This window comes from Trachurus trachurus (assembly GCF_905171665.1).
Source record: "Trachurus trachurus genome assembly, chromosome: 11".
NCBI classification, from domain to species: domain Eukaryota; kingdom Metazoa; phylum Chordata; class Actinopteri; order Carangiformes; family Carangidae; genus Trachurus; species Trachurus trachurus.
In genome coordinates, this window is record NC_139904.1 from 3,495,860 (window position 1) to 3,566,960 (window position 71,101).

At 42.0% G+C, this 71,101-nt stretch overlaps 7 protein-coding genes and 1 pseudogene across 8 annotated transcripts in view; all 8 read right to left on the reverse strand.

The window, feature by feature from the left end:
- Nucleotides 1–327: 327 nt before the first annotated feature.
- Nucleotides 328–6,457, reverse strand: tekt2 (tektin 2 (testicular); the record flags this gene model as incomplete). The annotated part of the gene is made up of 9 exons (XM_083982808.1): nt 328–526; nt 1,290–1,369; nt 1,460–1,603; nt 1,690–1,797; nt 2,537–2,651; nt 2,775–2,918; nt 4,100–4,305; nt 6,061–6,186; nt 6,302–6,457. 9 exons carry the CDS (start codon nt 6,455–6,457, stop codon nt 328–330), a joined length of 1,278 nt encoding a protein of 425 aa, XP_083838934.1.
- Nucleotides 6,458–8,634: 2,177 nt separating this feature from the next.
- Nucleotides 8,635–20,001, reverse strand: usf2 (upstream transcription factor 2, c-fos interacting). Its single transcript, XM_083981771.1, has 12 exons — nt 19,475–20,001; nt 19,232–19,376; nt 17,915–17,958; nt 17,614–17,729; nt 16,571–16,690; nt 15,380–15,536; nt 14,182–14,269; nt 13,847–13,891; nt 12,717–12,775; nt 11,519–11,610; nt 10,665–10,793; nt 8,635–10,049 (listed from the first exon to the last, which is right to left on the reverse strand). The coding sequence occupies exons 2-12, from the start codon at nt 19,273–19,275 to the stop codon at nt 9,960–9,962; spliced, it is 984 nt and encodes a 327-aa protein (XP_083837897.1). The 5' UTR covers nt 19,276–19,376; nt 19,475–20,001; the 3' UTR covers nt 8,635–9,959.
- Nucleotides 20,002–22,247: 2,246 nt separating this feature from the next.
- Nucleotides 22,248–23,744, reverse strand: LOC310993730 (nuclear factor 7, ovary-like). Its single transcript, XM_083982176.1, has one exon. The coding sequence runs from the start codon at nt 23,727–23,729 to the stop codon at nt 22,329–22,331; it is 1,401 nt and encodes a 466-aa protein (XP_083838302.1). The 5' UTR covers nt 23,730–23,744; the 3' UTR covers nt 22,248–22,328.
- Nucleotides 23,745–29,917: 6,173 nt separating this feature from the next.
- LOC310993718 (nuclear factor 7, ovary-like) lies at nt 29,918–31,315 on the reverse strand (the record flags this gene model as incomplete). Its single annotated transcript, XM_083982160.1, has 1 exon — nt 29,918–31,315. The coding sequence occupies one exon, from the start codon at nt 31,313–31,315 to the stop codon at nt 29,918–29,920; it is 1,398 nt and encodes a 465-aa protein (XP_083838286.1).
- Nucleotides 31,316–41,614: 10,299 nt separating this feature from the next.
- LOC310993716 (E3 ubiquitin-protein ligase TRIM35-like) lies at nt 41,615–43,614 on the reverse strand. Its single transcript, XM_083982158.1, has 2 exons — nt 43,487–43,614; nt 41,615–43,377 (listed from the first exon to the last, which is right to left on the reverse strand). The coding sequence occupies exon 2, from the start codon at nt 43,358–43,360 to the stop codon at nt 41,963–41,965; it is 1,398 nt and encodes a 465-aa protein (XP_083838284.1). The 5' UTR covers nt 43,361–43,377; nt 43,487–43,614; the 3' UTR covers nt 41,615–41,962.
- An 8,455-nt stretch (nt 43,615–52,069) lies between these two features.
- LOC310993717 (E3 ubiquitin-protein ligase TRIM35-like) lies at nt 52,070–53,467 on the reverse strand (the record flags this gene model as incomplete). Its single annotated transcript, XM_083982159.1, has 1 exon — nt 52,070–53,467. One exon carries the CDS (start codon nt 53,465–53,467, stop codon nt 52,070–52,072), a length of 1,398 nt encoding a protein of 465 aa, XP_083838285.1.
- Nucleotides 53,468–59,647: 6,180 nt separating this feature from the next.
- Nucleotides 59,648–61,837, reverse strand: LOC310993846 (nuclear factor 7, brain-like; annotated as a pseudogene). Its single transcript has 3 exons — nt 61,054–61,837; nt 60,461–60,748; nt 59,648–59,964 (listed from the first exon to the last, which is right to left on the reverse strand). The product of its transcript is annotated as a nuclear factor 7, brain-like (transcript).
- An 8,947-nt stretch (nt 61,838–70,784) lies between these two features.
- LOC310993714 (nuclear factor 7, ovary-like) overlaps nt 70,785–71,101 on the reverse strand; it is a gene marked incomplete at both ends in the record, with an annotated part of 1,398 nt that continues 1,081 nt past the window's right edge. The window contains one exon of the mRNA XM_083982156.1: nt 70,785–71,101. This exon is cut by the window's right edge and continues 1,081 nt beyond it. Coding sequence (XP_083838282.1) covers nt 70,785–71,101 — 317 coding nt within the window.

Below are 71,101 nucleotides of genomic sequence, written 5' to 3' on the forward strand. Positions count from 1 at the left end.
ATCAAGAATTAAAGTCAGAGGTTGGAAGACGATCAGATACCATCGTAGTTCCGACCATAAACGGCGATTCGGCGGCGTTATTCTCATAACTCGCCACAAAACCGAAAGTAAAGAAAGCTGGTCGGCTCGCCCAGCATTTCCACCACCACTAATAATAACAAAATAATGATAGAGACAAAACTATATATTTATCGAAAATGGGCCAATTAACAAGTGTGGGTAGCGTAGATTCATCCACATTAACGTGAGACTTTTTTATAACCAAATAGAACCTCCTTGTTGTCCCTTTAAGATTGAACACTCGGACGCCATCTTGTCGTCTTCCCGTCACTGAGCGAGCAGCTGCAGGTTGCTCCGCCCACTGGAGTTCATGAGCGGCACCACCAGCGTTTTCCCGGAGCAGGACGCCGGCGGCAGGTGGCTGCGAGTCTTCAGGCTGCGCTGCTCCAGAGACAGAGCTTCCTGCTTCCTGGACAGATCCTGAAGCATCCGGCTGTGATGGAGCTTCATCTTCTGCAGAGAGTGTCTGACCGGAGAGAGAGGAGCTGTTACTGGTCTATTCTGCTGCTGATGCTTCTGCTACAAACACAGACAGGGCCACTCTGCCACTGTGGTGAAATGTGGAAATGTGGAACTGCAGCTTATATTACAGACGTAAAGGCAAGCCCCGCCCCTTTTATACATTTGCTACAAAAGGAAAAGTCTGCAGGTTTCTATGTACAGACAAGTTTTTCTATTGTTTTCCGATTCATATCTGATTCATACGGTGGCTGACAAGGACAAACGCGCCACAAACGGCCAGATGTTGCAAATACAGAAATGATGCAAAACCAAAAACATAGCACAATGCAACAGAAAAAGCATTTTGCTAATTGTTTCTTTCTCATTTGTTTCATGTTGCAGTTCAGTTGCATTTGTGTGTTTTTAGTTTTGCATCATTTCTGTATTTGCAGCATCTGCGGTGCGTTTGGCTGTTGCAAGAATGATATAAAAAATGTTGCATGGTGACATTCAGACCTAGGAATGATGAGCTGATCTACAGCCATCATTGTAATTCATTTTATTCTATTTTTCTTCTTTCTTCTTTTGTTTTGATACATATATTACCTAATTTGTAAAAAGATTTCTTGAAAAAAGGGGTAGACTACATAAGTTTGCTTCTTTGTGCCTCCTTTCATTCAGGAGTTGCATAATTTTTTTTGTGTTAAACTGTTTTTCTTTTCTTAAAAAAAAATGAAATAAATAAATAGACTGAACCTAAAACTAAAAACCTCTTTGTTCAGACTCACTGAGCTTCAGCCAGCTTCTGCTTCAGAGCCGTGATGCTGGTCTCCAGCTGATGGACCTCGGAGACGAGGCCGAGCTGAACCTGCAATCAAACAGGAAACAGAGCGAACCAATCAGCACTCAGCACTCTCAGCTTCTGTTTGAACAAACCGCACACCCGCCGGTCCAGAACCTCGTCTCTGCACAGGTCGACTCCCGGTCGTCCGGTCCGGTTCTCCAGCCGGGTGTGAGCCAGCTTCAGCGAGGCCGTCTTGGCCCGCATGTCGGCATCCAGGCCCTGGATGTCGTTCTCCATCTCCGTCATCTCGTTCTCGGTCTGCGGACGAACACAGTCACAGCTGCAGGTTTTTATCTCCACAAAGACAAAATAAAAAGAGAGAAAAACTCGACCGGGTGTCTCACAGTTTTGATCTGCCACTGCAGCTCGTCGCGGGCCTGCTCCTCGTGGTGGTTCCGCTTACGAAGAGCGAACTCTGTGGCTCGACGCTGCGTCTCCAACTCGTTCTGCAGCTGAGGAACAGAAACTCACAACATCAGTAACACACAACAACACTGGAACTGCTGCAGCATGTTCTCTGACAACCTGCAAGGTTCTCTGCAGTTTGTGTTTCATTCAGTTTAAGTTGTTGTTAGTTGTTGTTATTATTGTTGAGACTATGGAAGTCCTGAGGGGTCATACAGGATCATTTTTAAGAAGATTTTCTGGAAAGCTCCTTTAAACTTTTCCGCATTTTGTCACGTTACAACCACAAATTTAAATATATTTTATTGGGATTGGGTATTGGGTATTTTATTTGTAAAAGAAAATCTTGAACACCATGAATCATTTTCCTTCCACTTAACAATTATGTGCTCTGTCACATAAAATCCCAATAAAATACATTGAAGTTTGTGGTCGTAATGTGACAAAATGTGGAAAAGTTCAAGGGGTATGAATACCATGGAGAAGCCCATGAAGCTGAATCTCATCCAATCTCCTCTTGACGATGCACAGTCATGTTTAATGTTGATTGATCACTGATCAATATGTTCCTGCTCCTCTGATGCTGCTGCACTGAATGATGAATGATCAACAATTAATTATGTTGTTATCTCTAAAAACCAAGTTTCATCTTCTACGCCTGAAATGAAAGTATTTTGACCACTTAGGGCTTCCGTAGGGGGACAATTCTGTAAAAACAAAACTTATATTATTTTTATTATTAGTATAAATATAAATAGATAGGTGTATTATTTACGTCACACCCACCTGGGCTCTGGTGAGACTCATGTCCTCTCTCCTCTGCTGGGACAGCTGCATGGCGTCCTGTGCCCGGGACACGTTGTACTGGCTGAACTGGATCCACTCCTGGGGGGTGGAGGAGCTGCAGCCGGGACAGAGACCGGGATAGAGACAGAAAGAGGGACAGACAGAAACATGGTCAGTGTTTGAGCTGAGGAAGAGACAGTATAGAAGATGGTTAAAAACATGGAGGTGATGTTTTTACCCTGAGGGGACACGGGTGGGATTTGTCTTCAGAGAGATCTGAGCAGACTTTATCGTGAGGGACAGACAGGACATGTCGATGTCCAGAGCGTCCATCTTGTTCTGGAGGTCAGAGGTCAGCTGGTGGCGAGCCTCCTGCAGGACGCTGGAGACGAGACGAAGAAGAGGAGTTCAGAGAGAGAGAGAGAAATCTGTTTTTCTTTTTCTTGTTATGGTCACTGCTGATTGTGATACAGACGGAGGTCCTTTTGTTTCCTATGTTTTTGTTTTATTTTATTGTAGTTGCCTGTGTGTGTTCTTCATTGAATCAGTATTCTGCTTGTATTGGTCTTCTATGGTTCTTCTATGTATTTCTCTTGTGTCTTTTTTACTATTACAACAACCTGCCTGCGGTTGGACCTCAATTAGTCATGGCTATAATCTGGCATATTTAAATGATGTACAGTGCTTTGTTTCTAACAATGGAATGAAGAGCAATTAATGAAGTGGGACTAGTAATCGATCTATTTATTATTTGTGGAAAAGGGGTGGGATTCAATAAGCACAGCTTCTTCTCACTCCTTTTCAAATATGTATGATTATGCTTTTGTGTTTTTTTTTTGGTTCTTCAACTTGTTGATGTTATTTACATATGAAGGAACAAACTGAAATTGTGCCCTATTTTGTTTTACATGTTCGAAATAAATATATATTTAAAAAAAAAAAAAGTCAATTAAAGCAGAAGTGAGTGATCCGGTCGTTTCCGCTAATGCTGCGTTCCAGGCAGGCTTTTGAAACCGTAAATTACAGCTTCAAGTCACAACTTACGACTTTGTAGCGTTCCAGGCAACCCACTCGTGTTTTTCCGACCTGTTTTACCGGTGAAAGTCACTATAACGGCCACTCGTAACTTCTGACCGGTGAACTTGTACCAGATCGAACTGGTACCACTTCACGGTCGGAAAAATACGAGTTTCCTTGAACGCACCATAACAGTCCTCGTCGCTACGTCACCACATTCACGGCGTTCCTTGGCTGCACACACAGCCCTGCATGTCGTTCTCTCTCCTCATTGGATAAAAACTGTAGGATACGATAAATGTTTTCTCTTCGGCTCAGAGCAGAGCAGAGGGACTGAGAGACCCGTGTTTCAGACCAAACACTCTATGTAAGTGATTGCTGTCGGAAGATATAACTATTTAAGACTTATATTAACACAAATATATCACTCACTTCTGCTTTAATATGCACTGTCCCTAATCTAAATAAATAAATAATGAATAAATAAATACAATTTAAAATATAAAAACTTAAAAATCCAGAACAGGAAGTGGTTCAGTGTCTCACCACAGCTGCTCGAAGGCCTTGTCTACGTGCTGCTGCAGAACCTGCTGCACCCGACCGATCAGCTGCACCTCCTTCTTCAGCTGCTCGTCCACCGGGTCCGAGACCAGCTCGGCCCCCCGCCGGCCCTCCCTCAGCGTCACGCACTCGGTGTTGATCTCCAGAGGAAGGACGGTGGCGGCCAGCGCCTGCTCCGTCTGCTCTTTGGACTGAGCCGAGAACACACACACACACAAGTTTACATTTTGGAAAACATTTTTATATATCATAAAACAAAATGACGTTACCATAAGACATTTACAAGTCCTGAAACACCTCTACATTTCAGAAAACAACTTAAAGCAGATATCAGCTTCACGGCCGTTTCGGCTAATGCTGCGTTCAAGGCAGGCTTTTGAAACCGTAAGTTACAGCTTCAAGTCACAACTACGACTTGGTAGCGTTCCAGGTAACCCGTAGCTCGTGTTTTTACCATCCTGTTGTCTGTGAAAGTTCCCTATAACGGCCACTCGTAACTTCCGACCCGTGAACTCGTACCAGATCGAACTGGTATGACTTCACAGGAAGGAAAAACACAAAGTACGAGTTTCTTTGAACGCACCATGAGTTAGCAGCCCCCGCCCTTGTCAGGCATCAATTGGTCCTCGTGCTACGTCACCACATTCACGCGCATCCCTTGGCTGCACACACAGCCCTTCATGCCGTTCTCTCTCCTCATTGGATAACACTTGTATCCCACAAGGAAAATTTTCTCCTCGGGTTACAGCAGAGCAGAGTGACGGAGAGACTCGTGTTTAGGCTGAAATACTTCATGTAAGTGATTGCTGACGGAAAATAGGACTATTTAGGACTTATATTAACAAAAACATTCCACTGATATCTGCTTTAAAGCAGAAGTAAGCGATATATTTGTGTTAATATAAGTCTTAAATAGTTATATCTTCCGACAGCAATCACTTACATAGAGTGTTTGGACCGAAACACGGGTCTGTCAGTCCCTCTGCTCTGCTCTGAGCCGAGGAGAAAACATTTATCGTATCCTACAGTTTTTATCCAATGAGGAGAGAGAACGGCATGAAGGGCTGTGTGTGCAGCCCGGTGCAGCCAAGGGATGCGCCTGAATGTGGTGACGTAGGGACGAGGGCTGTTATGGTGCGTTCAAGGCAACTCGTAACTCGTATTTTTCCGACCTGTGAAGTCGTACCAGTTCGATCTGGTACGAGTTCACGGGTCGGAAGTTATGAGTGGCCGTTACAGTGACTTTCACAGGTAAAACAGGTCGGAGAAACACGAGTGGGTTGCCTGGAACGCTACAAAGTCATAAGTCCTGACTTGAAGCTGTAATTTACGGTTTCAAAAGCCTGCCTGGAACGCAGCATTAGCCAAAACGACCGGATCGCTTACTTCTGCTTTAACAAGACACAAAACACGTTTACAAGTCCTGAAAAAAATGTACAAATGTCATCAACGGGAAAGGGAACGCACCAAATCCAGGGTTAACCCAGAAGTGATAACGAGAGTTGCCGATTTCAGTTGTTGTTGTCGTCAAATGAGTTCATGGTGATGTTTTGCCGTTTTTTTATATTATACAGTAGAGAGAATTACTCCTCTACAAAAACCATATTTGAGCAACCAGATCAGATCACAACGATCGCTGTCCATCGGGTCGCCATGAACTCGATTAGCAACAACAACAACTTGAATTGGTCGCTGCCGTTATCAGTTCTGGGTCGAAATGTTTTGTTTCGTGTCTTATTAAGTTGTTTTCTGAAATGTAAATGTGTTATGGTAATGTACATTTTCTTTTATGATCTGTAAAAATGTTTTCCAAAATACAAATTTGTCTCACATTATGTAATTTTGGTTTGCACCTCCAGATCTCAGGTTAATCCACAAAATACACAGCGTACAGGTGTAGAAGTAAATCTGTGTAATGTGTGAATGTAAAGTATACAGTAAATCACCAGCGTCAGAGCCTCCATCTCTTCATCCACTTTCTGTGCGCAGGTTTCCAACACGTCCCTCCACCGAGAAACATCCAGGACCCGGTCTCTCAGCCTGCGGGAGGTGTCGCTCTCGTCCCAGCTCGTCTGCAAAATAACAGAGACAGAGTTGATGAAGACGACTCAGGTGGCGGATGAAGCTGAAGATGAAGTGTGAAGGTGAGGTGAGAACAGGCCCAGCAGCATCCATCCATCCATCCACCTTGCAGTTGGTCTCGTTGCGTAGCGACCTCCCATCTTGTCGGATCACTCTGGAAACCAGCTGTTCGTGCTGAGCCGTGGCCGACAGCTGCTGGTTGTTGCTGCTCCACTCCGGCACACTGAGGCGAAGGCCGGGCTTGGCGGGAAGTGCAGACATCCTACAGCTGAGGGCGACACGTGAAGGTTTCATCACTGTATTCTTTCAAGCACTGTTATATACAGAGCCTTGCAAAAGTATTCATAACCCATGAACTTTTCCACATTTTTTCCACATTACAACCACAAACTTAAAGGTGTTTTATTTGTGATTTTATGTGATAGACCAACACAAAGTAGCACATCATTGTGAAGTGGAAAGGAAAATGATGCATGGTGTTCAAGATTTATTACAATAAAACACCCAATACCCAATCCAAATAACAATACATTGAAGTTTGTGGTTGTAACGTGACAAAATGTGGAAAAGTTCAAGGGGTATGAATACTTTTGCAAGGCGCTGCATTTCAATGACTTTGTAGTTTCACACCAGCAGAGAAGCTGGAACAGACTCATTTAATAACCTGAGAAACTTTATTTTGAAGGAACAACTGTTGTCAAATCAATATTTTTACCATTTCGGGAATTCACTTCCAAGGCACTTGACAAAGTTCTGCTCTTGTTTGAGATACTGTAAATTAAATTTAGGAGGACCACTTGACAAACCTGGGTTTTTTTTTGTTTCTCCTGCACATTTGCTTTATCTACTGTAGCCTATACTTTGTATGTTTTTTTTGATGTTGTTGTTCCACTTTTTAATATGCTGTTTTATATAGCTTTCATGTGCTAATAAAAATACAAAATACAATACTTAATTTTCCTTTTTAGATATTTTTTACTTGTGTGTCTTATCTTGTGTTATCAATAACATAGACTATACAGTTCATATATATTTAATAAGAGGTTTAGGTGCAGCACTTTAACTTAATGAGCTCTTAAAAGTCTTTGAGGCGTTCAGGGACACAGAACTCCTACAGACATAAAGAACACGGTTCTTGTAACTTGGAAAAAAAGAAGAAGAAAAAAAAGCAGTACATTTACAACCAGTCATAAGAATCACCGTTAACGAAAAAATTGTATTTATCGAAGAAAAGTCGTTACTTAGTCCGTTCTCTAACCGGATTAAACCTGAATAATAAACAAACATCACGACGTTCACTTTAAATCTCATCTCGCATCGATACATTTTTTACTCACCAGTTCTAGAACGTTCGGACAATTCGGTGCCTCGGTGGCGGAGCGTGCAACTCACTGCAGGTTTATCTGACTGGACGGGACCAGGTCTCCCATGGCAACAGAAACTCCGGCCGTCTCCAGGCAACGAAAGAACGGACTGAAACTTCTCTTTAATAATTCAAACTCGGGGGGAACGTTTTATGTCGTCACCGGCCACCGAGAAGGAGCCGTTAAAAGGCCGTTACAGACAGTTAGATAAGATATCTACGGATAAAACAGTTAACATGAAAAACAAAACTTATATCTCTAATTTTTTAAAGTTAGGTTAAGATTTTATCCAATATTGTTAACCTAAGAGAAATTTCTTGAGGTAGTTCCCTCATTCAATCCGTTGTGAAATGTTTGTCTCGCAGTTTTGTCATTTTTCAACATTTTATTTTTTAAATCTCTTTTGCTGAATTGTTATATTTCTTTCATTTTATCATTTTACTTATATTATTACTAACTGATGGACAAACAGTCCTCCCTAGGTGATAAATGAAATAGCCTATCTAATGAAGTTTTGGTAAATTTTCCAGTTTAAAGGGACAACGAGGAGTTTCTATTTGGTTATAAAAAAGTCTCACGTTAATTAATCTACGCTACCCACACTTGTTAATGGGCCCATTTTCGATATATATATCGTTTTGTCTCTATCACTATTTTGTTATTATTAGTGGTGGCGGAAATGCTGGTCGAGCCGACCAGCGTTTCTTTACTTTCGGTTTCGTGGCGAGTCATAACGCAGCCGAATCTCCGTTTATGGTCGGAACTACGACAGTATGTGATCGTCTTTTTACCTCTGACTTTAATTCCTGATAAATGAAAACATGAGTCTGTCTTGCGCCGGTCAAAGAATTTCACGGTGCGCGCAGAGGCTCAAAACTCCTCGTTGTCCCTTTAAATAAAGAGAGAAAACAGCTATTTAGCTTGAATGTAAAAAGTAACCTTCCAGTTTTTTTAAGATAAATATGCAGTCAGTATGAAAATGAATTTAAACATCGACCTCTGTGGCGTTGTGTGCTGCTCCAAAGCGAAAAAAGCACCAAGTGATGATCCAATCTGTAATAAACAGCGCTCACACTTCAGTTTTATTGTAATATCAGAATTAGTCATGCCAGTGGTTATATTTCCATGCTGTGGAGACTTTCAGTGTAGACAAAAGCTGGTTAGTTACAATTATCATCCCTCTCACATCCAAACTATACCTTTTTAGCACATTCCTGACCACGGCTCTTGTATGGTCTGTCAGCAGCAATGGTTCCCAGAGTTTGTAAAGATTTAGGGAATATTGAAAGAAAAACGAAAAACGAAAAACAAAACAAAGCCACCTCAGGCGTTCACTCAAAACGCAGCAGGATCGGTGGGCCAAGCAGAGACCGAGCCTCCGTTTCAGTGCATTTACACCAATGACCTATTATTATCATTATTATTATCATCATCATCATCATCATCATCATCATCATCAGATATACAAACAAACCATATTTTAATGCCCATTAAAATGACTCACACATTGAAAATCATCTGCATATTCTCATTTATCTGTACATTGCACCTAATGGGGGGACACGAGTCGACAGAGACGTTTGCTAAACTCTACACACGTAAAGACTTCATGGAGTCTGGGAACCACTCGCCAGTGAACTATCCCATTTACCTGAGCTATGTTAACACCTAGACTCTCCCGCAGGCTTCTTCTATTAAGGCCTTAGACTAAAAACAAGCTGTTTATCACACTTTGTCTGTCAGAGAAGAAGTGCCGTCGTCGTAGTTTCTGAATCCACCTTCGTCGAGCATCGAGCTGTGTTGATAAAGTTTGTGGAGCGTCAGTGTCTCAGATCGGCTCCAGTGATCATCATCAACGTGTCGGATTTACCGGCTGCTGGAAAGAGTTAATACAGAAACCACCTGTTTTGTTTTTTTCTTACTGCATACACACGGATAAATAAAAGGTAACTGAGAGCGATCGTTCGTGTCACATAGTAGCTTGAAAAACACCAAAAAAAAAAAAGGATAAAAAGGTGAAATTAATAAAAGTTATTTTTTCTGTGGCAGGTTCATAATTTAAGGAAAGAGAGAGTTTGGTGCGAGCGTGGTGCTGCTGTGCCCCGGTCGTCGTCTTTCAGGCGGCTGCACCGTCCTCGGGTGTCGGAGCCTCTGAGCTGTTGGAGGAGGAGACGCGTCGCTCCCTCGCTCGCCGTTCATCTTCTTCTTCTTCGTCTTCCTCTTCCTCTTCTGGAGCCTCGTGCACGTCGTTTCCCCTCCAAGTCTCCAAGTTCAGATTCAGAAAGTGTCTTTCTGTCGTTGTGTTAATCCTTTTCCTGCGGCCGCTGTTCAGGTGGGTGGGAGGATGCAACATTATTATTGTGTTTGTGTCATTGCACACGTGTCCCGGGTGTCCGCCGTCACTGCGGCGTCGCGTCTCCGTTGACCTCTACGCCGTGCTGCTGAAGCTGCGCCCGCAGCAGAGCGTTGTCGTTCTTCAGCTCCTCCATCTGGAAACAGAAACACATCGATTAGAGCAGGAAGGAAAAAACTCAATTTGATCCATGTAGACAGCAACAACATCAACAACAGTGTGTGAACTGTCAGGTTAATTTATTCAGATTCAGCACAGCGATGAAGTTCAATCAGTGTACAGTTTGATTTGCACTGGTTTTCCATTTTGTAAAGTGTACTTTCAACAAAGTTTATTGATTTTAACTTTTTCTTTTTATATTATTAAGTCTTTATCAAACAATTGAGGTCAAGGATCTCCTTTACAAGGGAGATGTGGACAGACAGCAGCAACACAATTACAATGAAATAATCAATGAATGGTCAAAATGGTCAAATTTGTTCAAATAACACTTTCTATTCTAAAACACAGCCAGACTTTTCACTAGTGCTTTAAATACAGTCGAGGGTCTGAGGTTTTAAAGTTGAACTTCAGATTGTAAATTGTCCCAAACATCAGGAGACAAACTCCTCCACACCTTGAATGCACCACATCTGTAAAATGAGCTTCTCTTCTTTCTGATGTTGTCGCAGCAACGCGTCCAGATGTTTACTAGTTAATTACAGATGTCGGTGTTGGTTCAGTGCAGTAAAGTGCCGTCGTGTTTCCTCACCTGTTGCCTGAGCAGCTCGTTGTCCATCTTGACTCGCTCCACCTCCTTGCAGCTCTCCTGCAGCTGCTGGTTGCTCTGACGCAGCTCTCTGATGTAGTCGCAGGCTTTGTACAGGATGCTGCCTTTACTCTGACCAACACAACACAACACAACACAACACAAACACAAACACAAACACAAACACAAACACAAACACATCCTGTTAACAATCACTGAGGTTTCATCTCAACTTTTCCTCCAGACTCGGCTTCATAGGATCACACGTGTTTCACCTGGTTTCAGTCCGACTCTCAGAGACTCAGAAATAAAAGGTCAGAGAGTCGAGTTCATGAAGAAAATGTGACTCAGACACAAATTCCGATCCATCACAGACATTAAAGGGATAGTTCACCCAAAATTAAAATTTTTCAGAAATTGTTCCAAAAATAATTAAATAAGTCTATAATTTAAGCTTGTTTGTAGCGGAAGCTACAACTGTGTCTGTGCAAATCTTGCGCTGGGAGCTTCCGCTACAAACAAGCTTAAAATATAGACTTATTCAATTCTTTTCGGAACAATTTCTCATGTTGGGGCTTCAATACAAGAGGGACATTACAGACGAGCACTATGGAGGTATTTGGATGTTTTTTGGTGTGTCTTTTTGGACGAAGAAAAGTGAGCTCTGTTCTCAACCGTCATATGGACATGCAGTGCTGCACGGAGCCCCGCTGTAACTCAGAGAAGCCACGGAGGACTCTGAAACTTCTCCCAGCCCTTAGTAGACATGAGGGTGAGTAGATAATGAAATTTCAATTTTGGGTGAACTATCCCTTTAAAATCTGTTTTTAGAAAGTTGAAGTGGAAGCAGGACTCACCGCTCCACTTCTGCTGTCCACGCTGCAGTCAGGGATGATTTTAGACAGAGTAACAATCCAGTTGTTAATTTTGTCTCTTCTTCTTCTCTCCACTGAAAAAAAACACAAACACAGAGTGATTCAAGTGTGTCATCTGAGTCTTCAACAAAATACACACAATATTCACAACAACATGCAGCTGCAGTCGGTGCAGTTTAACACCTCGACAGTCGTCTATATAAGAACCAGAAAATTAAACGGTTCAGTGTGAAACATTCAGGGAACTGTCACTGCTGAGGCCGGTGTCAAACTTTAGTGTTTTTCTTAATAAACTCATCACTTCAAAGATTTTTCTCACATATTCAGAATCAGAACGACCTCAGAAAACTCTTTGTCAACCAATAACACGTTCTGTAAAGTGTAATAAAGGTTTACAGCCTATAAAACCAAAAACCAATATTTTTTTCCCTTATCTTTATAGATAAAAACCATAAACCATGATAAAAGGTGATTATTTTTCACCTCAGAAAACTGCTTTCGCCTGTTTAGTTCATTTGAAGTTTCTATGTAACAGTGTTTTTTTGTCTGCAACTTTGGTTCCACCTGTGTTTTCAGTCAAACACGTATTTCTTCTTTTAAAAATGATTAAAAATAAAGCCTGACCCTCCAACAAATACAATATATGGACTGAAAAAATAAAGAAAATATATCAAATGGAACAAATAACAAACAAAACACTCCCTGAGACTTCAATAAGACATATTCATTAAAATGGTGGAGCTCTGCCATGGGTATACTTACTATTATAGTGAGGAGCCCTTATATACATTTTGAATCCATTCTATATTATTAATCTGATACTTTTTATTCTATTTGTTTCATTTAATTTCAATTAATTTTATCTATCTGTTATGACAGTCTCTATACAGTTTCTTTTGTTGTGTCCTAATTGTTATAAAGTCCCAATAGGAACCACATTGTATTGGAAATTTGAGAAAACAGCAGATAATATGATGAAATATGATTCTGTTTGTATGGTTTTTGAATGAAACTGAAATAAAAACTAAGTTCAAGGTTAAAAATAAATCTATATATTTACGATATAAGTTCTCATTCATAATTATTGAGGATGCCCAATCCCTCGGTAAAGGTTTTCAGATTTTTCGACCAATAAGAGACTCAGATTTTAAACTTCTTCACACTCGGGACAGTGTCAGACCTTCGTTGTGCTGAGCTCTTCTCCTCTCGTCTCTCGGCGCCCGTGGACCCTCCACCTTCCTGCACAACACAAACACACAGCAAGACTGGTTTAACAAAGAAATTCAAATGAATGAAGCAGCATTTTTTTTTTTTTTTACTTCCTGAGCTACAATCAAATAAAAAAATAAAATAAAACAACACAAAGACATAGAGCCAGATGTTTGTAGCTGCTTCTGTTATGAGTTGTTTTTTGTTTTTTTTCAGTCTGGTTGATGAGTCACATTAGTTTTGTTTTGTCGAGTCGAACCTGTCAGTCGTCTGGGGGGTGGAGTGTGTGTGTGTGTGTGTGTGTGTGTGTGTGTGTGTGTGTGTGTGTGTGTGTGTGTGTGTGTGTGTGTTTAAAGGGATAGTTCACCCAAAATTGAAATTTTTGGACTAAGGGCTGGGAGAAGTTTCAGAGTCCTCCGTGGCTTCTCTGAGTTACAGCGGGGCTCCGTGCAGCACTGCATGTCCATATGACGGTTGAGAACGGAGCTCACTTTTCTTCGTCCAAAAAGACACACCAAAAAACATCCAAATACCTCCATAGTGCTCGTCTGTAATGTCCCTCTTGTATTGAAGCCCCAACATAAGAAATTGTTCCGAAAAAAATTAAATAAGTCTATGTTTTAAGCTTGTTTGTAGCGGAAGCTCCTAGCACTACTCTTCCTGGCGCGATTTGGACGGACTAGGAAGAGCAGTGAACTGAGACACTGGGAGCTTCTGCTACAAACAAGCTTGACACATAGACTTATTTAATTTTTTTCGGAACAATGTCGGGGCTTCAATACAAGAGGGACATTACAGACGAGCACTATGGAGGTATTTGGATGTTTTTTGGTGTGTCTTTTTGGACAAAGAAAAGTGAGCTCCGTTCTCAACCGTCATATGGACATGCAGTGCTGCACGGAGCCCCGCTGTAACTCAGAGAAGCCACGGAGGACTCTGAAACTTCTCCCAGCCCTTAGTCCACATGAGGGAAGAGTAGATAATGAGTGAAATTTCAATTTTGGGTGAACTATCCCTTTAACTAGGTAGGATGCTAATGAGTCTGTCTCTACAACACATGATGGGGGGGTAGTGGGGGTCGTATGTGAAAGTTCGTCTCACCAGTTTGAACTGCCATGCTGCAACATCTCGCTCTCACCAAGGTCTCTGGGGACGGCAGGTAAGTGGGACAGAGTGTGGACGTTTTAAATGATGATGTCACTTTTTTTTAAATATACGTATATATTTTTTAATTTGTAAAACACAAAAACTGACAAAACTAAATCATCAAAATAAAAAAAACATATATTTTTTTTTTTTTAAAAGGTAAGAAGAAGGTAAAAGATCGTCCAACCCAGTGTGGAGCGACAGGAGGAGGAGGAGGAGGGTGAGTGATGGGGGAGTTGGAGTGTGTATGTGTGTGTGTGTGTATGTGTATGTGTGTGTGTGATACTCACGCGGTGTAGGTGTGTGTGCGCGGTGCGATGGTGCGGGGGTTGGTGGTCTGCAGCACCTCGGGGGGGCTCATCATCACGTAGAACTGACCTGGAGAAGAAACCACACATACAGAACATTAATCCTATCAAGGCTTTTATTTTGACAGTCACCTCTTCTAGCCTGGGGCACAAAAGTTGTTAAAAAGTAATCTGATCGGATTTTGGATAATGGATCGATTAAAAAATTAAAATCTCAGATTAGATCACGTGATCCAGTCTTGGTTTTAATCTGTATCAAATCCTCAGTTTGTGTCGTTTAACTTTGATCCAAAACATCAGGATTATTCTGATCGCAGCAGTTTGGTGGATTCAAGAACAATTCAATCTGGTCAAATAAACAACATTTATAATGTCATATATAAATACATTTATATGTTGCACCTGATTTTTAAACCATTATAAGAAAATAAAGTAAACTTTTGATTATTCCACAAATTAAGAACTTTTTCATGAGCTTTTTCATGAGCTGAGGCCTTTGGGTCTCTTGTCTCGGCTTGCACTTGCACTTTGTCAATGTATTTTAATGTGTCCTATTTTTGTTACTAAGAAACTAAGAACTTTTCTCCAACTGCTGGATAATTTAATGAAAGTTGAAGTTCAATTTTTAAACACATGGATAGATAGATAGATAGATAGATAGATAGATAGATAGATAGATAGATAGATAGATAGATAGATAGATAGATAGATAGATAGATAGATAGATAGATAGACTTTATTGATCCCAAGCTGGGAAATTACAATGCATTTGACTAATGTACTGTATGTTTGTTATTTTAATTTATGTGTTGTGGGTGGGATCAGGTCTGGCTGTTTAAAATACATTGAAGAAACAAAATCCAGCTCAGAAAACAACACAAACAGCCCAAATAAAAAAATTGATGAACACAAGAGTGGCTCCACGCTGCTGTTCATTGTGAATATTTCTCCATGTGTTTCAAATTTGAACTTCAAATTCAAAAGTTAACTTTATTACTTTATCACTCTATTGGTTTTAAAATCAGGTGCAAAATATAAATGTATATAAATACTACATTATAAATGTTGTTTATTTGACCAGTTTAAATTTGATTTAATTCACATTTTGTTCCTGAATCCACCAAACTGCCACGTTTAGAATAATCCTGATGATCTGGATCAAAGTTTTCCTGATCCTCACCTCCTGCCTGGGTGATGGTGGGGTCGGCGGTGGCCTGCACCGACACGGCTGTTCCATCGGTGACAGTGGCGGCGGGAAAATAAGCGAATCGTGTTTCTCCGCCGATGGTCTCCCCCACGGGACTGCCCCCGTTACTGAACGGGTTCTGGATCACGGCCTGAAGGAGGTCCAACAAGTGAGTAAAGTGAGTAAAGTTTATTTATACTGCACTTTTCACAGATAAAGATCACAAAGTGCTTTACAATAAAATAAATGCAACGATAAAAGACATAAAAAATACAATGAATGAAACACAGAATCACAGATAACTAACTTGAAGCCTGCTTAAACGCCTCAGCTGCCTCATAAAAGAGTAAACAGACTCAGAGAAACTTTATATATATATAATAACTACAACTAATAAATAATACTAAACAAACCTAAACTAAATATATAGGTCTGTCCATAAATTCAGAGAATCAAGCCAGTCACACAATTTGCTAATCACTTTTTTCTTCTTAAAATAAATCACAAAGTTAATGTAAAACCAATGCAAAACAATAGTATTTGAATTCAAATACTATTGTTTTATATTGTTTACTATCAACACTGTAAATGTAATTTTTTAAATTATATTTGTGCATACACTGTATATAGACTCACTGTATGTATTTATCGCTCTCCCTTCTGTTTTTATGTTTGTTTTATATCATTTTATATTCGCATTTTTCTACTTTTTTACCTTGTATGATACAATTTTACTGTAACAACCACATTTTTCAATGTGTGGGATGAATAAACAGTCTCATGGCTTATGTTTTTTAAATCTAAACAAGTTTCAAGTTAGTTTCAAAGAGAGATCAGTCTTATAATTACAGACAGTGGTGATAACAACAATACACAGGTTTCTATGTTGAAGTGCCAGTTGAATTTTATAACCATCAAGGTCGTTAAAATCATCAGTATAAATGGCAATAATTTCTTATGTGCAGTGCACTAATGTTAATAAACATGTGTTGCATTTCCAAGTGTTGGTTGAATCTGTAATAGTCCGTGCAAAAATGAATATGATGGACTGAACCTGAGAAATGCTGGACTATGTAGCAGAGTGTAGATAAATAACATAGAGTTTGTGGGTTTTAAATCGAGGTTAATTGGATAAATTAGGTTAAAAAACAAAACAAAAAACCCAGTTGTCTTTAATGACCTCACCTGAGCCACGGCCTGAGGAGCTCCGGTAAACGCCGCCGTGGAGACGACGCTCACGGCTCCCGTTCCGTCCGTTGTCGCCTCTAAATGATCATCGGTCACCTGAACGACGCGGTAGGTCACCTGAGGGGGCGGAGCCAAGAGAGAGGAGGAGGTCACACTGCAGGTAGAGGCTAATGCTAAGCTAACGTGATCAATAACTGATCAATACCATGTGAATCATGTGGTATTGACGACAAACTCAGCTTGTTGTCAAACCCACTAACAGGAAGCTGTCTGCACAACTTCTAAAGTCAAGAAGAAGAACAGCTAAAGGCCCCAGCCCGGTCCCTCGCTTTATTGTGTCCTCTAGAAACACTTCCACTTTGCAGTACGTTGTGTTTTCTTGCAGTTGAGCCTTCAGGGCCACCGTACGATCAAAACAGGCAAGAAAATAGACAAACTGAAGCTTCTTAATTAGCTAACTAACTTAACTAGGACACTAAATAAAATAGGGCGACCAATCATATTTAGATTTCCAAAATAGACGACACTCGGCTCGACCTTGAAAAACTTAAATGATACTTGAAGTTTACACAAAGATGCCTCATATACACATGTACAATAAGTACGCCTCATCGGTATGAATAGAAGATTCAACTGTAGAGGTAAATGCAGCAACTGCTTGATGAAAAACTGTCCCTGAAGGCAACGCGCATCAGCGGTTTTGCATGAATTTCCCTCTAAAACAACTCTGTGTGGTAACGTTGTGTTATTATCTCATAGCGTGGTGAATGTGCAGGTCACAACTTGTCCACCAGAGCGTTGTGGAGTTGTTGGATTGTGTATTTGATGAGTTTGATGAGGGAAACCAAGAAATCCCATGAGCCTCCGTAGCGTAGCTCTGATCAGCTCACGGCTCTGCTCCACCGTTCTAAAAGTAGCTTGCACCGACAATTAAAGGTAACAAACCTACTGCTATGACTATAGGGATTATATTATGGCAATGGGCCAATTTGCCAAAATGTTGAACTATCCCTTTAAAGCTCCTCCCTCTCCACACTCACCTGTCCTCCACTGTTCTCTGTACGGAACTGGTACTGCACATTGTGGTCGGCGAACGCAGCCTGTGGGACTCCAGTGATGGTCACTGCAGTCTGCTCCTCCGTCCCGACTGCCTCGCCTGCAACACACACACACACACACACACACACACACACACACACACACACAATCAGCTTTTATTATCATCATCACACCAGGTGTAATAAACATGCATGGATGATCTCCGGGGTAAAAAACACAAAGATAACGACTGAAACAGAGAAAGTTTCAGCTGAGTGAAGCTGAACCAGAGCAGCGTTTTACCTTCCTGCAGCTGCACCACCTCCTCCGACTCCTGTTTGTCGTGACTGAGAACAGAGAGAGAAAGAGAAGCAGTGAGTCAAAACCCAAAAACACAACTCACATTTCTCAGAAACAAGACTATTTATCATCATCAGTGTGTGTGTGTGTGTGTGTGTGTGTGAGGGGATCAGGTGGCGCCACCAGGAGGCCTCTGGAGGAAGTGTTGGACCAGACATAACTAAAAGTGGCCTCATGTTTTCTGCAACGTCAAGTTGGTGAATTTTTTAGTTATGTGAGAATTTATAAACTTCAATGTATGAAGTTTGAATCTGTTGCGCGATTAAAAATAATGATAAAAAAATTCCAGACTTTTACACCTAAATGGATTTGAGAAGTAAATTTTACATCTACTTGCACGTGTGCAACCAGTAAATATGCTGTTTTTTTGTTTGTCTGGAATCTGTCATTACAGCTGTCAGGCCGAGGTGTATGAGGCTCCTGAATGAAAAGGAAATGTGAATATTTGCCCCTCAAGTTGATTTGTGCCCCTTAAATCTTCTGTTTGTGCTAGTTAAGGGACCACTGTGCTCCTATAGTAAAAAAAAAAAAAAAAAAAAAAAAAAGTTAGGTTGGAGCCCTGCTTCACAGGTAATTATAATATGTCTAATGCATGTGCCTCCTAGGTTTTTATTTTGCATCTGCAGCACCAGGTGCAGCAACAGCAGCTCAGTGCAGATTCATACATTTACATGGTGCATTAGAATATCATGGAAAAGTCAGTTTCCAGTAGTTGAAGTCAAACGGCCCCAAAGTGTTGTTTTTTTAATTGGTCTTTTTTTGTAATATTCAAATCTTTGGTCTTCATTAGCCTATATGTAAGCCATAATCATTACAATTAAAATAAATTAAATAAATAAAAGACATGAAATGTTTCATTCTGTGTGTAATTATGGATCTATATAATGTAGCCTATTAGTTTCACTTTTTGTACTGAATTAGAATGACTGATATTAACAAACCTTTTCTATGATATTCTAAGTGATGTTGGAGCTTGTGCAAAGTTTTTTATTACTATTATTAATTTTGCTAATATGTTTATTATAAATATGCATAAAAGTGCAGGGTGCAGCCTGGAGGCCATGCACGGATAGGCTTTTTTATTCTAATAATAGCAGCAGCAGCAGTTGTGGTGGTGTTGTGTTTGTGTTGGTGCTGGTGTTTATTATTATTATTTCTATTATTATTATTAATAATAAAGAGAGCATAGAGCGTGTTTTAGGCCGTGGCCGTGGTGGTGGAGCAGGAAGCGGCCGGCAGCCCGCTGTCTTCTGGTCTCACCTCGCCGAGCTGCCGTCCAGACTCTGCTCCAGCAGATTCTCCATGAAGGCTGCAGCTGCACAACCACAACCAAAAAAAAAAAAGGGCCGATATTCAACGACACTGAGCCGGTGATGGAAGCAGCAGCAGCGCAGCAGATCTGAATCTGATCACGGGGACAAACACACGGGTCATGTGAGGAAGAAGAGGAGGAGGAGGACAGTCCTGGACACGTGAGAGAGACAGAGAGAGAGAGAAACCGACCTAAAATGGAGGCCGCGTTGGAGCAGCTCGATCCGCCAGAAAAACACAACAAGAAGCTGCAGAAAGAAACAGTCCTGAGTGTTCACTGCTCCACGCAGCTCCACGCCGCCGTCGCTGCTGCTGCTGCTGCTGCTGCTGCTCCGGGCGCTGCGTTAATCCGTCGTCGTGTGGATGCCGGATGGATTATAATTATTATTCTTTTATTATTTCTTTTTGAAAGGCTTTAAACTCGCCTTTGGAAATGTTTTACAGTAATCTCTCCGTTTCCTTGTTGTTGCTCCGCGGCTCCACAGCTGCTGTTGAACCGCGCCGACTCGGCCCTGCGCTGCGCCCCACAAGACGCGGAGTGGATCCTCCATTGTTCGGTTCAATAAAAGAGCGTTTTTTAACTTGTTTCTATGGTTTTTCACTGTAACTGCTGTTTGTTTTAGTTTTTTTGTTTGTTTTTTACTGTTTTATTCCTTGATTAAATCTCCCCACAGTGTAATGTGACATTCACGTGACTCAGAGTTTGCAGAATGTGCTGATTATGCGTCTTTTTCTTTTCCCCCTCACGGTTTCTTTCTATAAACAACCCGAACATACCTCAGATTTTCACCTCAAATCTTTTATAATGTTTTATTTCATTTTATTTATTTATTTTAATGCATTTTAAAGTGTTTGGTTAAACCGAGCATTAGTTGGTCACAACCACACACACCGACAACCAGCAGGTGACCTCCCAGATCCAATCCGGGTTTTCCCTCAGACCACATGACAGAAGAAATGTCCGTGTGCTACCGCTGCTGCCGCTGCTCGTATTTCTCTGTTTTGCATCAAGTCGGTATTTCTTACATTGAGTCTGGGGAATAGAAGCGGCTTCTACTCTGCTTCTACTTCATAATAAATTAACGTTGTGGCGGATTTTTAGTGAGAAAAACTCGCGGCGGGGCTGGTGAAGCAGCTTTTACGATGCTGCTGCTGCTGGTGCTGCTGCTGGTGTGTGTCCGTCAGGCTCAGAGTCCAGATCGATACACCAGGGGCGATTTAAAGGGATAGTTCAACATTTTGTCAAATTGGCCTATTGCCATAATCTCTATAGTCATAGTAGTAGGTTCATTACTCTTTAATTATCGGTGCATGCTTTTTTTTAGATCGGCGGGGCAGAGACGTGAGCTGCTCAGTGGACACAATGAGGTGAATGGTACAGGTCCCCTGTCCCTCATCAAACTCATCAAATACACAATCCAACAACTCCACAACGCTCTGGTGGACAAGTTATGACCTGCACATTCACCACGCTATAGACCAGAGCGGCATCTCTATGCAGATGAGAATGACTGATGCATCCTGGGTAATTTAGGGGCAGCACCCGGCATTTTTAAATTGCACTCAGTGGCTTTTTGTGTTTTGTTGGAGTGTAGACTAACAATCAATTTGAATGTTTTATTTTTTGTTTCTTTTGTTGCACTATGTCTCATCATTATTTTGAAACCCACCGTTCACACTATCTTGAAAAATTACAATTAATTAATCTGCCGGTATGCTCATTTAGCCTCCCACAATGATCAATGACCCCACACAGTGGCCAGAAATGTCTGACCCAGACATCTACACGTATTTGGTGGAATCACCGGGTAGGTTTTGGCTCAGTGTTGTCTGTAAATAGCCTGTTAATAGACAACTTTTTGTTAGTTAGTTTGTCAAGCCAGTTAGGCTGAACTTTTCAATGGAGGGATGCCGGGCGCTGCCCCTAAATTACCCAGGATGCATCAGTCACTCTCATTTGCATAAAGATGCTGCTCTGGTCTATGAGATAATCATGTAACATTATGATACATGAAGCAAATACTCGGAACTACTTGCAGCTTTTGAAATCCCTCCGCCCAGCAGCCGTGTCTGGAATGTAGTTCTGGCTGCACATTTCCCTCTAAAACAACTCTGTCTCGTAAAGTTACATGATTATTTCATAGCGTGGTGAATGTGCAGGTCACAACTTGTCCACCAGAGCGTTGTGGAGTTGTTGGATAAGATATAAGAAGTGTTGTGTATTCAGTGATGGAGGAACATCAGAGAACTGTTTACCTGTAAATAAAATTAAAGATCCAGTCTGAGCTGGAACTCAGAACTACATCAAGAGTCTAATCTGACCTGAGAGAGTCTTAATTCATTAGTGGAGAACTTCTGTGAAGAACTGATACCTGAGAGAAGTGGAGTTAGTTCAAGACACCATGACGACATAAACACAGCTTTTATTAAACTTTTGCAGAATGTGCTTCAGTTATTACTTGAAGGAAATAAATTTATACTAAATATGAACATTCATTCCAGATTAGCTTTGAGGAACTTGTACTGAAACTACTCCACAACATTTATTGTTGTGTAGATGGAGGAGACGTTGAAGACGAAGCTGAATATGATTCCAAGTCAAGACAACATTTTATTATGTTGATGAAAAACAGGAACGACTGTACATTCAGCTTTTGTGATGAACTGACACGTTGATACATTTTAGATTATTTAATATGAATGGATACAAACTTTTCATATATGTAATTAAACAAGAAACACTTTTCATGTTTGACATTTTATCATCTGAAGAAAAACTGAACATAAAGATTGATCAACTGATCAAATGTTCAGTAATGCATCATTTTTTAACTCATCACCTCACACAAAGTCATAACAAACGTAATGAGAAATGACTCAAAAGATTTTTTTTAAAAGTGAAAATATTTTACACATGAAAAGTAGTAAAAAGGAAATGTGTAATAATGAGGCAGCAGGAGGACAGGTGCAGTTTAACAGGTTTATTTCACTGACTTTTCCCTTTAAGAAATAAACAACATTATAAATATGATCATCCTCTTTGTCTCTAACTGCTCTGCTCCACTGTCACTGACACCTTCACTGGTAACAGCTTCACTGGGAGTTTATCACCAATGTTAATGTATGGAAACATCTTCTGAGTGAAAGTGTGTGTGAAGGTGTGTATGTGTGTGTTAGTATCAGGATCAGAGAACGACAGTTTTCCTCTGTTGAAGTCCAGATTCACTCTGATCCTCTGGAGCTTCTTCTGCTCTGAGAGAACAATGACTGGAGCTGATGGTGAACCTGCTCCGTATTTACCTCCACTGAACCATAACATCCATAATCCAGACCCTGTCTTCTTTCCCTTCCTCTGCTCAGACTCTGTTAACACACCCAGTACACACACTGTCTTGTCTCCAACCTCGACATCCCAGCTGTGAGTCCCTGAGTTAAAACCCTCAGAGCCCAGGACAGAGCAGTAAGAATCAATCCTCTCTGGATTGTCAGGAAGCTGCTGTTTGTCTCCTCCTAGTCTCACACTGGTCAGATCTTCAGACAGGATGAGTACTGGATGAGCAGTGTTTGGGTCCAGAACCACAGGATTGTAGGAGACCATGTCCTTCATCTTGTTCCAGATGTTGAAGGTCAGGTTGCCCAGGTGTTTGGCCTGGTCTATCAGAGCTCCTGAGTCCAGCTGTGGATCCTCCAGCAGGGGGCGCTGCTGGACTCTTTCCACTGCAGCCTTGTAGTTGAGCAGGAATGAGACGTCTTCAGCTCTCAGCTTGTCCTCTGTGGCTCTGACTGTGTGTGAAAGAACTGCTATCTCTCTGCTCAGAGCCTCCATCTTCTCCTTCATCCTCTGACTCTTCTGCTCCTCTTCCTCCCACAGTGCAGCCATCCTGGCCTCCTCTTCCTCTACTAGAAACTGGTGAAGCTTCTTAAACTGCTCCTTAATCTGCCTCTCTGTGTGTCGGGCCTGGACCTTAATGTGTTCTGCTGTTCGACCAAACTTCACTTGAACTTCTTCAAAACCCTTTAACTTCTTCTTTAAGGGCTCCAGAGTTTCCTCAAGTTCCTTCTTGAGTTTCGAAGCAGCTTCATTGATGGGTCTGAATCTGTGGTTGGTGTGTGTTTCTGAATCTCTGCAGATGAGACACACTGGCTCCTGATGGTCCAGGCAGAAGAGTTTGAGTTTCTCAGAGTGCAGACTGCAGAGAGCCTCTGAAGATCTCTGCTCCCTCTCTAGTAAGAAGCTCTCACACAGGTTCTTCAACACCAGGTTACAGGGTGGTTTCTTTCTTGAACATCTTGTCTTACAAACTGGACACAGTGGATCTTGTTTCTCTCTCCACCAGCTCTTCAGACAGTCTTTACAGAAGCTGTGGCTGCAGGACAGAACAACAGGATCTCTGAAGACCTCCTTACAGACCGGACAGCAGAGATCCTCCTCTGATCTGGAAGCCATTTAGTCTGTGAGTGAAGCTGAAAACACAGCAGCCAGAAAATGGCGTCAGTCATGGCTCCCCTCCCTCCTCTACTGACTAGACTTTAGTTTACTGTGACTCTGAGTCGAAGTTTTAGTCAAACTCACCTTCAGTGTGTGGAGTGTCACCAGGTTGAAGCAGCAGTGTTGTAGCTGGACTCACTCTCAGGAAGTTGTTAGTTTGGTCCGAAGCTGAATCTGATCGTCTCTTCTTCAGTCTGCTTTTCCGGGAACTGTATCTTTGTCTCTGGTGAGTTATGTGAGGGGGCGGAGCTCTGAAAAATGACTGAAGGTCAAACAGCTCAGTCCAGATGAGATAAATTAAAAAAGGAAGGGTGGTATAAAAATGCCATGGTTCTCTACCGTACACATTTCCTTGTCATGCTGTGTCTTATCTGTGTGTGGGAGTGAAGTCTTATAAACTCATGTATGGGAGTTAAGACATAAACTCATGCTCTGAAAGCTTTGAAACTTGGCATAATTGTGGTCAAGAAGTTTCTGTACCTGGGTGTGAATATCTTGGTGTGTGTAATATTTAATGCCACAGAGATACACTTTTTAAAGTTATTTTTACTTATTATTTCCATTGATTCTTTGTGTGGAAGGGAGCAACTGTTTAAAAAACCAAGATAAACAATATTTGTGGGAAAAATATAACAAAACCTCAGACTCCAGGTGCTCATTTGATTTTATAGCCTACATCCATATTTTGGGGGAATAAATTAGACGTAATAATTGTGTGAAAGCAAAAGCCTTTTCTTCTCAGGCTATAACTGTGCCATCAACTTCCATCTTTTATATTAGCCCTCTATTGCATGAAATATATTACAGTACTTCTTTTTTTTTTATAACTTTCTTTTTAATTTTTGATTTACATTGACAGCAAGACAAGCTCATCAGAAAAATAACACAAATTTACAGCCTTCCGCTGTCACGAACACAACATACAACACAAAATAATACTACATAATAAAAACCAAAAACACAAATACATGTAAAAGACAGGAAAAAGAAAAGAAAAAAAAAAAAAAAAAAGTGTGTGTGTGTGGGGGTGTTGTCTTAATTTACACCAACACTTATTATTGATGGCCACTCGCATCCAAAAAACATACTCAGAGGGGTCCACTCTTTAACAAATTCATCTAAGGTTCCTTGCACCACATGAGATAGTCTTTCATAAGGAACAATTGATAACAGTTTCTCATACCACATTGCTAACGTAGGCGGATGCTCGTCAAGCCAAGCATGCAAAATTGACAGACGTGCGGCATACAACATAATATTCAACAATTTACCCGTTTGACTAGACAAAGACAAAAGATCGATACCAAGAATACACTGTTTAGGATCCATTACCATTTTTATGCCAAGGAACTTCTCTATCTCTGTTTGGACAGTATACCAGAATATTTTAATCAATGGACATGACCACATTAAATGAAAATAAGTGCCTGGTTGTTTTTGACACTTCTTGCATGCTACCGAACATGAGTCATCATATTTACTACGTATTTCAGGAGTCACATGCAGTTTGTTAATTATCTTATATTGTACTTCATGTGATTTGTCTGATCTGGTAATTTTCTTGGCATTATTTAACACCTTACGCCAGGTCTGGTCATCTAGGTGAGCACCAAGGTCTTTTTCCCAACTATTTTTGATATTAATTATAGTCCCATCATTCGTAAGCAACTGATCGTATATATAAGTAATCACTTTCTTATTAATTGTTGCTGCTTTCATGATGAGACTATCAAGAATATTCAGCTTACTACCACTTTTGTAATATGAGATTGAGTTTAAATAACTCCTTATTTGTAAGTAACGATAAAATTGAGTTCGAGAAAGCTTAAACTCTTCTTGCAGTTGCTGAAAAGACCTTAGTGCACCACCTATATACATATCACCAATTTTTGTAATACCAGCGGTCTTCCAATCTCTGAATCCCACATCTACACAAGAATTTTCAAAGTCAGGATTATTCGCAATGGGTGCTAAGAATGAATATTGATTTAAACCAAAGTATTTACGTATGCTAGTCAAAGACTTGCATATATTTGTAGCTATGAAATTATCCTTCATCTTAATTTGCAGTTTCCTAGAACATACAAAGGGGAGGTCTGCTATTGATACGTTATCTAGTCCTATACTTTCCAGATCTATAAAGGAAACCTGACTATCTTTTACCCAATCTGTGACATATCTCAATTGTGAAGCCCAATGATAATAAATAAAATTGGGTAAAGCTAAGCCACCATTTTTTATGGAAGATTGAAGCTTTTGCAGCTTTAACCTAGGACGTTTATTTCTCCAAACAAATCTACGAATTGCACCATGTATTGATTTAAACAATTTTAACGGAATATAAGTAGGTAGCATCTGAATTGGGTACAATAATCGTGGCAAGACATTCATTTTAATAATTGCAATTCGGCCTAATAACGACACTGGTAAATTCACCCATCTTTGAAGGTCTGATTTGATTTTAGTAACTACAGGTAAAAAATTAAATTTAGTTAAATCAGAGAGATTCGGCGGAAAGAAAATCCCAAGATATTTAAATCCGTTGTAGGTCACCTTAAAAGGCAGATATTCTGAATCACTGTAGGTCTTCCCAAGAGGTAAGGCCAGGGACTTCTCATAATTTATTTTATATCCAGAAAAAGTACTAAATTGATCTATAATCTTAATTAAAGCTGGTATAGATTTAGATGGCTCCTTCATAAATAAAAGTACATCATCAGCATATAATGACATTTTATGTGTTCTGATATTAGTTTGAATGCCCATCACCTGATCACTTACTCTTACAGTCTCAGCTAAAGGATCTATAATCAGAGCAAAGAGTAAGGGAGACAGTGGACAGCCTTGTTTTGTGCCTCTCTCTAAGGAAAACATCTGGGAGGACAAACCATTAACAGATACAGCAGCTTGTGGAGATGCATAGAGTAATTTGACCCAATCAATAAAAATGCTACCAAAAGAAAATTCATTGAGTGTTCTAAATAAATAATTCCATTCTACTCGATCATAAGCTTTTTCAGCATCTAATGTAACTATAACCGCATTGTTCATATTAAGTCTTGAATACTGCATAATGCCCAATAATCGTCTGATATTTGTATACGAGTGACGATTTCTAACAAAACCAGTTTGGTCTGTGTCCACTAATTTGGGCAGTACTACGTTGAGTCTTGTTGCCAAAATATTGGCCAATATTTTAGAGTCTATATTTTGAATTGATAAAGGTCTATATGAAGAAGGGTTATCCGGATCTTTCTGTTCTTTCGGTATTACCTTGATAGTGGCAAAATGCATTGTCTTAGGTAGTTTCCTAACCTGAAAGGAATACTGAAACATATTTGTTAATACAGGTACAAAAATAGATTTAAAGGTCTTATATACTTCCGAAGGGAAGCCATCTGGGCCACAAGCTTTTCCATTTTTTAAATTAATAATAGCTTTTTCAACCTCTTCAGATGTAATTTCAGCATCAAGCCTCTTCCTATCACCATCGCTAACTTTAGGTAACTTAAGTTTTTGAAAGAAAGTATTCATCCCCTCCTCTTCTCCTGAATTTTCTGATTTATATAATGAGCAGAAAAAGTCTTTGAAAACATTTGAAACCTCAGAGGATGTATATACTAATTTACCATTTTTATCTTTCAATTTTGTAATTATATTACTAGGTTTTTTGTTATTAATTAGATTAGCTAAATAATGTCCTGATTTATTTCCATATTCATACCTCTTGTGCTTCTGTAAGAATAAGGCTCTTTCTGACTTTTGAGATTGCAATGTGTTAAATGCAGATCGATAAATTAAAACTTTGTCCCAGCTTTCCTTAGAAAGAGTCAGCTTGTGCTCCAATTCTGCATCCTGTAGCTTTAATTCTAATCTCCTCTGTTCTTCCACAAACTTCTTCTTTCTGGCAGAACAGTACGATATCATCAGGCCCCTCAAATAGGCTTTTGTTGTCTCCCATAGGTTACAGTACTTCAACATGATAAAAAAGGTTTTGCATGTTTTTAACTTAAAATGTCTTAAATAACAAACCTTTTTTTTTTAAATCGTCGTCGTCGTTGGTAAATTGTTTCCATATGGAAACAATATGCAATCGTAGAAAGTACCATAAAATCAATATTTTCTATTACTTTAAAAAAAAAATCAAATTTGATTAAAAACAAGACTAAACAAATCCATCTTATACTTTGTATAATAATAACCTGTAACCTGTAATAAAACTCGGAGACATAATTTGTGTGTCCCACTGAAGTGTAAGCATTTGTAACAGATGCAGTGCACAAGCGGTTAGGCGACGATGAACCCCACCTAGGACAGGCCTCGAGAAACACAACGCAGAGGGCCAGATATGAACATCGGCTACACATTCAGTATTATTCACTTTATTTCATTCAGTTGTTTTATTTTCCATTTTATTTATATTTATATAGGTGTAACCAATGTCGATCTGGCCCTCTGCGTTGTGTTTCTCACGGCCTGCCCTAGGTGGGGTTCGATACCACGACCTCCCGCACCGGAGGCGACGATGCTAACCTCTTCGCCAAGAGGTTGACAACCACTTGGCGGGTTGGTTAGCACGTCCTTTATGGGTGGAGTGAGTGCACATCCGTTACATAGGCAAGGACAACAACATCCTCTGTCCTTAGACCCTCACATCAACTGAGGAAACCAAACAACTAGGAAGGGAAAAAAAATAGAAAAAGAAGCATTTTCAGCAGGAAATGCGTGTGAATGCTGAAAGCAGCTGAACGCTATTGCTGAATGAGCTGAAGAAATTGTTGAAACAATGCTGAGTTAGATGAAGAAACTGCTGAGGAAATGTTGAAAAAGGCTAAAGCTAAAACGTTAAACTTGAAGGCTGAGAGATGAATGTCTTTCTATGGGTGGAAGGAAGAGGCAAGAAAGACAGAAGGAAGTAAAAAGACAGAGAAAAGGGGTAGAAGAAAGAAAGAAAGAAGATAAAGAGAGAAAAAGATGCAGAGAGAGGGGTATGATAGATAGAAAGAGATAGAGAGGGGTAGACAGAAAGCAAAGAAGGAAGGAAATAAAGAAGTAAAAAGACAGAGAAAGGGGGTAGAAAGAGACAGAGGGGGATGACGGATAGAAAGAGATGGATGGATGGATGGATGGATGGATGGATGGATGGATGGATGGATAGATAGATAGATAGATAGATAGATAGATAGATAGATAGATAGACAGACAGACAGACAGACAGACAGACAGACTTGGCACATGTTAAAAGATGGGGGGGGAAGGCAAAAGTTAGGTAATGGAGAAGCTCAAAATCCTGACATCTCCATCAGGAGAACAAACTGAAATGTATGAGAAAAAGATAAATTGTTGGAGATGTTTACAAATTGCCCTCAAAAGTCTAAAATCATAGCCTAGAAATCTAGACGCATCCTAGCGGCAGCAAATTTATTTGCTAATGATATAGTCTGGCTTGTCAGGCTACTAAAATCATTGAGGGGCTGATGCATGTAGAGGCAGAAGAGGTTGGTCCTCTATTTTTGAGAGGCATGAGGAAGATCAACATATTTTTAAGAAAGAGTAACTGGTTGAAATAAACCTTTACCAAATCATTCCAGATTGGTTTTGAGGAACTTGTACTGAAACTACTCCACAACATTTATTGTTGTGTAGATGGAGGAGACGTTAAAGACGAAGCTGAATATGAATCCAAGTCAAGAAAACATTTTATTATGTTGATGAAAAATAGGAACGAATGTACATTCAGCTTTTGTGATGAACTGACATGTTGATACATTTTAGATCGTTTAATATGAACAGATACAAACTTTTCACATATGTAATTAAACAAGAAACACTTTTCATGTTTGACATTTTATCATCTGAAGAAAAACTGAACATAAAGATTGATCAATGATCATCTGATCAAATGTTCAGTAATGCATCATTTTTTAACTCATCACTTCACACAAAGTCATAATAACAAACGTAATGTGAAATGACTCAAAAGATTAAAAAAAAAAGTGAAAATATTTTACACATGAAAAGTAGTAAAAAAGGAAAAGTGTAATAATGAGGCAGCAGGAGGACAGGTGCAGTTTAACAGGTTTAATTCACTGACTTTTCCCTTTAAGAAATAAACAACATTATAAATATGATCATCCTCTTTATCTCTAACTGCTCTGCTCCACTGTCACTGACACCTTCACTGGTAACAGCTTCACTGGGAGTTTATTACCAGTGCCAATGAGTGGAAACATCTTCTGAGTGAAAGTGTGTGTGAAGGTGTGTATGTGTGTGTTAGTATCAGGATCAGAGAACGACAGTTTTCCTCTGTTGAAGTCCAGATTCACTCTGATCCTCTGGAACTTCTTCTGCTCTGAGAGAACAATGACTGGAGCTGATGGTGAACCTGCTCCGTATTTACCTCCACTGAACCATAACATCCATAATCCAGACATCTTCTTTCCCTTCCTCTGCTCAGACTCTGTTAACACACCCAGTACCCACACTGTCTTGTCTCCAACCTCGACATCCCAGCTGTGAGTCCCTGAGTTAAAACCCTCAGAGCCCAGGACAGAGGGGTAATAATCAATCCTCTCTGGATTGTCAGGAAGCTGCTGTTTGACTCCTCCTAGTCTCACACTGGTCAGATCTTCAGACAGGATGAGTCCTGGATGAGCAGTGTTTGGGTCCAGAACCACAGGACTGTAGGAGACCATGTCCTTCATCTTGTTCCAGATGTTGAAGGTCAGGTTGCCCAGGTGTTTGGCCTGGTCTATCAGAGCTCCTGAGTCCAGCTGTGGATCCTCCAGCAGGGGGCGCTGCTGGACTCTTTCCACTGCAGCCTTGTAGTTGAGCAGGAATGAGACGTCTTCAGCTCTCAGCTCGTCCTCTGTGGCTCTGACTGTGTGTGAAAGAGCTGCTATCTCTCTGCTCAGAGCCTCCATCTTCTCCTTCATCCTCTGGCTCTTCTGCTCCTCTTCCTCCCTCAGTGCAGCCATCCTGGCCTCCTCTTCCTCTTCTAGAAACTGGTGAAGCTTCTTAAACTGCTCCTTAATCTGCCTCTCTGTGTGTCGGGCCTGGACCTTAATGTGTTTTGCTGTTTGATCAAACTTCACTTGAACTTCTTCAAAACCCTTTAACTTCTTCTTTAAGGGCTCCAGAGTTTCCTCAAGTTCCTTCTTGAGGTCTGAAGCAGCTTCATCGTTGGGTCTGATTCTGTGGTTGGTGTGTTTTTTTGAATCTCTGCAGATGAGACACACTGGCTGCTGATGGTCCAGACAGAAGAGTTTGCGTTTCTCAGAGTGCAGACTGCAGAGAACCTCTGAAGATCTCTGCTCCCTCTCTAGTAAGAAGCTCTCACACAGGTTCTTCAACACCAGGTTACAAGGTGGTTTCTTTCTTGAACATCTTGTCTTACAAACTGGACACAGTGGATCTTGTTTCTCTCTCCACCAGCTCTGCAGACAGTCTTTACAGAAGCTGTGGCTGCAGGACAGAACAACAGGATCTCTGAAGACCTCCTTACAGACCGGACAGCAGAGATCCTCCTCTGATCTGGAAGCCATTTAGTCTGTGAGCGAAGCTGAAAACACAGCAGCCAGAAAATGGCGTCAGTCATGGCTCCCCTCCCTCCTCTACTGACTAGACTTTAGTTTACTGTGACTCTGAGTCGAAGTTTTAGTCAAACTCACCTTCAGTGTGTGGAGTGTCAGCAGGTTGAAGCAGCAGTGTTGGAGCTGGACTCACTCTCAGGAAGTTGTTAGTTTGGTCCGAAGCTGAATCTGATCGTCTCTTCTTCAGTCTGCTTTTCCGGGAACTGTATCTTTGTCTCTGGTGAGTTATGTGAGGGGGCGGAGCTCTGAAAAATGACTGAAGGTCAAACAGCTCAGTCCAGATGAGATAAATAAAAAAAGGAAGGGTGGTATAAAAATGCCATGGTTCTCTACCGTACACATTTTCTTGTCATGCTGTGTCTTGTCTGTGTGTGGGAGTGAAGTCTTATAAACTCATGTATGGGAGTTAAGACATAAACTCATGCTCTGACTGCTTTGAAACTTGACATAATTGTGGTCAAGAAGTTTCTGTATCTGTTAGAAAAACCTGGGTGTGAAGATCTTGGTGTGTGTAATATTTAATGCTAAAGAGGTACACTTTTTAAAGTTATTTTTACTTATTATTTCCATTGATTCTTTGTGTGGAAGGGAGCAACTGTTTAAAAAACCAAGATAAACAATATTTGTGGGAAAAATATAACAAAACCTCAGACTCCAGGTGCTCATTTGATTTTATAGCCTACATCCATATTTTGGGGGAATAAATTAGACGTAATAATTGTGTGAAAGCAAAAGCCTTTTCTTCTCAGGCTATAACTGTGCCATCAACTTCCATCTTTTATATTAGCCCTCTATTGCATGAAATATATTACAGTACTTCAACATGATAAAAAAGGTTTTGCATGTTTTTAACTTAAAATGTCTTAAATAACAAACCTTTTTTTTTAAATCGTCGTCGTCGTTGGTAAATTGTTTCCATATGGAAACAATATGCAATCGTAGAAAGTACCATAAAATCAATATTTTCTATTACTTTAAAAAAAAAATCAAATTTGATTAAAAACAAGACTAAACAAATCCATCTTATACTTTGTATAATAATAACCTGTAACCTGTAATAAAACTCGGAGACATAATTTGTGTGTCCCACTGAAGTGTAAGCATTTGTAACAGATGCAGTGCACAAGCGGTTAGGCGACGATGAACCCCACCTAGGACAGGCCTCGAGAAACACAACGCAGAGGGCCAGATATGAACATCGGCTACACATTCAGTATTATTCACTTTATTTCATTCAGTTGTTTTATTTTCCATTTTATTTATATTTATATAGGTGTAACCAATGTCGATCTGGCCCTCTGCGTTGTGTTTCTCACGGCCTGCCCTAGGTGGGGTTCCATCCCACGACCTCCCGCACCGGAGGCGACGATGCTAACCTCTTCGCCAAGAGGTTGACAACCACTTGGCAGGTTGGTTAGCACGTCTTTTATGGGTGGAGTGAGTGCACATCCGTTACATAGGCAAGGACAACAACATCCTCTGTCCTTAGACCCTCACATCAACTGAGGAAACCAAACAACTAGGAAGGGAAAAAAAATAGAAAAAGAAGCATTTTCAGCAGGAAATGCGTGTGAATGCTGAAAGCAGCTGAACGCTATTGCTGAATGAGCTGAAGAAATTGTTGAAACAATGCTGAGTTAGATGAAGAAACTGCTGAGGAAATGTTGAAAAAGGCTAAAGCTAAAACGTTAAACTTGAAGGCTGAGAGATTAATGTTTCTATGGGTGGAAGGAAAAGAGATGAATGTCTTTCTATGGGTGGGAGGAAGAGGCAAGAAAGAAAGAAGGAAGTAAAAAGACAGAGAAAAGGGGTAGAAGAAAGAAAGAAAGAAAGAAAGAAGATAAAGAGAGAAAAAGATGCAGAGAGAGGGGTATGATAGATAGAAAGAGATAGAGAGGGGTAGACAGAAAGCAAAGAAGGAAGGAAATAAAGAAAAGACAGAGAAAGGGGGTAGAAAGAGACAGAGGGGGATGACGGATAGAAAGAGATGGATGGATGGATGGATGGATGGATGGATGGATGGATGGATGGATAGATGGATGGATAGATCAACACAGTCTCACTCCCAAGGCGTAATAAACGGACGTTTGGTCAGGGCCCTTTCGCGTTGTTTCCAGACGCTCAAGGTACCCCTCAGCGTGGGACCGGAACGCACAGGGATTTCAATTGATTTTAATGCAATCCCCTCCGCGGCGATATGTGACGCTCAGAGCAAGTGCTCCAGCCATCCATTCACTCCTATTCCGATCCGGCCGCGGTGCTGAAAGACGCCGTGAGCTCCCCTCCCATTGGATAACTGATCCTCGTACCATTTGCAGCTGAATTCGTATATTTATACAGCAATTTGGCCGCAAAAATAACATTTCAACATATTTTTATGACATTTCTAACGAGAAATGTGTGTTTTACTTTCAAAATCTATGTTGAACGAATTCAAATTATATTTTGTTTGGCAAATTGAATCTGTTAAAATGTGTACAATATGTTAATTCAGCTTTCTGGCCATAAAAACAACATTTCGGGATATCTGGCATTGTTTGAGGACATTTCTAGCGAGAAATGTATGTTTTACTCTCTAAATATATGTTGAATGAAAGCAGATTGTGTTTTATTTGTCCTGTAACAATATCACAGCTTGTGCTTGTGACTGTAGAGCCGCTTTGGGCGTCATGTTGCCATAACAACGGCCCGCAGAGACTCGTTCCGGAGTCAGAATCATGGTGCAGCTTCCTCATAATCTGATGACAGATTATGAGGAAGCTGCACGCTTTTCAAACCTGCTCAGCAATGTAAACTGCAACGTGACCTCATTTTAACCGACAGTATATTATACGAAGGATTCAAACGATTTACAGGCCGGACCTATTTCTCCAGCCGACAGGCGGACAGCTTCCGCGTTGTTGCCGAGGATGTGACGTCATTGCAACGGCGCCACCATAGACTGCGACACTGCCATCTACGGTGTCTGGACGGAACTACAACAGTGTGTTTTGTTAGTCAGTTGTGATCATGAGGAGTGGAAATTAAGCCATGTTGATTTAATTCAACAACATGTGAATAAACAGTGAGGAATCAGAACAGTTAGACAGCTCTTTTTCAACAAAGTCCAAATAATTCAAGTAACTCAAGTCATATAGGCCTTTTTTTTTAAATTCCAGAAAACAACATTTCTCCCCCCTTCTCCCTCCTCCCGCCCAGGAACCTTAGTTTATAATATAGAGTGCCGAAGCGGAAGCAGGAAGTAACGGCCCCATGGGTCCTCAATTCGGAAAAAGGCTCCATAGAAATGAACGAGACACCAAGATTTATTTCGTGATCCGTTTGAATTGCGCCATGACAAAAAAAATATGTCCTCTACCTGTTTAAAACATCACGTTTCATACCGAGAAATCAGCAGTTTATCGTAAAACGGCAACAGAAGAATGTATTTTGTGTGACGACGCTCTGCGGACTACAAATCTGGTGTCCCACAAAAAATACGTCACCAACTGACACGGGAAAGGGCGGCAGTTGGTGTGACGTCACCTACGCGACTTGTAGTCTTTCTGGTTACGGATTCTTCGGAATTTTATTTTACAATAGGTTTACACCAAACTGCTGATTTCTCGGGATGAAACGTGATGTTTTAAACAGGTAGAGGACATATTTTTTTGTCATGGCACAATTCAAACGGATCACGAAATAAATCTTGGTGTCTCGTTCATTTCTATGGAGCCTTTTTTCGAATTGAGGACCCATGGGGCCGTTACTTCCTGCTTCCGCTTCGGCACTCTATAGTGTAGAATGAACCCATCCACTGTAGTAATGTTTATGCACAACTGCACCACTTTAGCCAGCTCCTTTATTTCTGGTTTTACATTGGACAAACTGATTAAGGCTCCATTTTCAGGAGACACAGCTATTCTTTAATAACTTCCACATTCGTTGGGTTACGTTCAGAGGTTTATCAGGGCAGGGCCTAGGGTCATCCAGTGTTAGCAATTACAGACCCATCTGACCTTCACAGGGGTCACAGGTCAACTTTTCATGTGAAATTTGACGATATTTGCTATTATTTCAGGCATAAAACACCAATACTTGGAGCCGAGAAGCTGAAATGTTAGCTTCTAGTCCAGACCTTTGAGCAGATTGAGCGTGCCAAATATCAGGGCTGTGTTCCACTCAGAAGTGTCCAAAATGGCCAAAAAGCAGTGTTCATTTCTAATCCTTCATTGTGTACAAGACTAAATTCAACAGATAGTCTTTAATAACTTCCACATGCTTTGAGCTGGAAGTCTGAAAGTTTCAGGGTTTTGTCAGGGGCCTAGGGCCACCCATTATCTGCAATTTCAGACCAATCCCACATTCAGAAGGGGTCAAAGGTCAAGGTTTAGTGTGAAATTTGACGATTTTTGCTATCAATTCAGGCATAAAACACCAATACTTTGAGCTGGGAAGCTGAAATCTTTAGATTCTAGTCCAGACCTTGGAGCAGATTGAAGATCAGAGCTGTGCTCCACTCAGAAGTGTCCAAAATGGCCATGGTAAGTGTCAAAGGTCACAGAGGTCGAACATCAAAGTTAATCCTAACAAAACACACACGCTTTAAGTAATCATCATGAAATTTAGATGAGTTGTATATCAGAGAGTCCTCTATCATTATATTGTATTCCCATTGCTCTGGGGGCCACGGGGGGCCCCTGGGGGCCACTTCGCTTTCCCATGCTCTCACAGATTTGGGTGTCGGGGTGATGGATAAGGGCCTCACATTGAGTCCACCGGCCAAGTTTCAAGTGATTCGGTTGGTTTTTATGGAAGCAGCGGCCTCCTGGAGACAGAGGAATGCGGCTGTTTGAAGCCCCGCCTCTCGAACAGTAATGGCTCAATCAGGACCGAACGCACATCAACGCGTTCGTCTTGGGCCCCCGGAACCACTGATATCAAATTCAGAACTGTACGACTTTTAGAAATATATTTCATCCATTTCAGCTTTTCTGACTCAGAAGGTCTCTCAGGCATTAAGTCTGAGAGGCTCTGAATCTGAAAAGCTGAAATGGATGAAATATATTTCTAAAAGTCGTACAGTTCTGAATTTGATATCAGTGGTTCCGGGGGCCCAAGACGAACGCGTTGATGTGCGTTCGGTCCTGATTGAGCCATTACTGTTCGAGAGGCGGGGCTTCAAACAGCCGCATTCCTCTGTCTCCAGGAGGCCGCTGCTTCCATAAAAACCAACCGAATCACTTGAAACTTGGCCGGTGGACTCAATGTGAGGCCCTTATCCATCACCCCGACACCCAAATCTGTGAGAGCATGGGAAAGCGAAGTGGCCCCCAGGGGCCCCCCGTGGCCCCCAGAGCAATGGGAATACAATATAATGATAGAGGACTCTCTGATATACAACTCATCTAAATTTCATGATGATTACTTAAAGCGTGTGTGTTTTGTTAGGATTAACTTTGATGTTCGACCTCTGTGACCTTTGACACTTACCATGGCCATTTTGGACACTTCTGAGTGGAGCACAGCTCTGATCTTCAATCTGCTCCAAGGTCTGGACTAGAATCTAAAGATTTCAGCTTCCCAGCTCAAAGTATTGGTGTTTTATGCCTGAATTGATAGCAAAAATCGTCAAATTTCACACTAAACCTTGACCTTTGACCCCTTCTGAATGTGGGATTGGTCTGAAATTGCAGATAATGGGTGGCCCTAGGCCCCTGACAAAACCCTGAAACTTTCAGACTTCCAGCTCAAAGCATGTGGAAGTTATTAAAGACTATCTGTTGAATTTAGTCTTGTACACAATGAAGGATTAGAAATGAACACTGCTTTTTGGCCATTTTGGACACTTCTGAGTGGAACACAGCCCTGATATTTGGCACGCTCAATCTGCTCAAAGGTCTGGACTAGAAGCTAACATTTCAGCTTCTCGGCTCCAAGTATTGGTGTTTTATGCCTGAAATAATAGCAAATATCGTCAAATTTCACATGAAAAGTTGACCTGTGACCCCTGTGAAGGTCAGATGGGTCTGTAATTGCTAACACTGGATGACCCTAGGCCCTGCCCTGATAAACCTCTGAACGTAACCCAACGAATGTGGAAGTTATTAAAGAATAGCTGTGTCTCCTGAAAATGGAGCCTTAATCAGTTTGTCCAATGTAAAACCAGAAATAAAGGAGCTGGCTAAAGTGGTGCAGTTGTGCATAAACATTACTACAGTGGATGGGTTCATTCTACACTATATTATAAACTAAGGTTCCTGGGCGGGAGGAGGGAGAAGGGGGGAGAAATGTTGTTTTCTGGAATTTAAAAAAAAAGGCCTATATGACTTGAGTTACTTGAATTATTTGGACTTTGTTGAAAAAGAGCTGTCTAACTGTTCTGATTCCTCACTGTTTATTCACATGTTGTTGAATTAAATCAACATGGCTTAATTTCCACTCCTCATGATCACAACTGACTAACAAAACACACTGTTGTAGTTCCGTCCAGACACCGTAGATGGCAGTGTCGCAGTCTATGGTGGCGCCGTTGCAATGACGTCACATCCTCGGCAACAACGCGGAAGCTGTCCGCCTGTCGGCTGGAGAAATAGGTCCGGCCTGTAAATCGTTTGAATCCTTCGTATAATATACTGTCGGTTAAAATGAGGTCACGTTGCAGTTTACATTGCTGAGCAGGTTTGAAAAGCGTGCAGCTTCCTCATAATCTGTCATCAGATTATGAGGAAGCTGCACCATGATTCTGACTCCGGAACGAGTCTCTGCGGGCCGTTGTTATGGCAACATGACGCCCAAAGCGGCTCTACAGTCACAAGCACAAGCTGTGATATTGTTACAGGACAAATAAAACACAATCTGCTTTCATTCAACATATATTTAGAGAGTAAAACATACATTTCTCGCTAGAAATGTCCTCAAACAATGCCAGATATCCCGAAATGTTGTTTTTATGGCCAGAAAGCTGAATTAACATATTGTACACATTTTAACAGATTCAATTTGCCAAACAAAATATAATTTGAATTCGTTCAACATAGATTTTGAAAGTAAAACACACATTTCTCGTTAGAAATGTCATAAAAATATGTTGAAATGTTATTTTTGCGGCCAAATTGCTGTATAAATATACGAATTCAGCTGCAAATGGTACGAGGATCAGTTATCCAATGGGAGGGGAGCTCACGGCGTCTTTCAGCACCGCGGCCGGATCGGAATAGGAGTGAATGGATGGCTGGAGCACTTGCTCTGAGCGTCACATATCGCCGCGGAGGGGATTGCATTAAAATCAATTGAAATCCCTGTGCGTTCCGGTCCCACGCTGAGGGGTACCTTGAGCGTCTGGAAACAACGCGAAAGGGCCCTGACCAAACGTCCGTTTATTACGCCTTGGGAGTGAGACTGTGTTGGATAGATAGATAGATAGATAGATAGACAGATAGATAGATAGATAGATAGATAGATAGATAGATAGATAGATAGATAGATAGATAGATAGATAGATAGATAGATAGACTTGGCACATGTTAAAAGATGCGTCCTTTGTCAGTCTGATTTAGCTGTGTGTGTGTGTGTGTGTGTGTGTGTGTGTGGGGGGGGGGGGGGGGGTGGAAAGGCAAAAGTTAGGTAATGGAGAAGCTCAAAATCCTGACATCTCCATTAGGAGAACAAACTGAAATGTATGAGAAAAAGATAAATTGTTGGAGATGTTTACAAATTGCCCTCAAAAGTCTAAAATCATAGCCTATAAATCTAGACGCACCCTAGCGGCAGCAAATTTATTTGCTAATGATATAGTCTGGCTTGTCAGGCTACTAAAATCATTGAGGGGCTGATGCATGTAGAGGCAGAGGAGGTTGGTCCTCTATTTTTGAGAGGCATGAGGAAGATCAACATATTTTTGAGAGGCTCACTGAGACGATTCTGTAAGTCTGTCTGCCCCTACTTCTCTTTCCCTCTTCTATAGAAGTAGCTGGGTTGCATCTTTTATGAAGGAAATGGGATGATATGTTAGAGTTAAAGAGACACGATGCCTTCAAAGCTGTGGGACAGAAATACTTCAGACTGCAAAGTGTTCTTTTTTACATCTTTAGAATGTGTAGAGTGTGGTTGTGTATGGTGATAGGAGAATTTGCCAAAAATGTTGAACTATCCCTTTAAAGACTGAGAGCAAAACATTTCCCCTATAAAAGTTGAATTATATTTGAAAATTAATGATTTCGAATAACTTTCCAGCTAGAATGGAATAGCGCTGTTATTACGTCACTTTGTTAAGTTTTAATATTCTTTCATGCGAGAAAGTAACTGTTTAGATCCCCAATGTGCGGTCAGTTTATCCACATGACAGCTGTTTAGACGTTTGCTCCGATGTTTTTCGGAGAAGTGAAGCTCCACCTGTGGAGCAGATCAACGGCTCGTCACAGAGACACCACCCGTCCAGAGAGCTCGTCAGCCGGCCAACCTCCGTCGTCGTCCCGGGAGAAAAGACGATCGCTAATTAACTTACCTGCAGGTTTTTAAAGGTTTACCAACGGGTAGTTACATTCTTTTTAGGAGATAAATGCTGGTCTCATTGATGAAATGTAACAATTGTGGCAGTCGCAGAGACGACTGATGATGTATGTGAAGTTGTGTCCCAATTCGTAGGGGTTGACTTTCAAACTCTACGAATTGTAGCTCTGTTTCAAGGGGCAAGGGTTAAGGGCTAGAGCTAGGGGTAGGGATGAAAACTAGAATTGGAATTGGGCAGTACTGGTTTTGGTTCTGGTACTGGTACTGGTACTGGTACTGGTAGGGGAGAGTGGGGTAATTTGTGCCATGGGGCAAGTAGTTCCACCCCTGTTATCTAGAAAACCATAGAAGAAGTTGGTCATGTGACCACATATTTTTGAAGGGGCATCCATTTCACTCATCCTATCAAGAAGGGAGACACATGGCTTGAGAGGAAAGCACATTTATGTTCAAAAAACAAGTTTTTGCCCTCCAAAGTAAAATTTCTATGATCAAGGTTTTTTGATTGCCGTGTTTGAACAATTATAGATAACATTGAAAACAGTTCACACATGTTTTAGTGCTTTATTAAGCTACACCATGAGTCTATACAGTTAGCATGATGCCAGCTCATAACAGCTGGGGAATCCTTTTTATTTCAAAATGCTGGGCTTGGGGTAATTTGTGCCAAAGGGCCTGGGTTAAGTTGTGCCAGCGGCAGTGCTGTCTGTGTATAGGAGAAACATGGCAGTGGGCACTGATTTGCTTGAAACTTAACTTGTGTGATGAGGGACCGCCCCTGAACACACCTGCCCAGTCTGGTTGTGCTCGTAGCCTGGTGGATGAACAAAACATTGTTTCTTTGCGCCACAGCCCCCAGCGTGCCTCAGGCCTCCGCGACTGCATGGGGACAAGCGAGGGCCCGATCATCGCCGCTTCTGACTTTAATTTTGTATTGAATGTCTTGCTTTTATATAGCATTATCATTTGCGAGATTAAAATGATCTGTTTTACTTCAATTATCAATGGCACAATTTACCCCAGTGTATTCTCTCTAATGGCAAAACTTACCCCGCACCAAGGGAATGAAATAATCATGTATAATTATGTAACATTATGAAAACATGAAGCAAATACTCTGAACTACTTGCAGCTTTTGAAATCCCTCCGCCCAGCAGCCGTGTCAGGAATGTAGTTCTGGCTGCACATTTAGCCTACCTCTAAAACAACTCTGTCCCGTAATGTTACATGATTATTTCATAGCGTGGTGAATGTGCAGGTCACAACTTGTCCACCAGAGCGTTTTGGAGTTGTTGGATAAGATATAAGTGTTGTGTATTCAGTGATGGAGGAACATCAGAGAACTGTTAACCTGTAAATAAAATTAAAGATCCAGTCTGGGCTGGAACTCAGAACCACATCAAGAGTCTAATCTGATCTGAGAGAGTCTTAATCCATAAGTGGAGAACTTCTGTGAAGAACTGATACCTGAGAGAGGTGGAGTTAGTTCAAGACACCATGACGACATAAACACAGCTTTTATTAAACTTTTGCAGAATGTGCTTCAGTTATTACTTGAAGGAAATAAATTTATACTAAATATGAACATTCATTCCAGATTAGTTTTGAGGAACTTGTACTGAAACTACTTAACAGTATTTATTATAATTCCAAGTCAAGACAACATTTTTTAATGTTGATGAAAAATAGGAATGAACGTACATTCAGCTTGATGCATGATTGATACATTTTAGATCATTTCATATGAACAGTTACAAACTTTTCACATATGTAATTAAACAAGAAACACTTTTCAACTTTTCATATTTGACATTTTATCATCTGGAGAAGAATTGAAAATAAAGATTGATCAATGATCAACTGATCAAATGTTCAGTAATTTATCATTTTCTAACTCATCACTCCACATAAAGTCATAATAACAAACGACAACAATAAATCTAAAGATTAAAAAAAAAAGTGAACATATTTTACAGATTGAAAGTAGTAAAAAAGGAAAAGTGTAATAATGAGGCAGCAGGAGGACAGGTGCAGTTTAACAGGTTTAATTCACTGACTTTTCCCTTTAAGAAATAAACAACATTATAAATATGATCATCCTCTTTATCTCTAACTGCTCTGCTCCACTGTCACTGACACCTTCACTGGCAACAGCTTCACTGGGAGGTTTTTACCAGTGCCAATGTATGGAAACATCTTCTGAGTGAAAGTGTGTGTGAAGGTGTGTATGTGTGTGTTAGTATCAGGATCAGAGAACGACAGTTTTCCTCTGTTGAAGTCCAGATTCACTCTGATCCTCTGGAACTTCTTCTGCTCTGGGAGAACAGTGGATGGAGCTGATGGTGACTTTGCTGAGTATTTACCTCCAATGAACGCTAACATCCATAATCCAGTCAATATCTTCTTTCCCTTCCTCTGCACAGACTCTGTTAACACACCCAGTACCCACTGTGTACTGTCTCCAACCTCGACATCCCAGCTGTGAGTCCCTGAGTTAAAACCCTCAGAGCCTAGGACAGAGGGGAAAGAACCAATCCTCTCTGGATTGTCAGGTAACTTCTGTATGTGTCCTCCTCTCACACTGGTCAGATCTTCAGACAGGATGAGATGTGGATCAGCAGTGTTTGGGTCCAGAACCACAGGACTGTCGGAGACCATGTCCTTCATTTTGTTCCAGATGTTGAAGGTCAGGTTGCCCAGGTGTTTGGCCTGGTCTATCAGAGCTCCTGAGTCCAGCTGTGGATCCTCCATCAGGGGGTGCTGCTGGACTCTTTCCACTGCAGCCTTGTAGTTGAGCAGGAATGAGACGTCTTCAGCTCTCAGCTCGTCCTCTGTGGCTCTGACTGTGTGTGAAAGACCTGCTATCTCTCTGCTCAGAGCCTCCATCTTCTCCTTCATCCTCTGACTCTTCTGCTCCTCTTCCTCCCTCAGTGCAGCCATCCTGGCCTCCTCTTCCTCTACTAGAAACTGGTGAAGCTTCTTGAACTGATCCTTAATCTGCCTCTCTGTGTATCGGGCCTGGACCTTAATGTGTTTTGCTGTTTGACCAAACTTCACTTGAACTTCTTCAAAACCCTTTAACTTCTTCTTTAAGGGCTCCAGAGTTTCCTCAAGTTCCTTCTTGAGTTTCAAAGCAGCTTCATTGATGGGTCTGAATCTGTGGTTGGTGTGTGTTTCTGAATCTCTGCAGACGAGACATACTGGCTGATGATGGTCCAGACAGAAGAGTTTGAGTTTCTCATTGTGCAGACTGCAGAGAGCCTCTGCAGATCTCTGCTCTCTCTCTAGTAAGAAGCTCTCACACAGGTTCTTCAACACCAGGTTACAGGGTGGTTTCTTTCTTGAACATCTTGTCTTACAAACTGGACACAGTGGATCTTGTTTCTCTCTCCACCAGCTCTGTAGACAGTCTTTACAGAAGCTGTGGCTGCAGGACAGAACAACAGGATCTCTGAAGATCTCCTTACAGACCGGACAGCAGAGATCCTCCTCTGATCTGGAAGCCATTTAGTCTGTGAGCGAAGCTGAAAACACAGCAGACAGGAAGTAGAGTCAGTCATGGCTCCCCTCCCTCCTCTACTGACTAGACTTTAGTTTACTGTGACTCTGAGTCCAGGTTTTAGTCAAACTCACTGTTATGTATTTAGTTGAGCTTTATAAGAGGGTTTGAGGGTGGCCCACTAGGGGGAGCTCCAGGCATAGGTCACGGGGGTTACTGCTTAGTTTGGTCCTGCTGTTGTTGTTGGTTGTTGTGCAGTCCTCAGCAGAGTGAGCCCGTGTTCCCTGTACTGTATCCCAAAAGTGCTATTAAATGCTCATGCATTCTACAGTCTACTCTCCGGTCATGCTTATAGATAAGAAGATCTAATACTGGCGACGAGGCGGATGTGTACGCTCCAGAGACTTGGAGACATACAAGGACTCACGCAGACCGAGTTACGAGAACGAACGGCAACAGCTAACAAGCGGCTAACGGCTAACAAGCGGCTAACAGGACACGGTAAAGTCGGACTTTCACTAGAGAAGCTACTCACTGTCAGATCATGGCTACTTTCGGGAGGATTGAAGAATTCTCTGGGGATAAAGAGGCTTCGTGGGAGGAGTACGCAGAGCGGCTGGAATGTTTTTTTGTAGCAAATGAGATCGATGACGCCGAGAAGAAAAGAGCAGTGTTTTGAGTGTATGCGGAGCAGCCACGTATTCCATGCTACGTTCCCTGGTGGCTCCAAAGAGACCGAGTGAGGTACCGTATGCTGAGCTGATTGGCAGTCTCCAGCGCCATTTCAGCCCAAGACCTTCTGAGATAGTGCAGCGCTTTCATTTTCACAACTGTAAGCAGCAGCCAGGTCAGTCCATTTCAGCATTCATTGCGGAGCTGAGGAAGCTATCAGTGCATTGCAATTTTGGAGACCAGCTTGAGAACATGCTCCGCGACCGGATTGTGTGTGGCGTGCGGGACCCAGCCCTGCAGAGACAGTTGTTATCGGAGCCGGCTCTGACTTTCAAATCGGCTGAGGAGAAGGCTATGGCAGCGGAGACAGCAGCTCTTAATGCTAGTATGTTGCGTATGGGACTATCTGCTCCCCAGTCAGAGGAAGTTCACAAGACAACTCACACAGCTGACATTAAAAAGGAGATGGGGGCTACGATGGAGGTGAAAAAAAAGTGTTTTCGCTGTGGAGCTTTTCATAGTCCCTCAGAGTGTAAATTCAGCATGGCAGTCTGCCACTTCTGCAAGAAGAGGGGACACATTGCACGGGTCTGCATGAAGAAAGCTCAAACCAATACTGCCTCCAAGCCTGAGGACCCGCCTCAGGCTCAGACACATGCTGTTACATTGGAAAGCCTGGGCCAGGAGGAGTACTTCCTGCATCATACCTCCGCACACCAGCTGACACACAAGAGGGCGCCGTACACGGCTAAGGTAATCCTGAACAAAGTACCCCTTACTATGGAAGTAGATTCTGGTTCAGCATGCTCACTGATCAGTGAAGAGACATACCACAGCCTATGGCCAGCAGACCCACCAGCCATTATGCAGGTCACAGGGGTTCTCAAACAGTGGTCACAAGCCCAGCTACAGGTGCTAGGAAAGATTCAAGTGGAAGTCGAGTATCATGTTTTCAAAGGCACACTCTCACTTTTCGTGGTGGGAGGGGAAGGAGCAAGCCTGCTCGGCAGAGACTGGTTTCAACTACTAGGCATCGATGTGACGGGAGTGCACGCGATCCAGCACCAGTCGATACAGTCCATGCTGGAGGATTACAATGAAGTGTTTGGGGAGCTGGCGGCTTGCCAGGGACCACCTGTCTCTGTGGCCGTGGACCCAGACGTAGCACCTAAGTTTTTCAAAGCGCGCCCAGTCCCTTTCGCGCTGCGTCCAAAAGTGGATGAGGCTTTGGACAAGCTGGTGGAGCAAGGTGTCCTGGTTCCAGTGAAGTATTCCAAGTGGGCCACGCCCATTGTGCAAATCTCTAAGAAGGTTGGGAGCCTCCGGATCTGTGGTGATTACAGATGCACGGTGAACACAGCTGTACTCCCAGATGTATACCCCCTACCAACTGTATCCGAACTGTTCTCCTCTCTGGCAGGGGGGATACTGTTCACAAAACTGGATCTCAAGCAGGCGTACCAACAGCTTGTCCTGGATGAAAACGCAGCGGAGCTACTGACCATGAACACACACAGGGGACTTTTTAGGCCAACAAGGCTGCAGTTTGGAGTATCAACGGCTGTGGCTATTTTCCAGAGGTTCATGGACACCCTGCTGGCAGGAATTCCAGGAGTACAACCATATCTAGATGATATCCTCATTACAGGGAAATCTCCAGAGGAACATGCAGGCAGGCTGCAGGCAGTGCTGAGTCGGGTAGCAGAGGCAGGACTCCGGCTGCAGAAAGAGAAATGTGTGTTTGCTGCAACAGAGGTGGAGTTCTTGGGATTCCGCGTGGACAAGGAGGGAGTGCACCCCACAACAGAGAAGGTGGAGGCCATCAGGAATGCACCCACACCCAAGACAAAAACGGAGTTACAGGCGTTCCTGGGACTTCTGAACTTTTACAGTTGTTTTTTAGAGGGCAAAACGACTGTTTTGGAACCATTGCACCGACTGCTGGACCATGATACAGCCTGGGACTGGACTGCAGCCCACGATGCGGCCTACAGACAGGCAAAGGAACTGCTTCAGGCGGACGGCGTGCTGGCCCATTATGATGTGCGAAAGCCCATGGTGTTGGTTTGTGATGCCTCGCCATATGGGGTTGGGGCTCTGCTGAGCCACGTGGAGCCAGATGGACGCGAAGCACCTGTATGTTTTGCCTCAAGAACCCTCACCCCAACGGAACGGAACTACGCGCAGATTGACAAGGAGGCGCTAGCTGTTGTCTTTGCTGTGAAGAAGTTCAACCAGTACGTGCTGGGGAGAGAGTTTGTTATCTACACAGACCACAAGCCGCTGTTGGGGCTAATGCATCACTCCAGGCCGGTACCACAGATGATATCACCTCGCATGCTGCGCTGGAGTTTGATGTTAGGTGCGTACCATTATGAGCTGCGTTACAGGCCCGGAAAGAAGCTGGCTAATGCTGACGCCCTGAGCCGTCTGCCCCTGGCTCACGGAGGGGCTGAGGTCCCACCCCCGCTGGAGGTGTTGTTGCTGGAAATGGTCCCTCAGGCTCCACTCCACGCAGGACGGATCAGCAGCCTGACACAGAAGGATCCAGTGCTGTCTCGTGTGTTGCACTGGTTGCTCCATGGCTGGCCGACAGGGAGGCAGGAGGAGCGTTTCCAGCCTTTCACCCAGCGGCGTGACGAACTGTCTGCACACAAGAACTGTGTGCTCTGGGGGAGCAGGGTGGTGGTGCCCCTGGCAGCGAGAGCTGACATCCTGAAAATGCTGCATGATGCTCACCCAGGGATCGTCCATATGAAGGCCCTGGCGAGGAGCTATGTCTGGTGGCCTGGCATGGATAAAGAGGTGGAGAGGGTCGTGAGAGCCTGTGAGGCCTGCCAGCTCACTCGTCATAACCCACCCAAGGCTCCGCTGCACCAGTGGGAGTGGACCACCAAGAAGTGGTCGAGAATCCACATCGATTTTGCAGGACCGTTTCAGGGGAAGACATTTCTGATCGTGGTGGATGCCCACTCGAAATGGCTGGAAGTGTCTGTCATGCCATCTATGTCTTCTGGTGCTGTCATCAACATGCTGCGGCTGCTGTTTGCTACTCATGGTATCCCTGATGTCCTGGTGTCGGACAACGGCACAGCTTTCACGTCTATCGAGTTCAAGGTTTTCACCCAGAGAAATGGAATCAGGCACGTGACAACGGCACCGTATCATCCCTCCTCTCAGCGCCGTAACGTAACCGTGCGGGGCCCCCCCGCGGCCGTCCGCCGCGAATGACGGCGGCGATGACCGGGGGCGGGGGGGGGGGGGGGGGGCGATGGCCGCGATGACGGACGGGGGGGGGGGGGGGGGTGACGGCGCGGCGACGGCGGCGACAACACAGCAGAGCAATCCTGCCTAGGAGCTATCCATGGTTAGGAAGTCTCTTGAAATATCAAACAAAGAGGAGAACTATGGACTGTGGAAGCTTCAATGTCCATAATACAGAAGTTATCATGACGTGAACCATATGTTGCGGTGTAAAAAAAAAAAAAAAAAAGGTTGATTCGGTGGAAACCCGTCTTAACGGGCGGGGGCGGGGCCCCCACGGCATGCGGGGCCCCCCCGCCTCGCGGGGGCTGCGGGGGTATACTTTACGGCCCAGCCTCCTCTAATGGCCAAGCTGAGAGGATGGTGCAAACTACAAAGGATGCTCTGCGGAGGATAGCCGTCGGGGACTGGCAGACTCGGTTGGCCCGTTTCCTGCTGGCCCAACACATCACACCAAACTCAACGACCGGGAAGAGCCCCGCAGAAATGCTGATGGGTCGTCGGCTGATGACCGCACTGGGTCGCCTGCACCCGGACTCGCAGGATGAGGTCCGCACAAAGCAAGAGGAACAGGCCTGTAGCCAACAACGAGGGCCGAGGCTGTTTCAACCTAGGGACTCTGTGTTTGCCCGCAGTTACACAGGGGCAAGATGGATGCCTGCGGTGGTGGAGAGGGCCACGGGGCCAGTGTCATACAGTGTGAGAGCCCCTGATGGTCAGGTACATCGGCGCCATGTGGACCAGTTGAGAGGGCGCGAGCCAGAGGTAACTGAGGGGGATTCTCCCCAGCCCCCGCCAGCTAGTGAGTCTCTGCCCCGAGAAGGAGCCCAAGAGGGGGTAGAGTCACAGTCGGGGGGGAGAGAGACAAGGGCTCCAGTGGAAGTGGGGCATTCTTCAAGCAGCCCCACAAGCTCCTCTTCAGTGCCTGTTCGCCGTCAGCCCTGCAGGCCCAGAGTTCGTCCCAAAGGGTGGGACGATTATGAACACTAACTAGGGGAAAGGAGTGTTATGTATTTAGTTGAGCTTTATAAGAGGGTTTGAGGGTGGCCCACTAGGGGGAGCTCCAGGCATAGGTCACGGGGGTTACTGCTTAGTTTGGTCCTGCTGTTGTTGTTGGTTGTTGTGCAGTCCTCAGCAGAGTGAGCCCGTGTTCCCTGTACTGTATCCCAAAAGTGCTATTAAATGCTCATGCATTCTACAGTCTACTCTCCGGTCATGCTTATAGATAAGAAGATCTAATACTCACCTTCAGTGTGTGGAGTGTCAGCAGGTTGAAGCAGCAGTGTTGTAGCTGGACTCACTCTCAGGAAGTTGTTAGTTTGGTCCGAAGCTGAATCTGATCGTCTCTTCTTCAGTCTGCGGCTCTGGGACTGAAGAGGAAGTGCAGCAGTTTCCTGGTTTTTGAGCCATGTGAGGGGGCGGAGCTTTGTCAAACTGAATGTTCAGCAGGGTGACGCAGCAGCTCAGTTCAGTTCCTGTTTGTGGATTATTTAATGTCTAAAGCCTGAAGAAACTCAAAGTGATAAATGTGGTGCAGTAAAAAGCAGCAGATCAGTGGAGCAGTAACATGAAGAGAAGAAAATAGTCCAGTTTTTCAAACTTGTACTAAAGTTCAAAGAGAAGTTTAAAACTGTTAAATCAGTGGTTTTCTGAACAGAGTTGTGTCCCTACAGATTTCTTCAGAGGCCTTTTCACAGACCACCTAACTCTAAACAACGCCCAGTACAATATGCCAATTCAGCAGTTCACACATTATGGATGGATGGATCCTCCTGCAGTCAGATCTGGACTCTGATCACATGGATGAGTTTTGGCTCACAGGAGTCGGCCAGCTTCTTTAGGACTCTACCTGACGGACCTCAGAACCAGGCCTAGGAGCAGTGGTGGTGGGATTTCTCTCACTGAAGGTTTACTGTGCTATGCTTAAAGGTACGATATGTAAGAATGTGGCCAAAATTGTTGCTGCAGTCAAATTCAAAACACAGCAGCGCGTTGTCCCCCCTCCCCTACCCACCAGACTCCAGGTTGCCAGACAGCGACGCGCTAACCTCCGCTCTGCTCACTCAGTCAGTCTCAAAGTCTCAAAGCTATAGTAAAAAGCTAAATATTCATCAACAACCTCACTGTTTTATTGCTCTGACTCACAGTAACTACGAGCGGAGTTCACGTCACTCAGGTGATCTGCAAGTTATTGTTACATTCACCGCTCCGACGCTGTGTCTGCAGCGCTGACACACACACGCACGCACAGACACGCACACACAGACACACACACAGTAACCCCGCATCTACCGGAGCCGTAGTGCGTGTAAATCACGCCGTAGATGAGCCAACATATGAGACGTCTTACCGCAGAATAAACGACGCGAGCCGCTCCGGTTCTCCTCCACTTTCTGACGTCGGATCATAAAACATGACGACCGGAGACAGGCGACCTGACCGGGACAGACTCCTCTCATGAACCGCTCCACACGTTCACAATCACTTCATTTACCATCGGCTCCATTTCGCCACATTTCCTCCCTCTTTTCTAACTTTCACTTTGTAATTCTTCCCTTTAGCTTTAGCGTTAGCAGCAGCTCAAACTAACTAGGCTACATGCTCACAACAGCAGTAGCCTATTAAACGACAGAGCGACACGCCGCTTATTTCTACCGTGTGATATCAAGCAAATATGACCAATAACCGATAATAGAACACAATCTTTTTTTTCATGATCCCGTTTTATCTCCCAGCCGTATTTGCAGCTCAGTGGAAGCTAACTGGCAACCCGGAGGCTGAAATGCCACAGACGCTGTGACAGGGAGAGAGCGCTGGGTGGCGACACAAGCCAACCATAGAAATTCAAAACATAAACATGATTTGCGGTCCGCAAAATTTTTTTTTTAATGCGAATATCTTGGCTGTAGGATTGTTGTTGGTGAGTTCAGTATGTTATATGAACATTATTCCTGAGTCTCTGTTACATATTAGGACGATTTTACAGCCAGTTGCTTTAGATTTCTTACATACTGTACCTTTAAATATTAAGGTGGTTCTTTGTAAATGGTCCGGGTCCTGTATGTTAAGTTGTTGCTGTTACCTGTTGACCACGTGCTGCACTGTCAAAACACCAATGAAAACAAACGTAGCTTTGTAGGGGACGAAGGCCTTTAAGTCACTGATGGAAAGAACTAAGATAATTTAGTCAGTTTTTAAATACTTATACTTAAAGGGACAACAAGGAGTTTCTATTTGGTTATAAAAAAAAGTCTCACGTTAATGTGGATGAATCTACACTACCCACATGTGTTAATGGGCCCATTTTCGATAAATATAACTTTTGTCTCTGTCGTTATTTTGTTATTATTAGTGGTGGTGGAAATGCTGGACGAGCCGACCAGCGTTTCCTTACTTTCGGTTTCGTGGCGAGTCATGAGAATAACGCCGCTGAATCGCCGTTTATGGTCGGAACTACGACGGCATGTGATCGTCTTCGGACCTCTGACTTTAATTCTTGATGAATGAAAACATGAGTCTGTCTTGCGCCGGTCAAAGAATTATACGGTGCGCGGAGGCTCATAAATGTAGTGTGAGAACGCTTCGCTTTTCGAAAACTCCTCGTTGTTCCTTTAAATTTTGGCCAAATTATTCATATATTCTACATTGCAGGGGAAATATTGCCGCTCACATTAAGTTACTTAACACAGCATACTGGTTTCCCCCCTTGTGAACTGACTAGGAGCTTTATTTTGCTTTTATGTGTAAATAAAAGGCCACATAACAAATTAATGTGCAACAAGTCACATCTCTAAATGAGTAAGAATTCAAAACGAACTGTACATTAACCAGTTAATCATTACAATGTAGAAATCAGTCAGACTGAGTTTTTCTACTTTCAGTACATTTACGTTAATAGACAGAAATATTTCAGACTCCAAAGTGTTCTTTTTTACATCTTTAGATTAAGATGTAAGACGTGTTGTGTATTCATTGATGGAGGAACATCAGAGAACTGTTTACCTGTAATGATCTGAAATCTGATTTGTGAGAGTCTTAGTTCATTAGTGGAGAACTTCAAACACAGGCCTGCAGTGAAGACATGATACCTGAGAGATGTAGAATTAGTTCAAGACACCATGACAACAGAAACATAGCATTTATCAACGCTAACCTTTTTGCAGGATGTGCTTCATTTACAACTTGAAAAATAAATACATTTATACTAAATATGAACATTCATTCCTAGGCAAGTTTTGAGGAACTTGTACTGAAACTACTCCACAACATTTATTGCTTGTAGTGACAGGAGACGTTAAAGACGAAGCTGAATATGAATTCAAGTCAAGACAACATTTAATTAAGTTGATTAAAGACAGGAACGAATGCACATTCAGCTTTTGTGATGAACTGGCATGTTGATACATCTTAGATCATTTCATATAAACAGATACAAACTTTTTACATTAAACCAGAAACACTTTTCAACTTTTCATGTTTGACATTTTATCATCTTGAGAAGAATTGAAAATAAAGATTGATCAATGATCACCTGATCATATGTTCAGTCATTTATAATTTTTTAGCTCATCATTCCACAAAAAGTCATTATAAGAAACGTAATGTAAAATGACTCATAGAGATAAAAAGAGTGAAAATATTTTACAGATTAAAAGTAGTAAAGAAAGGAAAAGTGTAATAACGAGGCAGCAGGAGGACAGGTGCAGTTTAACAGGATCAATTCACTGACTTTTTCCTTTAAGAAATAAACAACATTATAAATATGATCATCCTCTTTATCTCTAACTGCTCTGCTCCACTGTCACTGACACCTTCACTGATAACAGCCTCACTGGGAGTTTATCACCAGTGAGAATGTATGGAAACATCTTCTGAGTGAAAGTGTGTGTGAAGGTGTGTATGTGTGTGTTAGTAGCAGGATCAGAGAACGACAGTTTTCCTCTGTTCAAGTCCAGATTCACTCTGATCCTCTGGAGCTTTTTCTGCTCTGTGAGATCAATGACTGGACTTGATGGTGAACGTGCTTGGTATTTACCTCCAATGAACCGTAACATCCATAATCCAGACCCTATCTTGTCTCCCTTCCTCTGCACAGACTCTGGTAACACACCCAGTGTCCACCGTGTACTGTCTCTAACCTCGACATCCCAGCTGTGAGTCCCTGAGTTAAAACCCTCAGAGCCCAGGACAGAGTAGAGATAATCAATCCTTTCTGGATTGTCAGGAAGCTGCTGTTCATCTCCTCGTCTCACACTGGTCAGATCTCCAGACAGGATGAGTCCTGGATGAGCAGTGTTTGGGTCCAAAACCACAGGAATGTAGGAGACCATGTCCTTCATCTTGTTCCAGATGTTGAAGGTCAGGTTGCCCAGGTGTTTGGCCTGGTCTATCAGAGCTCCTGAGTCCAGCTGTGGATCCTCCAGCAGGGGGTGCTGCTGGACTCTTTCCACTGCAGCCTTGTAGTTGAGCAGGAATGAGACGTCTTCAGCTCTCAGCTCGTCCTCTGTGGCTCTGACTGTGTGTGAAAGGACTGCTATCTCTCTGCTCAGAGCCTCCATCTTCTCCTTCATCCTCTGACTCTTCTGCTCCTCTTCCTCCCTCAGTGCAGCCATCCTGGCCTCCTCTTCCTCTTCTAGAAACTGGTGAAGCTTCTTAAACTGCTCCTTAATCTGCCTCTCTGTGTGTCGGGCCTGGACCTTAATGTGTTCTGCTGTTCGACCAAACTTCACTTGAACTTCTTCAAAACCCTTTAACTTCTTCTTTAAGGGCTCCAGAGTTTCCTCAAGTTCCTTCTTGAGTTTCAAAGCAGCTTCATTAATGGGTCTGATTCTGTGGTTGGTGTGTGTTTCTGAATCTCTGCAGATGAGACACACTGGCTGCTGATGGTCCAGACAGAAGAGTTTGAGTTTCTCAGAGTGCAGACTGCAGAGAGCCTCTGCAGATCTCTGCTCTCTCTGCTGTAAGAAGCTCTCACACAGGTTCTTTAACACCAGGTTACAGGGTGGTTTCTTTCTTGAACATCTTGTCTTACAAACTGGACACAGTGGATCTTGTTTCACTCTCCACCAGCTCTTCAGACAGTCTTTACAGAAGCTGTGGCTGCAGGACAGAACAACAGGATCTCTGAAGACCTCCTTACAGACCGGACAGCAGAGATCCTCCTCTGATCTGGAAGCCATTTAGTCTGTGAGCGAAGCTGAAAACACAGCAGCCAGAAAATGGAGTCAGTCATGGCTCCCCTCCCTCCTCTACTGACTAGACTTGAGTTTACTGTGACTCTGAGTCCAGGTTTTAGTCAAACTTACTGTAACTCACCTTCAGTGTGTGGAGTGTCAGCAGGTTGAAGCAGCAGTGTTGTAGCTGGACTCACTCTCAGGAAGTTGTTAGTTTGGTCCGAAGCTGAATCTGATCGTCTCTTCTTCAGTCTGCTTCTCCGGGAACTGTATCTTTGTTTCTGGTGAGTTATGTGAGGGGGCGGAGCTTTGAAAAGTGACTGAAGGTCAAACAGCTCAGTCAAGATGAGATAAATAAAAAAAGGAAGGGTGGTATAAAAATGCCATGGTTCTCTACCGTACACATTTCCTTGTCATGCTGTGTCTTGTCTGTGTGTGGGAGTGAAGTATAAACTCATGTATGGGAGTTAAGACATAAACTCATGCTCTGAAAGCTTTGAAACTTGGCATAATTGTGGTCAAGAAGTTTCTGTACCAGGGTGTGAATATCTTGGTGTGTGTAATATTTAATGCCAAAGAGATACACTTTTTAAAGTTATTTTTACTTATTATTTCCATTGATTCTTTGTGTGGAAGGGAGCAACTGTTTAAAAAACCAAGATAAACAATATTTGTGGGAAAAATACAACAAAACCTCAGACTCCAGATGCTCATTTGATTTTATAGCCTACATCCATATTTTGGGGGAATAAATTAGACGTAATAATTGTGTGAAAGCAAAAGCCTTTTCTTCTCAGGCTATAACTGTGCCATCAACTTCCATCTTTTATATTAGCCCTCTATTGCATGAAATATATTACAGTACTTCAACATGATAAAAATGGTTTTGCATGTTTTTAACTTAAAATGTCTTAAATAACAAACCTTTTTTTTTTTTAAATCGTCGTCGTCGTTGGTAAATTGTTTCCATATGGAAACAATATGCAATCGTAGAAAGTACCATAAAATCAATATTTTCTATTACTTAAAAAAAAAAATCTAATTTGATTAAAAACAAGACTAAACAAATCCATCTTATACTTTGTATAATAATAACCTGTAACCTGTAATAAAACTCAGAGACATAATTTGTGTGTCCCACTGAAGAGTAAGCATTTGTAACAGATGCAGTGCACTCACTCACCCATAAAGGACGTGCTAACCAACTTGCCAAGCGGTTGTCAACCTCTTGGCAAAGTGGTTAGGCGACGATGAACCCCATAGGACAGGCCGTGAGAAACACAACGCAGAGGGCCAGATATGAACATCGGCTACACATTCAGTATTATTCATTTTATTTCATTCAGTTGTTTTATTTTCCATTTTATTTATATTTATATAGGCAAGGACAACAACATCCTCTGTCCTTAGACCCTCACATCAACTGAGGAAACCAAAAAACTAGGAAGGAAAAAAAAACTAGACAAAGAAGCATTTCCAGCAGGAAATGCGTGTGAATGCTGAAAGCAGCTGAACGCTATTGCTGAATGAGCTGAAGAAATTGTTGAAACAAAGCTGAGTTAGATAAAGAAACTGCTGAGGAAATGTTGAAAAAGGATAAAGCTAAAACATAAAACTTGAAGGCTGAGAGATGAATGTCTTTTTATTGGTGGAAGGAAGAGGCAAGAAAGAAAGAAAGAAGGAAGTAAAAAGACAGAGAAAAGGGGTAGAAGAAAGAAAGAAGATAAAGAGAGAAAAAGATGCAGAGAGAGGGGTATGATAGATAGAAAGAGATAGAGAGGGGTAGACAGAAAGCAAAGAAATAAAGAAGTAAAAAGACAGAGAAAGGGGGTAGAAAGAGACAGAGGGGGATGACGGATAGAAAGAGATGGATGGATGGATGGATGGATGGATGGATGGATGGATGGATGGATGGATGGATGGATGGATGGATGGATGGATGGATGGATGGATGGATGGATGGATGGATGGATGGATGGATGGATGGATGGATAGATAGATAGATAGATAGATAGATAGATAGATAGATAGATAGATAGATAGATAGATAGATAGATAGATAGATAGATAGATAGATAGATAGATAGATGTTAAAAGATGCGTCCTTTGTCAGTCTGATTTAGCTGTGTGTGTGTGTGTGTGTGGGGGGGGGGGCTCAAAATCCTGACATCTCCATTAGGAGAACAAACTGAAATTTATGAGAAAAAGATAAATTGTTGGAGATGTTTACAAATTGCCCTCAAAAGTCTAAAATCATAGCCGAGAAATCTAGACGCACCCTAGCGGCAGCAAATATATGCTAATGATATAGTCTGGCTTGTCAGGCTACTAAAATCATTGAGGGGCTGATGCATGTAGAGGCAGAGGATGTTGGTCCTCTATTTTTGAGAGGCAAGAGGAAGATCAACATATTTTTAAGAAAGAGCAACTGGTTGAAATAAACCTTTACCAAATCATTTATAATATATTTTTTAATCTCTTTTATGGAAGAAAATCCACTAAATCCACTTAAAACAGCACAACAGCGCCGCCTGCAGGCGGAGGAGACAGAGTAGTCTGTGTGAGGAGCAGGGAGCAGGAAGGGGGGGGCTAGAGGAGGACGGAGGGCTTCTGTCCTCCTCTAGACACATTGGACTTGGAAAGTACAATAGTTGATCACCACAAAACCCCTCCATGTGCTAATGATCTGATTGAATACACCTGTGTGGCAGCCTGCACTCAGAGGTCCCCTAAAAAGTTTATAGGGGAAAAAATTATATTTGCAAATTAATGATTTTGAATAACTTTCCAGCTCCGTTGTTTGTATATTTAACTCGTAATCAACCTTGTCCATGTCCAAGTCAACATACAAGGCATAAACTGTTAAAAAAAAAAAAAAATAGTAGGTATATAATATATAATATTATAAGATCAACGGCTCGTCACAGAGACACCACCCGTCCGGAGAGCTCGTCAGTTGGTCAACCTCCGTCGTCATCCCGGGAGAAAAGACGATCGCTAATTAACTTACCTGCAGGTTTTTTAAAGGTTTACCACCGGGTAGTTACATTCTTTTTAGGAGATAAATGCTGGTCTCATTGATGAAATGTAACAATTGTGGCAGTCGCAGAGATGACTGATGATGTATGTGACTGTTGAAGTGGTGTCCCAATTCGTAGGGGTTGACTTTCAAACTCTACGAATTGTAGCTCCGTTTCAAGGGGCAAGGGTTAAGGGCTAGGGCTAGGGGGATGAAAAATAGAATTGGAATTGGGCAGTACTGGTTCTGGTACTGGTACTGGTACTGGTTTTGGTTCTGGTACTGGTACTGGTACTGGTACTGGTACTGGTACTGGTTTTGGTTCTGGTACTGGTACTGGTACTGGTACTGGTACTGGTACTGGTACGGGAGAGTGGGGTAATTTGTGCCATGGGGCAAGTAGTTCCACCCCTGTTATCTAGAAAACCATAGAAGAAGTTGGTCATGTGACCACATATTTTTGAAGGGGCATCCATTTCACTCATCCTATCAAGAAGGGAGACACATGGCTTGAGAGGAAAGCACATTTATGTTCAAAAAACAAGTTTTTGCCCTCCAAAGTAAAATTTCTATGATCAAGGCTTTTTGATTGCCGTGTTTGAACAATTATAGATAACATTGAAAACAGTTCACACATGTTTTAGTGCTTTATTAAGCTACACCTTGAGTCTATACAGTTAGCATGATGCCAGCTCAAAACAGCTGGGGAATCCTTTTTTTTTCAAAATGCTGGGCTTGGGGTAATTTGTGCCAAAGGGCCTGGGTTAAGTTGTGCCAGCGGCAGTGCTGTCTGTGTATAGGAGAAACATGGCAGTGGGCACTGATTTGCTTGAAACTTAACTTGTGTGATGAGGGACCGCCCCTGAACACACCTGCCCAGTCTGGTTGTGCTCGTAGCCTGGTGGATGAACAAAACATTGTTTCTTTGCACCACAGCCCCCAGCATGCCTCAGGCCTCTGCGACTGCATGGGGACAAGCGAGGGCCCGATCATCGCCGCTTCTGGCTTTAATTTTGTATTGAATGTCTTGCTTTTATATAGCATTATCATTTGTGAGATTAAAATGATCTGTTTTACTTCAATTATCAATGGCACAATTTACCCCAGTGTATTCTCTCTAATGGCACAACTTACCCCGCACCAAGGGAATGAAATAATCATGTATAATTATGTAACATTATGAAAACATGAAGCAAATACTCTGAACTACTTGCAGCTTTTGAAATCCCTCCGCCCAGCAGCCGTGTCAGGAATGTAGTTCTGGCTGCACATTTAGCCTACCTCTAAAACAACTCTGTCCCGTAATGTTACATGATTATTTCATAGCGTGGTGAATGTGCAGGTCACAACTTGTCCACCAGAGCGTTTTGGAGTTGTTGGATAAGATATAAGAAGTGTTGTGTATTCAGTGATGGAGGAACATCAGAGAACTGTTAACCTGTAAATAAAATTAAAGAACCAGTCTGGGCTGGAACTCAGAACCACATCAAGAGTCTAATCTGATCTGAGAGAGTCTTAATTCATAAGTGGAGAACTTCTGTGAAGAACTGATACCTGAGAGAGGTGGAGTTAGTTCAAGACACCATGACGACATAAACACAGCTTTTATTAAACTTTTGCAGAATGGAAGGAAATAAATTTATACTAAATATGAACATTCATTCCAGATTAGTTTTGAGGAACTTGTACTGAAACTACTTAACAGTATTTATTATAATTCCAAGTCAAGACAACATTTTTTAATGTTGATGAAAAATAGAAATGAACGTACATTCAGCTTGATGCATGATTGATACATTTTAGATCATTTCATATGAACAGTTACAAACTTTTCACATATGTAATTAACTCATTGAGTGCCAACCACGGAATTTCTCGTTTTTCGTTCCCATGCGTTGAGTGCCAAAAACGGAATTTTTCGTTTTTTGCTTTTTTTTTTAAATTATGAAAATAGACACTTTAATACACATTATATGTAAATTTGGGGACTCTACGACGAGGAGAACTGAAATAGATGACGATCAAAGTCACATGACAGCTCATGATCTGGAAGTTTTTATCATAACTCAGCTTCTGCAAATGGAGTTCTGCATGCAGATGCAGCGCAGCTGCTCCGCTGCTGCTCCGCCCTCACCTGCGCTGCTGCTCCAGCTGCTCCAGCAGCTCAGAGCAGAAACAGGAAGCTCTCAGCCCACAGTCCGCCCGGTCTTCATCTGGAGCAACACCGTGTCCTCCCCAAAGTCCTCCCGTGGTAAAATCTGATGGTCTCTGGGTCAAAGCAGACCGGCACCACCGACCCGTACCACAGACGGACCGCGACCACCAGCGGGACCGGTGTTCCCGAGCCGCGGTGGCCGACTGACCCTCACGTTCCGCGGCGAGAGGCTGTGACACGGCACGGTGCGTCTGTGTTATTGCTGTTTAGTGGCGCCCCCCCCGCCCCCGATGGTGGTTTTGTGAATAGAACAACAATTGTTGTGTATAGTTATCTTATACGAGCCCTTTGATCCAGAAATGCGAGTGTCAGAAGAGCGACAGACACAAACAGCGCAGCTTTCATAAAAGACGCTCTATCTCCTTTTCTAGAAAAAAAGGAGGGATTTTGGTGAAACCCAGCCATGTTTAGCTTGACTTTTCTCAGGAACGGAGGCACGTAGAAACAAACGGTTTGTGGTCACTTGAAGCATAAAGTTAAACCTTTCAATTGAGCTACAGTATGTGTTGGTGGCAATAATATAGAATACACAATGGCTCTAAAATAAAAAGTCAAAAATGGTCTAAATTGCCGGTACACTTGACTAAAACTTTGGAAAGGAGCGTGGCACTCAATGAGTTAAACAAGAAACACTTTTCAACTTTTCATATTTGACATTTTATTATCTGGAGAAGAATTGAAAATAAAGATTGATCAATGATCAACTGATCAAATGTTCAGTAATTTATCATTTTCTAACTCATCACTCCACATGAAGTCATAATAACAAACGACAACAATGACTCAAAAGATTAAAAAAAAAGTGAACATATTTTACAGATTGAAAGTAGTAAAAAAGGAAAAGTGTAATAGTGAGACAGCAGGAGGACAGGTGCAGTTTAACAGGTTCAATTCACTGACTTTTCCCTTTAAGAAATAAACAACATTATACATATGATCATCCTCTTTAACTCTAGCTGCTCTGCTCCACTGTCACTGACACCTTCACTGGCAACAGCTTCAATGGGACGTTTCTACCAGTGGCAATGAATGGAAACATCTTCTGAGTGAAAGTGTGTGTGAAGGTGTGTATGTGTGTGTTAGTATCAGGATCAGAGAAAGACAGTTTTCCTCTGTTGAAGTCCAGATTCACTCTGATCCTCTGGAGCTTCTTCTGCTCTGGGAGATCAGTGACTGGAGTTGATGGTGAATATACTTTGTATTTACCTTCACTGAACCGTAACATCCATAATCCAGACAGTATCTTGTTTCCCTTCCTCTTCACAGACTCTGTTAAAGGGATAGTTCACCCTAGAATGATATTACGCTCATTATCTACTCACCCTCATGTTGACTAAGGGCTGGAAGAAGTTTCAGAGTCCACCGTCACCGTTGCGCCGGCGTCAGTGCGGTTACTGCAAATCACGCGAGATTTGGACGGACCAGGAAGAGGAGCTTCGAGAAGCTTCCGCTACAAACAAGCTTAAAATATAGACTTATTTAATTTTTTTCGGGACAATTACGCAATTTGGGGCTTCAGCACAAGACGGACATTACATACGAGCATCATGGAGGTATTTGGATGTTTTTTTGTGTGTGTTTTTTTACGAAGAGCTCTGGTGTCCCTTTGCAACCGTTATATGGACATGCACTGCTACGCCAAGACCCCCTGTAACTCAGAGAAGGGACGGTGGACTCTGAAACTTCGTCCAGCCCTTAGTCAACATGAGGGTGAGTAGATAATGAGCGAAATATCATTCTAGGGTGAACTATCCCTTTAACACACCCAGTACCCACCGTGTATTGTCTCCAACCTCGACATCCCAGCTGTGAGTCCCGGAGTTAAAACCCTCAGAGCCCAGGACAGACCAGCTAAAATCAATCCTCTCTGGATTGTCAGGAAGCTGCTGTTTGTTTCCTAGTCTCACACTGGTCAGATCTCCAGACAGGATGAGTCCTGGATGAGCAGTGTTTGGGTCCAGAACCACAGGACTGTAGGAGACCATGTCCTTCATCTTGTTCCAGATGTTGAAGGCCAGGTTGCCCAGGTGTTTGGCCTGGTCTATCAGAGCTCCTGAGTCCAATGTCAATGTCAATGTCAATGTCAATGTCAGCTTTATTTATATAGCACCTTTAAAGGCCGGAGGCCAGCCAAAGTGCTTTACAGGATAAAAGTCAGCAATACAACGAGCAGTACAAGCAAAGCAGTATAATAAATGAACAAATAAGCAATACACATAAGAAGAGTAATACAGTATAAATCCAAAATACAGTGATTTAACTCAGCCAAAGGCCAGAGTAAACAAGTAGGTCTTAAGGTGCGTTTTGAAAGTAGCGAGGCTCGTAGCAGACCGCACAGAAAGTGGCAGAGAGTTCCACAAGTGGAGTCCAGCTGTGGATCCTCCAGCAGGGGGCGCTGCTGGACTCTTTCCACTGCAGCCTTGTAGTTGAGCAGGAATGAGACGTCTTCAGCTCTCAGCTCGTCCTCTGTGGCTCTGACTGTGTGTGAAAGAACTGCTATCTCTCTGCTCAGAGCCTCCATCTTCTCCTTCATCCTCTGACTCTTCTGCTCCTCTTCCTCCCTCAGTGCAGCCATCCTGGCCTCCTCTTCCTCTACTACAAACTGGTGAAGCTTCTTAAACTGCTCCTTAATCTGCCTCTCTGTGTGTCGGGCCTGGACCTTAATGTGTTCTGCTGTTTGACCAAACTTCACTTGAACTTCTTCAAAACCCTTTAACTTCTTCTTTAAGGGCTCCAGAGTTTCCTCAAGTTCCTTCTTGAGTTTCAAAGCAGCTTCATTAATGGGTCTGATTCTGTGGTTGGTGTGTGTTTCTGAATCTCTGCAGATGAGACACACTGGCTGCTGATGGTCCAGACAGAAGAGTTTGAGTTTCTCAGAGTGCAGACTGCAGAGAGCCTCTGAAGATCTCTGCTCCCTCTCTAGTAAGAAGCTCTCACACAGGTTCTTCAACACCAGGTTACAGGGTGGTTGGTTTCTTGAACATCTTGTCTTACAAACTGGACACAGTCGATCTTGTTTCTCCTTCCACCAGCTCTTCAGACAGTCTTTACAGAAGCTATGGCTGCAGGACAGAACAACAGGATCTCTGAAGACCTCCGTACAGACCGGACAGCAGAGATCCTCCTCTGATCTGGAAGCCATTTAGTCTGTGAGCGAAGCTGAAAACACAGCAGCCAGAAAATGGAGTCAGTCATGGCTCCCCTCCCTCCTCTACTGACTAGACTTTAGTTTACTGTGACTCTGAGTCGAAGTTTTAGTCAAACTCACCTTCAGTGTGTGGAGTGTCAGCAGGTTGAAGCAGCAGTGTTGTAGCTGGACTCACTCTCAGGAAGTTGTTAGTTTGGTCCGAACCTGAATCTGATCGTCTCTTCTTCAGTCTGCTTTTCCGGGACTGAAGAAGTGCAAGGAACTGTATCTTTGTCTCTGGTGAATTATGTGAGGGGGCGGAGCTTTGAAAAGTGACTGAAGGTCAAACAGCTCAGTCCAGATGAGATAAATAAAAAAAGGAAGGGTGGTATAAAAATGCCATGGTTCTCTACTGTACACATTTCCTTGTCATGCCGTGTCTCGTCTGTGTGTGGGAGTGAAGTCATATAAACTCATGTATGGGAGTTAAGACATAAACTCATGCTCTGAAAGCTTTGAAACTTGACATTATTGTGGTCAAGAAGTTTCTGTACCTGTTAGAAAAAACCTGGGTGTGAAGGTCTTGGTGTGTGCAGGAAAAGCAAAAAGAGGAGACCGCACACATCAGCTCATAGCTCTTCATCAGACTGATGAAGAGCTATGAGCTCGAAACGTTACTATTGATGTGCTAATAAAATCTGCACATAAGGGAGCTGATGTGTGCGGTCTCCTCTTTTTGCTTTTCCTGTCTACATTTTTTGAGGCCAGCACCTATTGAACTGGATGTGCGCGACCGTGTCTACTCTAAGATCTTGGTGTGTGTAATATTTAATGCCAAAGAGATACACTTTTTAAAGTTATATTTGGCTTATTATTTTCATTAATTCTTTGTGTGGAAGGGAGCAACTGTTTAAAAAACCAAGATAAACAATATTTGTGGGGAAAATACAACAAAACCTCAGACTCCAGATGCTCATGTGGTTTTATACATCCATATTTTGGGGGAATAAATTACAATAATAATTGTGTGAAAGCAAAAGCCTTTTCTTCTCAGGCAATAACTGTGCCATCAAACTCTATCGTTGTGTCTCCAATCTATATATAAACATGTCAATTACTGATTTTTTTTCTTCTGATTACGATTGTTTGCTTGTTTGGTTGATCAGCTCTACATAACTTGAAATCATAATAGCAAATGCAAATGCAAAAAAAAACCCCATCAACTTTCAGTAGTGCTGCCTTGGAGCACTTTTGTTTCCCCACCAATATCAAAATCAAACCTACTCCCTTGGTATAAAGACTAAATTATCTTTTATATCAGCCCTCTATTGCATTGAATATATTACTTCAACATGATAAAAAAGGTTTTGCATGTTTTTAACTCAAAATGTCTTAAATAACAAACATTTTTTTTTAAATATTGTCGTCGTCGTTGGTAAATTGTTGCCATATGGAAACAATATGCAATTGTGGAAAGTACCATACAATCAATATTTTCTATTAAAAAACAAAAAACAAATTTGATTAAAAACAAGACTAAACAAATCCATCTTATAGGCCTACTTTGTATAATAAGGTAACCCTTTAATTTCCAGGCCGTTAATTACGTCATAATATCAAGAAATTACCCAGAAATAATGATTAATTGCATAGTAATGTCAAGAAATAGCCTAGAAATAACGGTCAATTTCATAGTAATGTTGAGAAATATAACCAGGAAATAACTTTTAATTGTGTAGAAATAGCCCAGTAATAATGATCAATTGTGCAGTAATGTTGAGAAATATAGCCCAGAAATAACAATTAATTGCATGGTAATGTCAAGAAATATAGCAAAGAAATGACACTCTAGTAATATAGACAAGTTGTAGTAGTAGAATTGCAGTGAATTACTGCTAAATATTGGGTAATTACAGAGTAAATAGCCTGTTGTTTCCATGATATAGTCAAGTACTTTCAGTGTGATTAACCTGATGTAATTGTAATTTCCACAGTCTTACCTTATGGTTAGCTGCAATATCTGTTTCCCAAAAGCAAATGGTAGATCTGGCAACTGCTGGAAATGTCACCATAGTTAACCCATAATTACCTTTCTGCTGCCTGCAAAGTGTAGTGGACTTTGTTCCTTAGAAACGTATGGGTAGTTTCAGCATAACTAACGTGGTTATGAGAACTTCCACTGTAATAGTCTTACCCAGTGGAAATGTCACCGTAGTTAACCCATAATTACCTTTCCACTGCCTGTAAAGTGTAGTGAGCTTTGTTCCTTAGAAACGTATGGGTAGTTTCAACATAACTAACATGGTTATGAGAACTTCCACTGTAATAGTCTTGCCCATAACCCATTTGGATGAAAGATGGTAGATGTGGCAACTGCTGGAAATGTCACCGTAGTTAACCCATAATTACCTTTCTGCTGCCTGCAAACTGTAGTGGGCTTTGTTCCTTAGAAACGTATGGGTAGTTTCAACATAACTAACACGGTAATAAGATCTTACACTAATAGTCTTTCCCAGTAACCCATTTGGATCAAATGTATAAATATTTTCCAACAAAGATAAGCTACGTACCATGAAATGTCACAACATGAACTCTTTTTAGGAACATAGAAGCCATTTCCAAATAATGGAGGAGATAATTACCTTCACATTTTATATTAAGTGTACAATATTCCTGCTATAACCTATCCACCTTTTTCTGAACTTCATAGAAGAAAGGCAAAGTAGATTAAAGTACATGAATGGGATGTTGTCCTGTTAAATCTCAAAACTCATATTCACATGTTCCCATGACGAAAATACAATGAAGCTGTTTTCAGTTGTTTTTAATAATTTTTAAAGCGTATTGGAACATTCCCAGTAGAGTTATTCCCTTTCTGATACCAGTACTGGAAATGCCTCCGATACCACCAAAAATGTTGGCATCGGTATCAGCGGTAGGCTACTGGAGTCCAGCTGTAGCCGGGACGGTCTGCAGGCCCCGACTACTGCGTTGTGTTCTGTAATACAAACATAAAACAAAAAGGATGTGAATTAAATGGTCATCTTCTCCATAAAAGCCCTCTCTCAGTCAGGAACAGTGCAGACTGACAAATGCAGCACTATTTCTCCCAAAAAACTATCACATTTCTTCACATGGTAAAACACACAAGTAAACATCTCTAACATAACAATGGAGGCTGAGCAACCACACACATACCTGTATGATGGCGACATAAAACTAAATGGATGTGAATGAAATGGTCATCTTCTCCATAAAAGTCCTACCACACAAAAAATAAAATACATTTAGCATGTAGGCTAGTACATGGAGGACGCATTGACACATGCACACCACACACACACACACCGCAGGCACACACACGCACGCACACTCACGCACACACACAGGGAGAAATCGCGGCAAAATAACTTTCTCTCTCTTGCTCAAAACAGCTCTTAAAACACACTACACGACAGAAAACACCATTCCAACCAGTTTTAGATTAACATTTGTTCATTAAATTGGCAATAAAACTCAACAAATGTAACTTTTCGGTCCTGGAGCCTCAACAACATACCTCTCTCAGTCAGGAACAGCGCAGACTGACAAGAGAGAAGGGAGCGACGTGCGTCATATCCGCAGACTTTCAAAATAAAAGATCGGTTTTGTAAAAATGAAAGAAATACAAAAATAAAACCACAAAAATTTAATTATATTAACAATAATCCATATTTAAAGTAAAAAAGAACTTAAAACACATCATCAGATGGATTTTGGTGAAATTAATAACAATAAAATGTGTTGTTTCCTTTGTTACAGGCACCGATCCGATACCACATGTGTTTATCTGTGGGTTATAAATACAACATGCAGCTAGAATAGAATAATAATTATTAAAATAATAATTAAAATTATGTTGTGGGCCACAGATAAACAGAAAAAGGAAACTACTACACATTTTGGTGTTTATTTTATTGTTATTAATTTCACCAAAATCCATCAGATGATGTGTTTTGGTTTCTTTTTACTTCAAATATGGATTATTGTTATTGTTAATACTGTATAATTCAAATTTTTGTGGTTTTATTTTTGTAGGCTATTTCTTTCATCTTTACAAACCCGATCTTTTATTCTGAAAGTCTGCGGATATGACGCACGTCGCTCCCTTCTCTCTCGTCAGTCTGCTGTTCTTGAGTGAAAGTCGAGAGGTATGTTGTTGAGGCTCCGGGAACTAAAAGTTATATCTGTTGAGTTTTATTGCCAATTTAATGAACAAATGTTAATCTAAAACTGTTTGGAATGGTGTTTTCTGTCGTGTAGTGTGTTTTAAGAGCTGTTTTGAGCAAGAGAGAGAAAGTTATTTTGCCGCGATTTCTCCCTGTGTGTGTGCGTGAGTGTGCGTGCGTGTGTGTGCCTGCGGTGTGTGTGTGTGTGGTGTGCATGTGTCAATGCGTCCTCCATGTACTAGCCTACATGCTAAATGTATTTTATTTTTTGTGTGGTAGGACTTTTATGGAGAAGATGACCATTTCATTCACATCCATTTAGTTTTATGTCGCCATCATACAGGTATGTGTGTGGTTGCTCAGCCTCCATTGTTATGTTAGAGATGTTTACTTGTGTGTTTTACCATGTGAAGAAATGTGATAGTTTTTTGGGAGAAATAGTGCTGCATTTGTCAGTCTGCACTGTTCCTGACTGAGAGAGGGCTTTTATGGAGAAGATGACCATTTAATTCACATCCTTTTTGTTTTATGTTTGTATTACAGAACACAACGCAGTAGTCGGGGCCTGCAGACCGTCCCGGCTACAGCTGGACTCCAGTAGCCTACCGCTGATACCGATGCCAACATTTTTGGTGGTATCGGAGGCATTTCCAGTACTGGTATCAGAAAGGGAATAACTCTACTGGGAATGTTCCAATACGCTTTAAAAATTATTAAAAACAACTGAAAACAGCTTCATTGTATTTTCGTCATGGGAACATGTGAATATGAGTTTTGAGATTTAACAGGACAACATCCCATTCATGTACTTTAATCTACTTTGCCTTTCTTCTATGAAGTTCAGAAAAAGGTGGATAGGTTATAGCAGGAATATTGTACACTTAATATAAAATGTGAAGGTAATTATCTCCTCCATTATTTGGAAATGGCTTCTATGTTCCTAAAAAGAGTTCATGTTGTGACATTTCATGGTACGTAGCTTATCTTTGTTGGAAAATATTTATACATTTGATCCAAATGGGTTACTGGGAAAGACTATTAGTGTAAGATCTTATTACCGTGTTAGTTATGTTGAAACTACCCATACGTTTCTAAGGAACAAAGCCCACTACAGTTTGCAGGCAGCAGAAAGGTAATTATGGGTTAACTACGGTGACATTTCCAGCAGTTGCCACATCTACCATCTTTCATCCAAATGGGTTATGGGCAAGACTATTACAGTGGAAGTTCTCATAACCATGTTATGTTGAAACTACCCATACGTTTCTAAGGAACAAAGCTCACTACACTTTACAGGCAGTGGAAAGGTAATTATGGGTTAACTACGGTGACATTTCCACTGGGCAAGACTATTACAGTGGAAGTTCTCATAACCATGTTAGTTATGCTGAAACTACCCATACGTTTCTAAGGAACAAAGTCCACTACACTTTGCAGGCAGCAGAAAGGTAATTATGGGTTAACTATGGTGACATTTCCAGCAGTTGCCAGATCTACCATTTGCTTTTGGGAAACAGATATTGCAGCTAACCATAAGGTAAGACTGTGGAAATTACAATTACATCAGGTTAATCACACTGAAAGTACTTGACTATATCATGGAAACAACAGGCTATTTACTCTGTAATTACCCAATACTTAGCAGTAATTCACTGCAATTCTACTACTACAACTTGTCTATATTACTAGAGTGTCATTTCTTTGCTATATTTCTTGACATTACCATGCAATTAATTGTTATTTCTGGGCTATATTTCTCAACATTACTGCACAATTGATCATTATTACTGGGCTATTTCTACACAATTAAAAGTTATTTCCTGGTTATATTTCTCAATATTACTATGAAATTGACCGTTATTTCTAGGCTATTTCTTGACATTACTACGCAATTAATCATTATTTCTGGGTAATTTCTTGATATTATGACGTAATTAACGGCCTGGAAATTAAAGGGTTACCTATAATAATAACCTGTAACCTGTAATAAAACTCTGAGACATCATTTGTGTTTCCCACTGAAGTGTAAGCATTTGTAACAGATGTGCACTCACTCACCCATAAAGGACGTGCTAACCAACTTGCCAAGCGGTTGTCAACCTCTTGGCAAAGCGGTTAGGCGACGGTGAACCCCACCTAGGACAGGCCGTGAGACACACAACGCAGAGGGCCGGATATGAACATCGGCTACACATTCAGTATTATTCATTTTATTTCATTCAGTTGTTTTATTTTCCATTTTATTTATATTTATATATAGTTTTAGTTTTTGTCTCCTCACAACTAACTTACACAGACATACTCCTACACGCATTCACACAAACATGCACTCGCCCCTGAGACCTCTAAAACAACTCTGTCTCGTAATGTTACATTATTATCTCATAGCGTGGTGAATGTGCAGAACTTGTCCACCAGAGCGTTTTGGAGTTGTTGGATAAGATATAAGAAATGTCGTGTATCCAGTGATGGAGGAACATCAGAGAACTGTTTACCTGTAAATAAAATTAAAGATCCAGTCTGGGCTGGAACTCAGAACCACGTCAAGAGTCTAATCTGATCTGAGAGAGTCTTAATTCATAAGTGGAGAACTTCTGTGAAGAACTGATACCTGAGAGAGGTGGAGTTAGTTCAAGACACCATGACGACATAAACACAGCTTTTATTAAACTTTTGCAGGATGTGCTTCAGTTACAACTTGAAGGAAATAAATTTATACTAAATATGAACATTCATTCCAGATTAGTTTTGAGGAACTTGTACTGAAACTACTCCACAACATTTATTGTTGTGTAGATGGAGGAGACGTTAAAGACGAAGCTGAATATGAATCCAAGTCAAGACAACATTTTATTATGTTGATGAAAAACAGGAATGAACGTACATTCAGCTTGATGCATGATTGATACATTTTAGATCATTTCATATGAACAGATACAAACTTTTCACATATGTAATTAAACAAGAAACACTTTTCATATTTTACATTTTACTATCTGGAGAAAAACATAAAGATTGATCAATGATCAACTGATAAAATGTTCCAGCAATTCATCATTTTTTAAAACTTCACTCCACACAAAGTCATAATAACAAACATGATGTGGAATGAATTATGGAGATGAAAAAAGAGTGAAAATCTTTTACAAATGAAAAGTAGTAAAAATGGAAAAGTGTAATAATGAGACAGCAGGAGGACAGGTGCAGTTTAACAGGTTAAAGTCACTGACTTTTCCCTTTAAGAAATAAACAACATTATAAATATGATCATCCTCTTTGGGCCCTAGTTTCCTGGCGCAGCGCAGGTGGCGCAAGGTAGCGCAGCTGGTCTAATGCAAGTTTCGACCAGCGCAGCCTAGCGCAAAGTCAGATTGGAAGATTGGCAGATCGCGCTGCGCTGAGATAGGCGTGGCCGCGCAGCAGGGGGAGGCGTCACAGATTCAGCTTGGTGCAGTGGAAGTTTTGTGCGAAAATGTCTTGCCGAGGTTGCGCTGAAAGCTCGCCACCTCCAACCAGGTCTACTCTCAGCGCAGGGCGGAGCGCAGCAGGTGCAGTGGAAGTTTGACTGACTGACCTGCAGTGCACACACGTCACCAAGACCTCACAGGCAGATCTCCACAGTTCCAGACACATTTCAATGCAATAAATATCCACAATAACCACTATTTAATGCAACTAATGGAATCAACAGTGAATTTATATCTATATAGATTGTCCCGTCACATCTGACGTCAGATCAAAGCAGAGATCAAAGGCTGTCGGCGCGTAAAGGAAACTCCACCTGAATTAACACAGCAGGGACGAACTGGCACTGAAAAGCAGCTGTGGATGTCCCAAGCAGGACTGAGGGTGGATGACTGCATGTCGCTGCCGTGTTGAGATACCACTCTGCCCTTGTGATGATCGCTTTATTTATTTATTTACTTATTAATTCATTAGAGCGAGCAACCGCATCATGCAGCCGTAATGAAAAACAAAACACAAATCATCATCTCTCTTAGTCCACCACAACAGCCTCTGTATCAGATAGTCAGTATATAGCCTACTACAGTACTCTCTATCACAGAAAAAAAGAGAAAAAAAGAGACGGACAGAGAGAGAGAGAGAGGAGGACAGAGAGAGAGAGAGAGAGAGAGAGCGCGTCCTTTACGCTGATTTCATGGTGTTTGTTTATGTTGTGATTAGTGTAGGCTACACCTCTCATCTTGCTTACACAGGGTTTGAATAAATGTGAGTTTCTTTATTAGTTTATTAGTTGTTGTTTCTTACACTGAGCACCGGTTCTCAGTGTATCAGATCAATCCTGGTTAAGTATATTAGTAAACTCATTATTGGTCACTCTGAGCTCGGACCTCCGGACCGCACAGCTGTTTCCTCCGGGGAGAGGTTCGGCCTCTGGCGTCGCTGTTTCCTCCGTCCATGTCCAAGTATAAAATGACAAACTTGCAGCGCGCATCGCCCTCCGCGCAGTTAAAGGTGAGGAGAGGAGCTCATTTGATTGGTGAAGATCTGACTCGGCTGTGTCAAACCCACTCCACGCCTTTCTCTCCTCCTCCTGTCTCCCTCCCGCCCTCTCTCCTCCCTCTTTGCCGTTTGCGCCGGTGGGAGGGACGAGGGGAGGGCTTGCGCTGGTCTAAGTCTGACTGCGCGGCCCACCAATCTTGCGAAATGGACCTGGGCCACGCCCCGTTGGCGTGGCGAAGCTGCGCTGAGGTTAGACTTCGCCCGGTCCACGAGACTAGGGCCCTTTATCTCTAACTGCTCTGCTCCACTGTCACTGACACCTTCACTGGTAACAGCTTCACTGGGAGTTTATTACCAATGAGAATGAATGGAAACATCTTCTCAGTGAAAGTGTGTGTGAAGGTGTGTATGTGTGTGTTAGTATCAAGATCAGAGAACGACAGTTTTCCTCTGTTCATGTCCAGATTCACTCTGATCCTCTGGAACTTCTTCTGCTCTGGGAGATCAATGACTGGAGTTGATGGTGAACGTGCTCCGTAATTATCTCCAATCAACCATATTCCCCATAATTCAGACAATATCTCCTCTCCCTTCCTCTGCACAGACT

Coding starts and splice junctions, on each gene's coding strand:
- usf2 (XM_083981771.1), bottom strand. CDS start 19,275: ATGGAGAATCTGCTGGAGCAGAGTCTGGACGGCAGCTCGGCGAG. Junction 12,776..13,846: donor CAGCATGGCAGTTCAAACTG/GTGAGACGAACT, acceptor TGTGTTGTGCAG/GAAGGTGGAGGGTCCACGGG. Junction 10,050..10,664: donor ACGAGCTGCTCAGGCAACAG/GTGAGGAAACAC, acceptor TTCTGTTTCCAG/ATGGAGGAGCTGAAGAACGA.
- LOC310993730 (XM_083982176.1), bottom strand. CDS start 23,729: ATGGCTTCCAGATCAGAGGAGGATCTCTGCTGTCCGGTCTGTAAGGAG.
- LOC310993716 (XM_083982158.1), bottom strand. CDS start 43,360: ATGGCTTCCAGATCAGAGGAGGATCTCTGCTGTCCGGTCTGTAAGGAG.